The 72,089-nt window shown below is 39.2% G+C and overlaps 2 protein-coding genes across 5 annotated transcripts in view; both read left to right on the top strand.

Moving 5' to 3' along the window:
* The window catches only part of LOC104666990 (zinc finger protein 474), a 23,563-nt gene extending 8,054 nt beyond the window's left edge, over window positions 1-15,509 (top strand). For 2 of the 3 annotated variants that reach the window (XM_030927762.1, XM_030927763.1), the window contains exon 2: window positions 13,726-15,509. In XM_030927762.1, coding sequence (XP_030783622.1) covers window positions 13,938-15,026 — 1,089 coding nt within the window. In that variant the 5' untranslated portion in view covers window positions 13,726-13,937 and the 3' untranslated portion in view covers window positions 15,027-15,509. Of the gene's footprint in view, window positions 1-9,835; window positions 9,968-13,725 lie in introns of all 3 variants that reach the window. The other variant, XM_030927764.1, reaches the window with a different exon arrangement.
* Window positions 15,510-28,445: 12,936 nt separating this feature from the next.
* Window positions 28,446-50,141, top strand: LOC104666989 (zinc finger protein 474). 2 transcript variants are annotated; one of them, XM_010369155.1, is made up of 3 exons: window positions 28,446-28,526; window positions 47,558-47,738; window positions 49,974-50,141. In XM_010369155.1, exons 1-3 carry the CDS (start codon window positions 28,494-28,496, stop codon window positions 50,123-50,125), a joined length of 366 nt encoding a protein of 121 aa, XP_010367457.1. In that variant the 5' UTR covers window positions 28,446-28,493; the 3' UTR covers window positions 50,126-50,141. The 2 variants fall into 2 exon arrangements, with proteins under 2 accessions (XP_010367457.1, XP_010367458.1); XM_010369156.1 differs by lacking the exon at window positions 28,446-28,526 and adding an exon at window positions 32,620-32,737.
* Window positions 50,142-72,089: the final 21,948 nt, after the last annotated feature.

Raw genomic sequence — 72,089 nt, 5'->3', positions numbered from 1 at the left:
AAGTAGAGACCTGAAGTATAAAATAAGAAAGCCAAGCGAAGAACTGGAGGAAGATTCTAAGCAATAGCAAGAGCATGTGCAAAGCCTTTGTCCAGTCTCTCCCCGAATCTCCCCCAGAGTGACAGAGAGTTTGCCTTGTCTGAGGAACTGAGAGGTGAACATGGATGGAGCACGGTGCAAAAAGGGGAGAGCAAAAGGAGATAGGCAGAAACTGAGGTAGGTACAAAGTTACAGAGGGCATTCAAGGTCAAGAGGTTGGATTTTATTTTGAGAGCAGTGGGACAACCATGGAGCAGTTAAGCAACAGAGGTTTAAGTTGTGATTGTAGCTTAAGGAGTTAAATGTGACTGCTCTGAAAAAGATAGATGGGGATTGAGAGTGGAAGTGGCTCTTCACCTACATGGTTGAAACAGCCCACAGATGGGAGGCACACCCATTCACCTGCCTGGCATTAGATTTATGAGTGCAGGCAAAACAGTCGAAAAGAATAACCAACCACTTCAATGCTAGATGTGGAAATGCTTCTACATAAATTGATGTAATATCACAAGAGGTTATCCAATATCAGATGGGTAGAATGAAGACAGGAGTAAAAAAACATGGGAAAGGAGATATATTAAAATGCAAAGGCAGAAAATACTAAGATGAGAAGGGGAGCAGAAGGAAAATATAAGAAGATGATAGAATAAGATAAGATTTTTTTCTGCCAAATTATTAATGGGCAATCACATAGGAAACAAAAACATGCTAAATATTGTTTAGAGTGTCTGTCAGTGCCTTTTCCCTTTTCCCTCGTTGTCTAATTCCTTACCTTACATTTCACATGCAAACCCACAATAAGATGGGGAATCTACTTGAAGAGCTGAGGCAAAGCCAAACATCCTCATGATCTTCTCAGCCTGGCCTCACCATCAGTGTGACTTCTCCCAAGTTCAAAGATATGTTCAAAAGGTTATTTTAGTGAAATTATTGTGAAATGAACAGAGAACAAAATAAGAGTAGTGAGGACTGGAAATAGAAGAAAAACACAATTGGGCAAAGACTCGAATCTCGAGTTTCAGTTAGACTCTCAGCCAACAATTGTCCTTATTAGTACTGTATGACCTAGTTACAATCCAGCATATCATCACCATGTATCATAAGTGTCAGATGGACTGGTATTGTGGCATGGATTAATTACTAAATGAAGATTATAACATTGATTATCAATGCATCCCCTTGACCCGGCAGAAATATGGAGAGGAATGTATAAGGTCTGTGATGTTTGTGTGTATGTGTGTGTGTATGTGTATGTGTATTCATGTGTGTGAACAATTGGAAGCAGAGTCCTCAGTAAAGTGATAATAAATATAACTGATAAAATTCTATTTTCTTGACAATCGAGTATACATATCCATTGAAAGAATGGAAAAATATGTAATTATTTTGTGAAACACTTTTTCCATTTTGGTTCATTTAAAAATCGTTAATGGGTAATAAAAGTTAATAACATTCCTTGAATCCGTTCATGGCATTTCCACTCAGAAATACTAAATGATTGTGAAACATTAAAATCAGATAAATCTTGGATTGCTTTATCTATTCAGTTCCAAGTGAACTATCTTATATATGAAACATATGACATTTCATCAACAAAAATTAAAACCACATTTTCCCCTTCAGTTAACCTGTTTCTGATGTAAATCACCATGTCAAACAGAGTTTTATTATTTGAACTATTGGGGCACTTATGGGTGTTAAGCAGTTTCCAAATAAATTTTTCAACAGAGATTCCCAGAAGTAGCACAGGAATGTTATTTTAGCTAAAATTACTTAAATGAACACTATCCATTCATTGCCTATATGAAACAGGCTTCATTATCATTCCCTAAAAATGTAATGATCTTTCATGTAATCAAATTTATTTTATTGTCAATTTTGTACCTGGAATTTTACAGTCAACTAAAAAGGATCAAGATTTGTGACCTAAAAAATTGCCATTATTTCATGACATTTACAGGAAAAATCCTAAATGTATGAATTTTCGAATATTGATTTCATAATATCTTCAGCTAGTTCAGCCTATTCTATGCATTTTTTTCCATACAATTATGGTACTATAAGATTCTGGTATTTGAAAAACTAGAAAACAAGGAACATGATGAACAAGCAGACGAAAACCAGCTTATAACACTTAAATTGGGAAGAAAGAGTAGTGACTGAATAAAAGTGAAACATTAAGAAGTTGTTAATGCCTGTTGAAAGGAAATAAGGACATGACATCACATCTGCACGTTCCGGCCCTGGGATCCAGAGTAAACTCATTATTTCTCAAGGTAGAGAAGAAAAATCCTTTTAAGGCAGCTTGGAGTTATTTGCCATATTTGCATTTAATGGAGCGGTCTTTGAAGAGAGGACTTATAAGCACAATGGACAGGAAAGGTAAAGGAGAAGAGTGAAAAAAGAGGATGTTCCTGATGCCTATTATTGATGTCCCATGAACGTAGGCCAGTGGAATTCTCTGAAAAGTTTACCTAGAAGCTATGCTAACCTCAAACCATCACAGAAAACCCTCACAGGTGAAGCGCTCTTCTGGACCCTGGAATTGGAAACCCTAGGTGTTATGGTAGAATGTTTTGTCCCCTCCAAAATTCATGTTGAAATTTAATTCCAACCAAAATTCAGATGCTACCAATGTGATAAATTCTCATTAAAAACAGAAGTAGTGGATATTTATTAAACAGTTGATACAATTATATAGAGCTTAATACACACATATGAGTACAAATAAAATTGAGGATTCTGACACCTCGACTTTATTTGCACTTATGTGTATGTATTGTACTCATGTGTGTGTATACCACAGACAGCACCTCCAATGTTCTTGTGCTATTTGACACTATATTCCAAATTTTGTCCTCACTTTGCTCATATTTATGTAGAGCATACGGAATGGGTATGAGCTAGATAAACAGCAATGACCATGAGCTACTGATGCCAAGGGGACATTTAATGGGGTTATACACAAGTGTTATGGCACAGCAGGATGGGGGATCAATTTTAGGTTGGGATTCCATATAGGAAATGACACCACAAAATGGAAATGTGTTTTCAGCTTTTATTTTTTATTTTATTTTATTTTTTGAGACAGTCTGTTGCTCAGGCTGGAGTGCCATGGTGTGATCTCGGCTCACAGCAGCCTCCAACTCTCAGTTTCAAGCTATTCTCATGCTTCAGCCACTCAAGTAACTGGGATTACAGATGTGTACCACCACACCTGGCTATATATATATATATATATTTTTTTTTTTTTGAGATGGAGTCTCCCTCTGTTGCCAGGCTAGAGTGCAGTGGTGCGATTTTGACTCACAGCAACCTCTGCCTCCTGGGTTCAAGCGATTCTCCTGCCTCAGCCTCCCGAGTAGCTAGGATTACAGGAGCACGCCACCACACCTGGTTAATTTTTGTATTTTTAGTAGAGACGAGGTTTTGCCATGTTGGTCAGGATGTTCTTGATCTCTTGACCTCATGATCCATCCACCTCGACCTCCCAAAGTGCGGGGATTACAGGCGTGAGCCACTGCACCCAGCCCTGCCTAATTTTTTGTAGAGATGAGGTTTCACCATGTTGGCCAGGCTAGTCTTGAACTCCTGACCTCAAGTGATCCTCCCACTTCGGCCTCCCGAAGTGCTGGGATTACAGGCGTGAACCACTACACCCAGCTCACAGCAAGATCATCTTTCTTTTGGGGGCGGTAGAAGAGAATCTGTTTCCTTGGTCTTCCTGGCTTCAAGAGGTGCCTGCATTTTTTTGGCTCTAGACTCCTTCTTTGAACAGCTAATTGAGGCCTTTTCACACTTCAAATTTTTTCTGCTGCTGTCTCTCTCTCACTGACTGGGGAAGAAGTTCTCCACATTTGATGATTCATGTGATTAGACTGGGCCCCTCACTTCTAATGCTGCTTTCTCCAGAATATAACGAAGTTAAAATAGAAGCCACATTTTTCTTACTAGTGAGCTGGAATTGTTGGCATTGCCTTATCTCTCCAGCCAGATGGAAAAATCCAGAGAACGTTAGCAGTGGTGTCAACCGTGGAATGCTATATTCTTCACTCGCTTTCTAATGGCATCTTTTCCTTATTGGGCATTCTTGTTGGGTTGTCCTAAACTTAAAGCTCAGATAGATAGTGGAAATAATGAAACAAAGTGAAACAGAACACAGAAGGTAGGAAAAAAGACCCTGTTGAAAACACAAGAAAGATAGGAAACATCAACATCCACAAAGTTGATTTTAAATTAAACTCTTCCCATCCAATATCCTAATATTTCCAATCTTATGTGTGACTTAAAATATACATGTGACCTTTGTGTTTACTAAAGGCAAACAGAACAAGGCAGTCGAGAGTTATCGGTCATGGAGAGGAAGGAGGCTTTCAATAAATGTTGAACCACAAAAAAATTTAAACTAGAAGCCGAAGAGGTTTTTAAATGAGCCATCACCACATTGCATGGTTGTTTGGGTCTGGGGACACAAAGAATGAGCAAGTTTCCCCCAGACACCAGGAGACTCGTTCTGGTGGTTTTCTCCATCAGGGAATATTTTATATAAGCTTTCCTGGGAAATGAGAATTTGTGGGGCTGAGGATTCTGAACCATCAGTGAGCTGTAACTATGTGGCCCATGAAAGAGTGCCTTGTTGCCATGATTCAGCGATGTCAAATGGTATGACAATAGTATTTTGATGACTTATTCACATAGAAGGATGAGAGATGTGGGGAGAACAGCAACCAAAAGCCCATGTTCAGAAACAGCCTTCAGTTTGTGGGCACATACAAGCTACCAGGTCTCCAGAGTCACCACCAGGCACATCATGGCAAGCATATCGGAAAATAGAGGCACATTCATTCGTGCACACAGCAGAAGCCCCGCCTGCCTTATGGACTCTGCTATTTTTGACTTCCTTCCCAGGCATTTTCCTCAGAAACAGCTTTGGGTGCAGAGCACATTATTACAACGGGTGTTGATGTCTTGTAATGAATGGTATTGATAATCAGTGTAAGTGTTAGCCAGGCTCCAGGAGGCACTGACCTCCTGGAGGTGGACAGAAATAAGGCACAACTTTGAGACCTCTGTAAGGTAAGTGCGTGATGTGGTAGAAAGGTTCCTCCTGGTGAGCCCAACTCTCTTATGCCAATTTATCCTGGCCTAGCAGCTCCGTTCATGCACAACTATATTCTTCATTGTGTTTGTTTCCACCTGGACACACAGAAGTGACCACACTTCTGATACTAACACAGTGTGGCTCAGAAGTCTGTGCCAAAAGTGTCGCACTGAGTTCAACTAAATCAAGAGTATAAAGACAGTGGGAACTCTGTGCAAGCATATCACATAATGGGGGCTGGCAAACATATGCATCTATTTGCAATTCTTTTAAAACATAGATGCTAAAATACGGTTATCTGTGGGTTTTTCCATCCAATGTTTAAAAACCGTAATATATCCATTTTAAACACTTGATGGCTATAGATCTCATTCTAGGTTGAGAAGGGGCTACTGTGCTGTTCTTATACATTTTTAGTTCAAACTAATTTATAGTTACTTCTTGACAAAATGGACAGCTTGGCAGAAAGAAAAAGTATACCAAATCCTGTAAGCCCCATGAGGAAGCATAATTCTCTTATAAAGTATTTCCAGAGCAAATCTTTACAATCCAACTATGGTCTATATTGCTAATAGCTTATTTATGGTTCTTTTAATTGGCTGATTAGTTCTTTAAACTAATAATATAAAACATCTAACAGTCCTCATCTGGGGAGTCATTTAATGGTGAAGCAAAGTCCATTGGCTTAAATAGAAGAGTAGCTCTTATGATATCAACCGATCAATAGATCATTATGGGAATGCCTCTAAAAAGTTTAGATGGTCCACAAAACACAATTTTGTCTGTTTGTGTTTTCCTTTTTTCTTTTTTTTCTTCTATAATCCCACCTGTAGCTGTTCTAAACATTGACTGCTTTAGTTTTTCCTCTGAAGTTATGTATATATCATCTTTTATAACCCTTTGATAACTTATGAAAATTCCTTCTTAGGTCACTGATTCTGTCTTTTCTTCTTGGATTTTACCCTCCCTCCTAGACCGAAGCATTTCAGCCCTAATCTACTTTCAGTCGGAAGATTCCTTTCTAAATATTCTAAATATTTAAAAATAAATATGTTGTGTTTATAACAATTATATCCTATAAGACTTCAGTTGGATTCTCAGTTCCTTGAAGTGATTTTCAATATTTAATTAAGAAGAAAAATGTCCCCACAGGACACTTTCAAGCAAGAAGCATGAACTATAAATTAGTGAATCCGACTAGTGAGAAGCTTTGGAAGAGTAAAGGCTGGCTCTCTGAGCTACAGGCACAGCTCTTACTCACCATCAGCTTGTGCTGGATGTTGCCACACAGGAATGTGGGCTCTGTTCGGCCAGCTCTTCCACTCTTCAAGAGAAACCAAAAATCCTTATTTTATGTGACGTCTCCCAATTTTAAAATAATGGAAACTAAGTCAAGCAGTTTTGACTTTCTGCAGGCTAAAAAGAACATAGCTATGGACTAGATGTGCCTATGAGCCAATGCTTAAAAAATCTTGAAAAAACATATTGGTATAGAGCTATTCTGTTGGAATAAAATTATCCTAAATGTGAGAAAATATGGCATGTGAAATTCCTTTGAAGACTTTTTTCTTTTCTTTTTTCCACTTTTTTCTTTTTTGGGCTATCCTTTAAATTTCTATGTATTATAGGCCTCTAATGTGATTCTACTGACAGTTTGTAGAACCAGTGCTCCACCACTGCAAATGTCAATATTACAATTATATGATCATACCTGTGTGGCATTCATGACTCTTGGGTACTCTGTAATTTGGATACTCAATATAGAGTGAAAATTATAGGCTTGATCTAACAATAGTTTTCATAGAGTGATATTATAAGCCTTAACAACACAAAATGCCTTTTGCAGAGGGCTCTAGTTAGAAGCACAAAGAGTGCATTTCTCCTAATTTTTTCATAGCTTTTCTAACACCATAGAGTATTATGTTCATACTTGACAATTAGATTGAATGAAAGTGAAAGAACTTATTTCTTGGCTTAAAATTATTCATAGTGAAGGAGAGACAAAGTAAAGGAATTTTTTCATTAGTTATTTATAATCAGTCCAGAAATGCCAATATTTTCTCAAAGCCATGCCTCAGGCTAAGTGGCTTTTATGAAAATGCTTCCACTTTTTACCTTCAAATGCTGCTCCTATATTTCTTAAACCATACTGCCTCTAGGTCCCAGCTGCTCTCACATGGCCTTTCCCACTCACATCAGATTGGGTAAGGTCTGCAGATGCCACGGGACGAGATGCTGCCTAGAAGAGAGTGTGCAGAACCAGTGAGAATGAGCCAGACCAGCTACCCAGCTGCCTTCAACACTCCTGGTCATCTTTGGTCTATGAGTAGGATTGCTTTGCTGTGGCTCCCTCTGTGGCAGTGGTGGCCTTATGGCTGGGGGGTCAGCAGGTGAAGAGTGTCATATAAAATTTAGCAAAATACAAGCATGCTTAGAACAGCAGATTTCCCTTATGAAATTTGTACAGCTACTAGAAAATGGAAGAACAATACTTTCCAGCTCTTAAAGCATGGTGATAGTGTAAAAATAACAAACATGCATTTTCAGTGGTCTGAATGAGTTGAGGATTAAATGTTCAGATGAGCATCTTATTTTGTAAGATGCTATGAAAGAATTAATTTGCATTTCTATTTATTGCAATATTTAAGTAATACACAGATTGAATATCACAGATTATTATTACTTGTATTTTGAGGGTTGTTACATCGTTTGAATTATTAAAATTTAGAAACTTAGAAGATGGAGTTGAAAATCAGATCTCCAAGAAGGGGACACAGACTGGCTGGTGATTGCATCTGGTGGGGAAGGGTCAGTTCATCTGGTTTTACAAATTTGGTTGGATTCAGCTGCTGGTATTGAAAAGAACTGCTGCTTCAAGAGTAGAGAAGTGTTGCTGGAATAATGCTCACAGCGACCACACACACACAGGAAGCCTTTAAAAGGATTAAATGCCCTCTTGCTCCCCAATTCTTGCATTCTCCTTCCATTATTCCTGTTGGCAGAGCATAACACAGAGCCAGCTCGCAAAGCAGAAATGGGCTGTGCAGAGTCCCAGTACCCATATCATAAAGCTAAATAAAGAAGATTGGGAGTATAGAGACAATAAGTTAACAACTGGCACAATATTGCTCTCTGCTAGCTCTTTAAGAAGCTCGTGGAAAAAATAGGCTATTTTTTATAAAAAATAGTCATTAAATTTTTTCACTTAAAAGAATCTCTAAAAAAGGAAGTGTTGTGATCAATTTCATAAGAACCATTGATCCAGTATTTATAGTATCAATTTTAATTTTTGATTTTTAAGAAGTACATATTTAATAAGTCAATTTTGCACCCAAACCTCTACTCCCTCAAAAAAAATTCCTTCATCAAAAAATTCTGAAATTTGAAATAACATTATTAGAATTAATTGTGCTAATCACCACTATTAAAATACAGATATCTCTCAATTACTATTAGGTTTCTATGTGAATAACAGACTTTTAAAAATGGCTAAAATAAAAATAAAAATTTATTTTTCTTATGTAAATAAAGTCCAAGGAAGGCATTCCAGGGATTCTATGATGGTTCCAGCATTGTCAGGGACCCAAGTCCATCCAGGTCTCTGCTCTGTCATATCAGGGTTTACATAGATGAAACCTGTTCTCAACTGGCTGCTAAAGCACCAGTCATCACATCCATCTTCTAAGCATCAATAAAAAGGAAAGTAAGAGAAGCAGTTGTTCTCTTCTATCTTTTCAAGAATTGTTCTTACAAGTTCCACACAATATTTTCACTAACTACAAAGGAGCTTGTAGATGTGCCCAGCTGAAAATTGGGGTCTATTAATTGAGGGTGTTGAGTAGAATGGCTATTGGTAAGGAACTAACTGTCTCTGCCAGACATTGGAAGGGACATTACCTCATCAATTATAAGCCTTGGTGTGAATGAGTCCATCAGCTCCTTTTTGAAAGCAAGATTTCATAGGTAAGACAGACTGTGAGCATACAAGAATACTAGGCTGGAGAGTGGAGGCCACTGAATGGGGTGGGTGAAGAATATTGAAGATGAACCTCCTCTCTTTTAGAATCTTGCCAGAGCCACCATCAGCCCCAACTCCATCTTTCTTATTTATATTTTTGTTCATTTAAAGAATTTGAATTCAATACTAATAGAGAAGGGGTCATGTCATGTATCAACTATATTTCTTTTGTTTCAAAGGACTAGTTTTTTTTCATATTTTAAGTTCTAGGGTACATGTGCACAACGTGCAGGTTTGATACATAGGTATACATGTGCCATGTTGGTTTGCTGCACCCATTAACTTGTCATTTACATTAGGTATTTCTCCTAATGCTGTCCCTCCCCATGCCCCTCACCCCACAACAGGCCCCCATGTGTGATGTTCCCCGCACTGTGTTCAAGTGTTCTCATTGTTCAGTTCCCACTTATGAGTGAGAACATGCAGTGTTTGGTTTTCTGTCCTTGTGATAGTTTGCTCAGAATGATGGTTTCCAGCTTTATCCATGTCCCTGCAAAGGACATGAACTCATCCTCAAAGGACTAGCTTATTTTTTAAAAGATATGATCACACTTTTGATTGTGTTCTGTTCCCTCTCTTTTGGAGAGACACCTTCTAATGCCAAGATGGTTTTTGGATTTCCACGGTTATTACATTCATCTTTGTGTGTTTGTCTCCCCTTCCCATGAACCCTGAAGAGAATGGAAAAATGGCATCATGTTGATAAAAAGTGATGCCTTCCAAGACATTCTTTAAATGTCCTATGTGCAGATATGGTCAAAACGAATAATCCAGGCCAACTAAGTGAACATTCTCCAGAGATGCTTGAGGTAAAACTGTCTGGCTTTGCAAAGTGATTCTCTTTATAAACCAGCAACATTGCTTTACGATGTTTTGGGTGACAGGCCAATTTCTTAGGTGATTTAAGTATATGTATTTAGTATTTTCCAGTACTTTTGCTTTTAGAGCTAACTTATAAAGGGAGAGCAACCAACACTGCTGTGCCATGGCATGTTGCCTTTGCACAGTCACTGGCGGAAACATTATGCATTTCTCCATAAGACACCTCCGTTCCCAAAAGTTTCACTGGCTTCCAGCTACCTCATCTTTCATATTTTGATACCTTTAGTCACAATAAGGGAAAAATTTCAGGAGAACGTTGGAGGAGGAAAGGGATGGTAGAAAAAGAAAAGCTGAAGATTCAAATGGACGTTTTGTGATGTTTCATTGTGTTTGCTGCAGAGAAAATATTTGCAGTGCACAAATGTTCGTGTGCGGCAAGATCTATCCCTAATCAAGATGGTGACATGGCTTCAAACTGAGCACTACTTGGCCTCTTGGGGCAGCCTTCACTTTTACCCTGTGCCCATGATAAAGAAAGACAAAACACATCATCCATTGGTGGTCTGCCCCATTCCCCCAACTGCTCCTCTGCTGGTTATGTAGATTTTTCTGAAGATATTGGTGAAATTAAGAAAAGAATCTGTACTGCACATCACTCAGGAAAAACTACATCTAGAAAACAACTGTATATGGCAAAAGTGATTCTTTTTTGGGGGGCGGGGGGAGTTTCACTCTTGTCAACTAGGCTGGAGTGCAGTGGCGCGATCTTGGCTCTCTGCAAACTCTGCCTCCCGGGTTCAAGTGATTCTCCTGTCTCAGTCTCCTGAGCAGCTGGGATTACAGGCACCCGCCACCACACCAGGCTAATTTTTGTATTTCTAGTAGAGACGGGGTTTTACCATGTTGGCTGGGCTGGTCTTGAACTCCTGACCTCAGCTAATCTGCCCACCTCGGCCTCCCAAAATGCTGGGATTATAGGCGTGAGCCACTGCACCTGGCCTGGCAAAAGTGATTCTTAATGCAGAAACAGAAAACCAAATACCACACATTCTCACTTATAAGTGGGAGCTAAACATCAATTACATGTGGGCATAAAGATGAGAACAACAGACAGCAGTGAATGCAAGTGGGGGGAGGACTGAAAAACTACCTATTGGGTACTATGCTTACTACCTGGGAGATAGATTCATGTGTAGTCCAAACCTCAGCATTACGCAATATGCCCATACACAAAACCTGCACATGTACCCCCAAACCTATAAAAAAAGTTGAAAAAAAATGGCCCCGTCACTTAACATTGAAAACATTGTGTTCCATAGCCCCAGTCTCCCTCTTCTGCTTTGTCCCTCTCAGAGGCTTCTCCTCTGTGCCTTGTCTGCCCTCCATCTTCTTTGCCTCTTCTTTCTCCTAAAAAGAAGCATAACAGCTGGTGAGAGCTTAGTTACCTTTCCCTGAGGCATATGGATAGTACATTAAAACAGGGATGAAAACTAAAGGGAAGAAGCTCTGCTGGAGGAATTTAGGCAGAATGAATAATGGAAAGAGCCACGTACTGGAGCCAAAGAGGGCTGGAATTGATTCACAGTTCTGTCATTTAGACACTGACAGCCTTGGGCAAATTACTTGTCTTTTCTGAGTCATTTTCGTTACTTATAAAATTGAAATAATAATACCTGCTTCATAATCATTTGACAATTAACTAAAATTATGTTTACAAAAACATCAGTGCCATATCTGGCACATAATTGGTATTCAATAAATATTACCTCTCATACCTTATCAAAAGGGAGATAGAGGGGTTGTTATGGAAAGTCATGGAGATTCCTCAGTATTCTAATCTGCTGGGAACAGAATTGACTCGTGTGTGTGTGTGTGTGTGTGTGTGTGTGTGTGTGTGTGTATGAGAGGGAGAAAGAGAGACAGAGAGACAGAGACAGAGGAAGAGAGACAGAGACAGAGAAAACTTAGGGGAAGGAGGCTTATTTGATTGCATTGATTTTTCTAATGTCTTCTTAAGTCATATTAGTGTCTACAATTTCCTAGTATCAAGGAAAACGATAAACTAAAATTCCTCGGTGAACAGAGCCAATGAAGCAGAGTGGTTTGTGGAAATAACCCATGGGCTGGATTAAAAACCTAATGAAATAATTTTACCCTATTCCTATGTTCCATAGATCTACTTTCTCTTTTAGATGGTACTGATCAAGTGATAACTTTCTCTGTTTTATTTTCTATGCTGGCCACTCTGGGGCCAACACATACTTTTGTCACATCTGTTAACATTACTGTCTTAAAAGCTGTCAAAATAAAGAATAACTTCCTTCTCTGTGCCAGACTTGATTTGATACTCTTAAAGGCAAGGATTCAGACCTTTCTTGGCACCTAAGTGCAGGAGCTGGGCACAGAGATCACATCTCTTTTTGTTCTTTATCAAATCCAGTGCGCGGGGTTTCCATATTCCCAGGACTGCTGGCCTTGCACTGCCCAAACTGAAGTGTTTGCTGTGATGTGCAGGATCCAGCTTCACACCGGGGCTGCTCCTTCTGTGGTTAAGAATGGATGCTTTAGAGTTTATCCCCCTGATCTGGGTCATCCTTCAGGAAATGAAAAAGGTCCTGAGGCTTCTGAAAATAATCGTTTTGGGGAGCCAGATTATAAATCCATGGTAAAATTTACTCATGACTTTTCCTAATATAAAAATTTAGGATTCTTCCCATAAATGGATATCTAAGCTGCCACTTCTTCTGGTGGGGATTCTTGGAGAATCCAGTGCCTTTGTTTTATATTTTAAAAATATTTGGAAGTCATACATATATAAAACAAGAAAGTAGGTATGATACCTTTAAGAAAAAAGAGCCTCAAGCAGCATCTGTGTATCATCTTTCCATGAAAGATCTGCAGATAACTCACCAGGATGGGTGCCAGCCTAGGCTGTACTCTTTGCTGGAGAATTATAGCTCCACTTATTAATACTCTATTTCCATAATAAACAAAAGTGAATACATGATGTGTCACAAGAAGTTTATGTCCCTCTGAGGGCTATCCTGATAATCCTCTTAAGATTCATTCTTGAAGTACTTCTTCTGCAAGAGTTCTTAGCTTCAGGTCCATGGACACTCAAGAAGTCTGTGGCACAACTTTATGTCAATTAAAATGTATATCACAACTAGAAACAGTTGACAAATTATTTCAGTAAAATCGATTTCACCTGTGATAGCAACAATTTTAACTTTTTGCTTATAAACATATTACACAGAAATGTCAGAGGAATCCATGTCACTAACAAGTTAAGGATCTCTGACGTAGTGGAAGTTTCTGTGGGGGCTCAGGGGGTCTTTTTATATGACCTGCTGATTTCATTAATCTAATTTTCACAGTTTGCAGTTTTCTCTTCTATGGTCTTACCACCCTGGTCTCAGCCTCTGTAGGTTTGCATCATCTGTATCTATGATGTGCTGTCGTTGTCAGGTTAACTTTTTGGGCAGAACATTATTTTTAATACAGCGATAGTGCAATTGATGATGGAAGATTTCCTCAGGTTTATGTCAGTTTATTGACCAAATCCCATATGCTGGTTATTATGCTAGTCAAAAAGTATACAAGGTCAATATTTAAAACCAGCAAAAAAAAAAAAAAACAAAACAAAAACAAAAAATCCACGGCGCTTTATCAGTTTACAGCCCAAACATGTGTGTATGTGTGTGTATACATAATAACTTCTTATGTCTCCCACACCCCTCCACAGATCTTGGAGACATCTCAACTTTAATGAGGACCTTCCAACATTCCAGACTGATGTCCTGCAATGAAGCTCTGAGTCATGGTCTGTGGGGCTAAGGTACTGGCAACAGTGTGAACCCCGGGACAACTAACCTCACTAACCTTCACTCTAAGCAGAAGCCCAAAGTGAGTCTGGCCTGAAATCAGAGCAAGCACTACAGAAAGACATCTTTGTTAATGGAAAGAGGAAAGAAGAAAAGAATTTCCAATAAGTTACAACAAACTTTTCACCATTCTAAAGAACCCACTTTCCTTATCCACCAAGCTGGGTTTCTCTCTAGTGACTCCTATTCTAGCCTTTTGCCAGAAACAGAGAGTGTTAATCCTGGTGAAAAGATTAAGACAGACACTCAGAAAAAGAGACCTGGGACTGTGATACTATCAAAACCGTCAAGTAGAAGAGTTATATCGGAAAGCCAGCTTAGTCCCCCTGTAATCCCGGCCCGCAGGCCTGGATTCCGCGTATGCTATATCTGTGGTCGAGAATTTGGGTCCCAGTCAATTGCCATTCATGAACCTCAGTGCTTGCAGAAGTGGCATATTGAAAACAGCAAGTTGCCCAAGCACTTGAGGAGGCCAGAACCCTCCAAACCACAGTCTCTCAGCGGCAGTGGGTCCTCCAGTCTTCAGGCAAGTAATGAGGCTGCATTTCAGAGTGCCCAGGCTCAGCTGCTGCCCTGTGAATCCTGTGGCCGCACATTCTTGCCAGATAATCTTCTTGTTCATCAGAGAAGCTGCAAGCCAAAGGGTGAGGGTCCCAGAGCACCAAATAGTTCTCATCATCTTACTGGCCTCAAGAAAGCTCGTAGAGGAACCCCAGCCCAACCGAGGACTGTTATCTGCTACATTTGTGGTAGGGAATTTGGCACCCTGTCCCTTCCTATTCATGAGCCCAAATGCCTGGAAAAGTGGAAAATAGAAAATGACCGGCTCCCTGTGGAGCTCCACCAGCCACTCCCACGGAAGCCTCAGCCCCTTCCGACTGCACAGTCCAGCCAAGCGGGACCAAGTCAAGCTCAGCTTGTGTCCTGCCCAAATTGTAGCCTAACCTTTACCTCAGACCGCTTTCTGGTACACCAGAGAAGTTGTAAAACTCAACCTCAGGGGCCAAAAGATCAGAATTTGACCTTAGGGAGTAAAGGAGGCCTAAAAGAGTCCACTAATTCCAAGCAGCAAAGGAACAGGGCAGCACCCAGTGTAACTGATAGGGTAATTCATGCCACACAAGAGGCTTTAGGTGAACCTGGTGGCGCCCTCTGCCTGTAGGAGAACGAGAGAAAACTATCCCTAGAATCAGCCACCTCAGCCCCTAGTATTTTTTCTATCAACGCCTTACTCAGCCTCAATGCAGCCTGTTCAAGTTAATTTCCTGTGGAACTCCAGGGCCTGTACCTCTCTTGGCTGAATAGATATAAGAACATCCTTGCCTGATGGGTTCATATTCCTCTTCAGTTTTGCTGTCTAAAAGAAGAAGAGATGGACTTCTTTCTTCCCTGATCCCTGATACAAATAATCCCCAGGAGACTGTAATTTGAAAATGAGTCATTAATGCTGTGTCTACATTACAGAGATATAATTCCCATTCCAACAGCCAATATTTATTGCCGGTTTATTTTAGTCATCTACCTTAGGAATTCATTTTTGGCACTGCTGGGTTAAGCTGAGTTTATCTTACTAAAATAGAATCTGTGTCAAAAACCCCAAATGACTTTAGCAACAATTAAACACTGAAGAACTTGCAAAAATACACAGTCTGTAAATACAACATATTTTTTCTTTTGACACTTATATGGTTGTAGTAAGTAGTAAATTAACCCCAGTGTAGACAATGAAGCAACTAGGTTATTTTTTGGGAGGTGCTTGGTTCCTGCTGCTGCTCTGTGCCCTGTGTTCAGGCTGAAGACAAGGCCCTGACCCCTCACATGGGCCATTCTGAACAAGCATGACCCCAGGAATCCCAGCTTGAATGGCAAAGAGTTTTTAGGGTTTTATCTAAAGTTTCATCATGGGCAAGGATTGGAGAGAGATGCTTACGAGGGTGGCTACCTGCAAGATAGGGCCTGGTTCATGTTCTTTGTCCATTAAACCAGATTGTGGATGCTTTGTCTTTGTCTTGTGTCAGCCTTACAGAATATCAAATCATGAGAAACAGGAAGTGGTAAAGGTCTTTTCTCCAGCCTGCAGAGATAATGAATTCTTAAGAAAACTAAGATTAGGCCGGGTGCGGTGATTCATGCCTGTAATCCCAGCACTTTGGGAGGCCAACTCCTGAAGTCAGGAGTTCAAGATCAGCTTGACCAATATGTCTCTACTGAAAATACAAAAATTAGCTGGGCATGGTGGCATATGACTGTAGTTCCAGCTAGTTGGGAAGCTGCAACAGGAGAATTGCTCGAACCCACGGAGTTGGAGGTTGCAGTCAGCTGAGATTATACCACTGCACTCTAGCCTGGTTGACAGAGTGAGACTAAGAAGGAAAGAAAGAAAGAAAGAAAAAAAGAAAGAAAGAGAGAAAGAGAGAAAGAGAAAGAGAGAAAGGGAGAAAGGGAGAAAGAGAGAAAGAGAGAAAGGGAGAAAGAGAGAAAGAGAGAAAGAGAGAGAGAGAGAAAGAGAGAAAAAAAGAAAGGAAAAGAAAAGAAAGAAGGAAGGAAGGAAGGAAGGAAGAGAGAGGAAAGGAAGAGAACTAAGATTACACAAGCTATTGTAAAAGATTAAACCAAAGGAATTGGTTGGGCAAGGGGCATTCTTTATTTCTAACTTGATTTTTCTTTCTTTTATTTTATTACTTTGAGGACTGTCTAGTCCTTTGCTCCTAAATTCTATGTTAAAATAAAATGAGTATGGTCTTGCTGGTTTAGAAGATTCCAAGACAATGATTCGAAAGCTGAAGAGTCACTCACAGCTGCTGGGCAAGTTTTCCGATGAACATTGAAGAAAAAACAGCTCCTTTCTTTGCCTAATGAAAAACCAAACTCCTCAGTGCGGCATGGTCTTCAAGCTAGTTTCATAAACATGACCTGTTTTTCCCATCTTCTGTCTGTTGCTTTTCTTCTATAACGTGTGGGGTCTGGATTCAGAGAATACAAGAATCTGTGTCTCAGGGTCACAAATCAGAAACTCTGTTCACTTTCTGCCTTACAGCACTGTTTCTTGATTGTATGCATTTACTTCAAATGTTCTCATTACAGATCTAGAGATAGGGAAGCGTGTGGTCAGGATTCTTGTGCTTGTTGTTATAACACATACTTTGTGTTCAAGAGTGGAGCCAACAGGCTGAGCACAGCATGTTCTCACTCAGTCATGATGGCTGCAAGTGGCTGGCTTGGGCCCCCAGCTTCCCTAGGAGACACCTTCCTGACTCACCCGGTCATCTGGAGGGGAGAGTGTCAGGAGAGGCCAGCGATGGTCCTTCAGTGACTTGACTTATGCATTTAGACGAGAGTAGGGGTTGGTGGTCTAGAGGACATGGCTATATCAGAGCACACCCAACCCTGCTCTCAGGACTGAGAACACACATGTAAATGGGAAATTGGCCCCGACCACTGTCAGATGTGTGCTGGCCTGTTTGGGGACCACACAAGATTCAGTAGAGGGCATAGAAAGGTCATCCAACATAGGGTCCCTTTGGCTGCCACACTTAAAACCAGCTTGGGTTAGTTATGAAGGAGAAAACTCTTAGGCTTCCAGGGAGCATGAGAACTTTCAAAGCAGTGGGCTTTAGTCCTTCCTTAGAGAAGACATTTACCATTCCATAGTGCTTTCAGCAGAAAGCCTTTCCTTCACTGTGTAGTTTAGTTATGATTTGATCCTGCCTATGGATATTTTTCTTTCTATCATTTAAATTTTAGATAGTGCTATGAATTACTCATTTTCCATAAAGAACACTACTCTAATGATTATTAGATTTCAGAATTTCATCTGTCTGTGAAAGCTGACTTTTGGCAGCCTGTGACACTCATACATTCCTTCTTACAATTCAGATTTCCCTCCGGAATCCTTGGTCTCATTTCAGATTAGAATCAGCTATCTTGCCTTATGTTCTCACGGGGTTCAATCTTATAGTGAATTCAGGTGAGAGAAATAGTTTCAGAACTATGATCATAGTACTTGGAAAACAATTCACTCCAGTGACCCCACAGTCACTGTTTCTCTGGCAGAATGAATTACCTTTCCCTTGGAATGTTTCTCCAAAATAGATTGGCTCAGGTCCCTTATGGCACAGATGCTCCTTTGATCCTTCTGTCAAATCTAAACACAAACACCGATTAGACAAGTTCTGCTCCAAGATCTCAGAGGGCATTTTGCATTGCCTTCTAACCAATATGCTGGCTCGAATTGTCTCATTGTTTCACATCCAAAGTATAGGACTGAACTCACTCTTCCTGATCTCCCAGGAAAACTTGTGTAGGACCCTAAACAGTATTTAAGAGGAATAAAACCTTCAGTGTGGATTTTCATTTAAAAGATGGAACGGTCCTGGGACTGTGTATATGTATTTCATGGTGTAATGAGCAGCATTACACTTCCTTTCTTTCCTCTAAAAGAAAAGCCTGGATAGGTAATACCCAATTTAGCAAAAATTTAAAAGTGCTGTCAATTCCAGATAAAATTGTGATTCATAATATGGATCAAACTGTATGTTAACATTTTAAATTTTAATGTCATATCTATTTAATGAGATTCTTGATGTCTATTTTAGTAAATGATTTTCTCAGCTATACTGAGGAATATAATAATAGAAGTAATTATTCTTATTTTAATATGAATGAATAAATTTTAATAATTGCATTTAATAGTTGATAAAATTTTGTCTGTTTTTAGAAGCTGATTGTAATTTGTTCTTTAGCTTTAGGCCCTTTCAAGCTAATTGGAACAGAACAGAGTTAGTTAAATATAACTATAAACCAAAATGAAAAGTTTGCCTAATAAGTTTTTATTAGTTAAGGCTTGGGGTTATTTTCCTAGGATTTCACTTGTAACACATGAAACACTCTTCCTAAAAACATTATTCTATATTGCAAAATATGTATTGTTTTTCTTAAGGGGAACTATCTTTTCTATAATGATTGTCTCTCTGAACACTGTTTTAAGCTACTTTCGGCATCCTCAATGCTCAGGTTTGAGCTAAAGCCCCATCAGATACATCTCCAGCATCTGGTGCTGCCATCTGGTGTTTTCTTTTAAAGTAATGCCTTCTGAGCTATCAAATAATATTATTGACTTTTTCCTCCTTTGTGTTATCCCCAAATGTATTGGAGAAGGTGCCCTTATTAGATAAACTCCAGTTATTTAGTGCTAGAGTTACATATTTGATTTGAAGCTACAAATGTTCTTCTCTGGGTAAGTATCTTATTCTTTACAGGCAAAACTCGCAGTACGAAGAGCATAATCAGAAAAACCCAGGAGGGCAGGATAGATATTCTCATATTTTCAAATTCTGTATGTGTGCATGTGTATCTATTGGGTAAGAAGAATTTGGAATTTAGGGGAAGGCGTGGAAGACAGGGAACTAATTTTACTGAATAACTTTATGTCTTAGTCCATATGTGTTGCTCTAACAAAATACCAAAGACTGAGTAATTTACAAAGAACAGAAATTTATATTTCACGGTTCTGGAGGCTGGGAAGTCCAAAGTCAAGGTGCCAGCAGGATTTTTATGAACTTGTGAGGAATGCTCTACTTCCAAGATGGTAATTAGTTGCTAGATCCTCCAGAGGGGAGAAATGCTGTGGTGGAAGGGATGGAAATGCGAGAAGGGTGTTCCCTCTTCTAACCTTGAGCCCTTTTATATGGGTGTTAAACCCATTCATAAAGGTGGTATCCCCACAACTTAATCACCTCACAAAGGCCACACCTCTTAACATTGTTGCACTGGGAAATATGATCCACTGTGAATTTTGGAGGAGACACCACCATTGAAACTGCAGCACTTTATGATTAGCACTTTATATACATGATGTCATTTTAATTCTCATTATAATACTATAAGATAAACATTATTTTCTGACTTTCTAGGTTGGGAGACTGTGGTTAAGCAACTTGCTTAAAGTCATACACTGGGTTTGAAAGTGGCTGTCAGAGCCATTCTGTCTAATTCCACAGATTCATATATTTTCATGTCACTATGAAAGGGGCATAGAAGTGACATAAAAAATGGGTATTGCTACCCTGCCAACCTGTGAGTGTTAGGAAAAAGAGGACAGAATTCCATTCATTCACTAATACTTATCATTAGGCCTTGGACTAAGTACTAAATATAGAGTCATAAAAATATAGGCATAGTTCTTGACCTCATGGAGTTTTTAGTCCTATTGAGGAAATTGTATGGAATTTTTTTAAAATATACAATTTAAAATTGTGTTATGATGGTGTGGAATGGTGGAAGACAGACATTCAGGATCTTGGCTAGAGAAAATCTATGGGAGGAAGATATTTCAGCTAAGACATAACAGGTGTGAACGCACTAGCCAAGATGAAACACGTGGAGGAAGGGAATGGTTAGAGAAAAAGACATTCGGATAAAGGGCAGCATGTATGAAGGTTCTAAGGCAAGGAAGATCTTATAATGAAATGAAAGAGTGCACATGTGGCCAGGGCCTAATATGAGAGGGAACAGGCACATGGATGAGGCTGAAGAGGTAGCATAGTTTCCTCCAGCTGCTCTGTGGACACAGGGACATCAGTTGTTTGGTTACTGCAGGAACCCAGGTGACAGCTGGTGATGGCTTGGCCTATCATGTTGGTAGCAGAGATAAAGATAAAGTACAATGGGCAGATCTTGGTGATAGGTGGGATGTGGAGGGTAAGAAAGAGGGTCAAGGATGACTCCCAGATTTCTACCTTGAGCGACTGCACTAGTAGTGCCATTTTCTAAGATGAAGAATACTGTGGAAGGGTTGGATTTGGGGAAGTAAGATCTATAGTTTAGGCCAGGCACGGTGGCTCATGCCTGTAATCCCAGCACTTTGGGAGGCCGAGACGGGTGGATCACGAGGTCAGGAGATCGAGATCATCCTGGCTAACACGGTGAAACCCCATCTCTACTAAAAAATACCAAAAAAAAATTAGCCAGGCATGGTGGCAGGCACCTGTAGTCCCAGCTACTCGGGAGGCTGAGGCAGGAGAATGGCGTGAACCCGGGAGGTGGAGCTTGCAGCAAGCCAAGAAGCACCACTGCACTCCAGCCTGGGTGACAGAGCAAGACTCAAAAAAAAAAAAAAAAAAAAAAATCTATAGTTTAATTCTGTCCATATCAAATTCAAAATGCTTATGAGATTTTTTAGTTAAGCTGAATCTATGAGTCTGGAACACAGAAGGGAGGACTGGGCTGGGATATACATTTATGCATTATTAACATATATTTAAAGGGGGGCGTAGCAAGATGGCCAAATAGGAACAGCTCCAGTCTCCAACTCCCAGCGCGAGCAACACAGAAGACCGGTGATTTCTGCATTTTCAACTGAGGTACTGGGGTCATCTCAATGGGGAGTGCCGGACAATCGGTGCTGGTCAGCTGCTGCAGCCCGACCAGCGAGAGCTGAAGCAGGGCGAGGCATTGCCTCACCTGGGAAGCGCAAGGGGGAAGGGAATCCCTTTTCCTAGCCAGGCGAACTGAGACACACAATACCAGGAAAATCGGGTAATTCCCACCCCAATACTGCGCTTTAAGCAAACGGGCACACCAGGAGATTATACCCACACCTGGCCAGGAGGGTCCCACGGCCACGGGGCCTCCCTCATTGCTAGCACAGCAGTCTGCAATCTAACTGCAAGGCAGCAGCGAGGCTGGGGAAGGGGCACCCGCCATTGCTGAGGCTTAAGTAGGTAAACAAAGCCGCTGGGAAGCCCGAACTGGGTGGAGCTCACAGCAGCTCAAGGAAACCTGCCTGTCTCTGTAGACTCCACCTCTGGGGACAGGGCACAGCTAAAAAACAAAAGGGGAAGCAGCAGAGGCCTGTGCAGATGTGAACGACTCTGTCTGACAGCTTTGAAGAGAGCAGTGGATCTCCCAACACGGAGGTTGAGATCTGAGAACGGACAGACTGCCTGCTCAAGTGGGTCACTGACCCCTGAGTAGCCTAACTGGGAGACATCCCCCACTAGGGGCAGTCTGACACCCCACACCTCACAGGGTGGAGTACACCCCTGAGAGGAAGCTTCCAAAGTAAGAATCAGACAGGTACACTCGCTGTTCAGCAATAGTCTATCTTCTGCAACCTCTGCTGCTGATACCCAGGAGTGGACCTCAGGCAATCTCCAACAGACCTACAGCTGAGGGTCCTGACTATTAGAAGGAAAACTATCAAACAGGAAGAACACCTATACCAAAACCCCATCAGTACGTCACCACCGTCAAAGACCAGAGGCAGATAAAACCACGAAGATGGGGAAGAAGCAGGGCAGAAAAGCTAGAAATTCAAAAAATAAGAGCGCATCTCCTCCTGCAAAGGAGCGCAGCTCATCGCCAGCAACGGATCAAAGCTGGTCAGAGAATGACTTTGACGAGATGAGAGAAGAAGGCTTCAGTCCATCAACCTTCTCAGAGTTAAAGGAGGAATTACGTACCCAGCGCAAAGAAACTAAAAATCTTGAAAAAAGAGTGGAAGAATTGATAGCTAGAATAATTAACGCAGAGAAGGTCATAAATGAAATGACAGAGATGAAAACCATGACACGAGAAATACGTGACAAATCCACAAGCTTCAGTAACCGACTTGATCAACTGGAAGAAAGAGTATCAGCGATTGAGGATCAAATGAATGAAATGAAGCGAGAAGAGAAACCAAAAGAAAGAAGAAGAAAAAGAAATGAACAAAGCCTGCAAGAAGTATGGGATTATGTAAAAAGACCAAATCTACGTCTGATTGGGGTGCCTGAAAGTGAGGGGGAAAATGGAACCAAGTTGGAAAACAATCTTCAGGATATCATCCAGGAGAACTTCCCCAACCTAGTAGGGCAGGCCAACATTCAAATTCAGGATATACAGAGAACACCACAAAGATACTCCTCGAGAAGAGCAACTCCAAGACACATAATTGCCAGATTCACCAAAGTTGAAATGAAGGAAAAAATCTGAAGGGCAGCCAGAGAGAAAGGTCGGGTTACCCACAAAGGGAAGCCCATCAGACTAACAGCAGACCTCTTGGCAGAAACTCTACAAGCGAGAAGAGAGTGGGGGCCAATATTCAACATTCTCAAAGAAAAGAATTTTCACCCCAGAATTTCATATCCAGCCAAACTAAGTTTCATCAGTGAAGGAGAAATAAAATCCTTTACAGATAAGCAAATGCTTAGAGATTTTGTCACCACCAGGCCTGCCTTACAAGAGACCCTGAAGGAAGCCCTAAACATGGAAAGGAACAACTGGTACCAGCCATTGCAAAAACATGCCAAAATGTAAAGACCATCGAGGCTAGGAAGAAACTGCATCAACTAATGAGCAAAAAAACCAGTTAATATCATAACGGCAAGAACAAGTTCACACATAACAATATTAACCTTAAATGTAAATGGACTAAATGCTCCAATTAAAAGACACAGACTGGCAAACTGGATAAAGAGTCAAGACCCATCAGTCTGCTGTATTCAGGAGACCCATCTCACATGCAGAGACATACATAGGCTCAAAATAAAGGGATGGAGGAAGATCTACCAAGCAAATGGACAACAAAAAAAAGCAGGGGTTGCAATCCTAGTCTCTGATAAAACAGACTTTAAACCATCAAAGATCAAAAGAGACAAAGAAGGCCATTACATAATGGTAAAGGGATCAATTCAACAGGAAGAGCTAACTATCCTAAATATATATGCACACAATACAGGAGCACCCAAATTCATAAAGCAAGTCCTTAGAGACTTACAAAGAGACTTAGACTCCCATACAATAATAATGGGAGACTTCAACACTCCACTGTCAACATTAGACAGATCAACGAGACAGAAAGTTAACAAGGATATCCAGGAATTGAACTCATCTCTGCACCAAGAGGACCTAATAGACATCTATAGAACTCTCCACCCCAAATCAACAGAATATACATTCTTCTCAGCACCACATCACACTTATTCCAAAATTGACCACATAATTGGAAGTAAAGCACTCCTCAGCAAATGTACAAGAACAAAAATTATAACAAACTGTCTCTCAGACCACAGTGCAATCAAACTAGAACTCAGGACTAAGAAACTCAATCAAAACCACTCAACTACATGGAAACTGAACAACCTGCTCCTGAATGACTACTGGGTACATAACGAAATGAAGGCAGAAATAAAGATGTTCTTTGAAACCAATGAGAACAAAGATACAACATACCAGAATCTCTGGGACACATTTAAAGCAGTGTGTAGAGGGAAATTTATAGCACTAAATGCCCACAAGAGAAAGCTGGAAAGATCTAAAATTGACACTCTAACATCACAATTAAAAGAACTGGAGAAGCAAGAGCAAACACATTCAAAAGCTAGCAGAAGGCAAGAAATAACTAAGATCAGAGCAGAACCGAAGGAGATAGAGACACAAAAAACCCTCCAAAAAATCAATGAATCCAGGAGCTGGTTTTTTGAAAAGATCAACAAAATTGACAGACCACTAGCAAGACTAATTAAGAAGAAAAGAGAGAGGAATCAAATAGATGCAATAAAAAATGATAATGGGGATATAACCACGGACCCCACAGAAATACAGACTACCATCAGAGAATACTATAAACACCTCTACGCAAATCAACTAGAAAATCTAGAAGAAATGGATAATTTCCTGGACACTTACACTCTTCCAAGACTAAACCAGGAAGAAGTTGAATCCCTGAATAGACCAATAGCAGGCTCTGAAATTGAGGCAATAATTAATAGCCTACCAACCAAAAAAAGTCCAGGACCAGACGGATTCACAGCTGAATTCTACCAGAGGTACAAAGAGGAGCTGGTACCATTCCTTCTGAAACTATTCCAATCAATTGAAAAAGAGGGAATCCTCCCTAACTCATTTTATGAGGCCAACATCATCCTGATACCAAAGCCTGGCAGAGATACAACAAAAAAAGAAAATTTTAGACCAATATCCCTGATGAATATCGATGCAAAAATCCTCAATAAAATACTGGCAAACCGGATTCAGCAGCACATCAAAAAGCTTATCCACCATGATCAAGTGGGCTTCATCCCTGGGATGCAAGGCTGGTTCAACATTCGCAAATCAATAAACGTAATCCAGCATATAAACAGAACCAAAGACAAGAACCACATGATTATCTCAATAGATGCAGAAAAGGCTTTGACAAAATTCAACAGCCCTTCATGCTAAAAATGCTCAATAAATTCGGTATTGATGGAACGTACCTCAAAATAATAAGAGCTATTTATGACAAACCCACGGCCAATATCATACTGAATGGGCAAAAACTGGAAAAATTCCCTTTGAAAACTGGCACAAGACAGGGATGTCCTCTCTCACCACTCCTATTCAACATAGTCTTGGAAGTTCTGGCTAGCGCAATCAGGCAAGAGAAAGAAATCAAGGGTATCCAGTTAGGAAACAAGAAGTCAAATTGTCCCTGTTTGCAGATGACATGATTGTATATTTAGAAAACCCCATTGTCTCAGCCCAAAATCTCCTTAAGCTGATAAGAAACTTCAGCAAAGTCTCAGGATACAAAATCAATGTGCAAAAATCACAAGCATTCTTATACACCAGTAACAGACAAACAGAGAGCCAAATCATGAATGAATTTCCATTCACAATTGCTTCAAAGAGAATAAAATACCTAGGAATACAACTTACAAGGCATGTAAAGGACCTCTTCAAGGAGAACTACAAACCACTGCTCAGTGAAATAAAAGAGGACACTAACAAATGGAAGAACATACCATGCTCATGGATAGGAAGAATCAATATCGTGAAAATGGCCATACTGCCCAAGGTTATTTATAGATTCAATGTCATCCCCATCAAGCTACCAATGAGTTTCTTCACAGAACTGGAAAAAACTGCTTTAAAGTTCATATGGAACCAAAAAAGAGCCCACATTGCCAAGACAATCCTAAGTCAGAAGAACAAAGCTGGAGGCATCACGCTACCTGACTTCAAACTATACTACAAGGCTACAGTAACCAAAACAGCATGGTACTGGTACCAAAACAGAGATATAGACCAATGGAACAGAACAGAGTCCTCAGAAATAATACCACACATCTACAGCCATCTGATCTTTGACAAACCTGAGAGAAACAAGAAATGGGGAAAGGACTCCCTATTTATTAAATGGTGCTGGGAAAATTGGCTAGCCATAAGTAGAAAGCTGAAACTGGATCCTTCCCTTACTCCTTAAACGAAAATTAATTCAAGATGGATTAGGGACTTAAATGTTAGACCTAATACCATAAAAACCCTAGAAGAAAATCTAGGTAGTACCATTCAGGACATAGGCATGGGCAAGGACTTCATGTCTAAAACACCAAAAGCAATGGCAGCAAAAGCCAAAATTGACAAATGGGATCTAATTAAACTAAAGAGCTTCTGCTCAGCAAAAGAAACTACCATCAGAGTGAACAGGCAACCTACAGAATGGGAGAAAATTTTTGCAATCTACTCATCTGACAAAGGGCTAATATCCAGAATCTACAAAGAACTCAAACAAATATACAAGAAAAAAGCAAACAACCCTATCAAAAAGTGGGCAAAGGATATGAACAGACATTTCTCAAAAGAAGACATTCATACAGCCAACAGACACATGAAAAAATGCTCATCATCACTGGCCATCAGAGAAATGCAAATCAAAACCACAATGAGATACCATCTCACACCAGTTAGAATGGCAATCATTAAAAAGTCAGGAAACAACAGGTGCTGGAGAGGATGTGGAGAAATAGGAACACTTTTACACTGTTGGTGGGATTGTAAACTAGTTCAACCATTATGGAAAACAGTATGGCGATTCCTCAAGGATCTAGAACTAGAAGTACCATATGACCCAGCCATCCCACTACTGGGTATATACCCAAAGGATTATAAATCATGCTGCTATAAAGACACATGCACACGTATGTTTATTGCGGCACTATTCACAATAGCAAAGACTTGGAATCAACCCAAATGTCCATCAGTGACAGACTGGATTAAGAAAATGTGGCACATATACACCATGGAATATGATGCAGCCATAAAAAAGGATGAGTTTGCGTCCTTTGTAGGGACATGGATGCAGCTGGAAACCATCATTCTTAGCAAACTATCACAAGAAGAGAAAACCAAACACCGCATGTTCTCACTCATAGGTGGGAACTGAACAATGAGATCACTTGGACTCGGGAAGGGGAACATCACACATTGGGGCCTATCATGGGGAGGGGGTAGGGGGGAGGGATTGCATTGGGAGTTATACCTGATATAAATGATGAATTGATGGGTGCTGACGAGTTGATGGGTGCAGCACACCAACATGGCACAAGTATACATATGTAACAAACCTGCACGTTATGCACATGTACCCTAGAACTTAAAGTATAAAAAAAAAAAAAACAAAAAAAAAAAACAAAACATATATTTAAAGCAATCAGAATGAATAGTCGTATAGAAAAACAGGCCCAGGGCTGAATCCTGTGATACAATATTTAGGGACTAGAGGGGAAGAAGCTGGAGAACGAAGGCCTGGAGATGCAAGAGAAAGGCCTAGAGTAGGATGCCATGAAAACTGAGATCTGACAAATGTTGTAAATAAGGGTGTTGAAAACAGTGTTCTATGCCAAGACGTTGAGTAGAATGAGGACCAAAAAATATTTGATTTGGCAGTGTGGATGCAGCTGCTAACTTTGGAAAGAACATAGTGGAGTGGTGAGAGCTGCAGAGTGTATGGAGAATAAAGATAGGTTGTGTTTTGAGAAGTATGGCTTTGAAGACTAGAAGAGAAACAGTAGGTAGGCTAGGAATAGAGATATTGGGATGAGAGGTATTTTTGAAAGATGACCCAGCCATCCCACTAGATTATGTTTTAATACTTAGGATATTATGTTTTAATATAGATTAAACAGATTCTAGCTTATGTTTTAATACTTAGGATAATGATCCAGTGGAGAAAAGGAGGTTGAAGAAGCAAGAGAGGTGATCAGAGATGGTGCAAAACCTGGAGAAAAAATAGGCACCAGGAGATGGGATCACCAACGTGTGTGGAAGGAAGGACTTCAATAGGAGAGGGCACTTCTTTGTTTCAGGAGAATGATGAATACAGATGAAGGCAAGACTGTAGGTTATTAGTAGGGAGATAAAGTAACTACTATCTGTTAGCTTGTATCTCATATTTTCTTGATGAAATATCAGGCAATCTTACCAAGCCTATCAGATAAGAAAGAGAGAGGTAAAAAGAGAGGGAAAAAAGTTAATGTTAAGAACCTTCTTAGTCCTTTGTCTCTCCATGCCTTCTGTTAAACTGAGCTCCTGAAATCAAGACTAAGTCTTTTAGAATTATTTCTGTCTATGATCTCCACTTCTTTGGAGGTGGTAGATGAAATATTCAGTGGGATCCTACTTGTAGATCCAACCATTTTAATAATCTTCAGTGGTCCTAGTTCACCTCCTCAGCTGTGCTGATGTCATGAAAACCAGCCTCGACCTCACAAACTACCCCTTGATGATGCTGACAGCTGGACTACTAATACCCAACTCGCTGTGCCGTTTCTTCATCTTTCCTTGGTGCCAACCATGCCTGCATATCAGGGCAGCATTCCATGATCCCATGGCTCTCAGGTCAACAAACCACAACACTAAGGTAACAGGACCAGTTCTCTTCTACGTTGTTGGCTCCAGAAGCCAACCCAAGGGAATTTGTGTATATGTATTACATGTGTGGAATATGTGTGTGTTGAAGGTGGGGAGAGTTACGCATTTTAGAGCAACAGCCTCATCAGTGAAATTGATGTATAGCTTTCTAATGCAAAAATTTAAAGGATAATACTCACCTGTACAAATCACAGTCTAATCTAATCATTTAAAAACTCATCCTTAACTTATAATTATATATCACATATTGCTGGGTAGAGAGACTGTGATAGATACAACTACATCTCCCAGAGCCCAAAGGCCAAAGCAAAAATAGGTGCTCTTTCTTTGCACTGGCATTTCTTTATGTGGCTTTCTGCTTCTCTAGAAAGAAAAGTACTCACTGTAACTTCTGTGAGAGGAGAGGATCACATATTATAAATTCAAATATTATTTAGGCCTAAAATGAACAAAAGCCATAACATAGTTATACTCTCAAAAAGTTAATCTAGCTTAATTTCGTATGTCTTCAAAGCCTTTTTTCCCCATCGCTTGCTTCCGGCCCAAACACATGTACATCCACATTTCCTAGTGATCATGGACACTGAATCTTTATATAGTGAGTAAATGGATATAGCTCCAGTACTTAAAAATCCAAATTCCAAGGTCAACAACTACAATCTCTCCCAAAATTCTGAAAACTCCAACAAAGGTAGTGCAATGCAATCTGTAAGGAGTCCTTACTGAAACAGAGGTGATTGTCCCATAAACAGAATCTCACTGCTCAATGTGAGGCATAAGTTCAGCCTTATGGATAGGTGGGGAATTGAGAGAACTTAAGACTGCATCTTCTTCTCTCCCATTATGTTGTGCAGTGCTCATCTTCCTTACATCTCTTGTCTCTTTCTAACATTTACTTTATGAGGTTGTCTTATACATAGAAAGAAATGACCTACAAATTGAAGAAAGGGCTAGTAAATCCAGGAACTCAATAAGTTTCCAGTATTCTCAGCCCAAGCACCTGCTCTGATGCCATGATCCCATCTTTAAAATCTCCCATACTGCTGTCATATCCCCAGTTACATTTAATCAGAGAAGGTGGGAACATAAAGGTATCACTGGTCCCATCTTAAAGCTTCAAGTAATTGGAGGCAGAGAGTAGAAGCAAAGGATAAGGAGAGATCGGGGTCAACTCTGATAGGAAAATTTTTTAAAAATATCTTAAAGTTAGAATTCTTTCTGGCCTATCCAAGGCGATGGTCTTCTTTTTATAGGAAAACTCCTTTTCTTGGCCTCCACCCCCGAGCAGTATGCTCTCTAACACATAAGCTGTAGACAAATCAGGCACTAGAAATAACCCAACGTCCAAGTTCAGATCAGAGAGCATTTTTTTTCATCTTTTTAATTATATGCACTGGACAAATTGAGTGTCTGCCATAGCCCATGGGTTTTTCTTGTCTTTCCTCCATTTTCCCTTGTTTCTCCATTTTACTCTGTGACCTGGAAGCCAACTGGCCTAAGAGTCAGGCCTGTATCCAAACTGAAGAGCACAAGAACCAAACACCAAGAACATTCTCCAACCATTTTCTTCAAGGAGAGTTATTTCAGACAAGAATTTGGCAAGACGTTTAATCAATACCTCAAATACTTCACCTTCCAACTATGTTCTTCTAAGATCAGAAAAACAAAAACAGAAACGGTTCTTATCTCAAATGTGAAAATTAAAAAAAAAAAAAAAAACCTTCAGCTAGGAAATTGTGTTTCTTTCAGAAACCTAGACTAAATTAGAACCTAATTTGGAATTCATTCTTTGACCTATATTTTTCAGCTTTGTAGCTCAAGATTGACAATTAAATAACTAAAATGTCAAGCACGAATTTGAAATATCAATAGTTCTTTTTAAAAAAATACATAAAGATAATTTAATAAAAACAACATTTCCAAATGAATGTCAAATCTTTCTTATGTTCAAAGGAGCAAAACAAAACTCCAAATCACAAGTAACAGCCTCTTTTAGTTGGCCAATAGACAGGCCGGATTGGGAAATTCTTTTACGCGGCATCCAGTGATTTCCAAAAACAATTTAATTTCAAACAACGATCCTTCCAGATGTGACATTTGGGGAGAATTGTTTAAAAACACTAGAAGTAAATGTGAAATGCCAGTGGTTTCTAAACAACCAAACTCTCCAATTGTTAAGGTTTGGGATTGAACTATGCAGTTACTCCTATATATTAAAATACTATTTATACTTTGTATGTAAGACATGACTAAGAGAGTAGAAACTTAATTGTATACATTCAGACTCAGTCAGGTTGGTTGAAATTATGTTTTAAATGGCTGAAGGCAAAATTCTGATTTGGAGAACTGAGTCTCTGGTGGCCTCGCCTCATATTCTAATCTGCTTTGTATTTTAGCACCTTCTGCACTCTCCCTACCTCTGCCACCCCCACCCCTTGGTATTGTTGGAAGGGGGTCAAGATAATTTTATAAACTTAACAGAAAACCATCTTTCATAGGACTGTTTGCATTCTGAAAACCTATCTGGGAGAAAGTAATGTTTGACCCAAAGGAATAAACTTTCGAGATAGTTGGGAGAGCAAAGGCGGGAGTTTTGCTGGTTTTTCCTCAGTCCTGTCCAATGGCTGACTCTGTACATGTAAGGCAGGGCATGATACCCCACTGACCACTGATGACTGTATCTCCCATGTTTTTAGAAGCAACTGGAATCAGACAGACCTAGATTCAGATCACAGATGCACAATTAAATTAAATATCTTTGAACAAGTTACTTAACCTCCCCAAGTCTCAGTTTCCACCATGAGAGGTTGAAATGAGAGGATGCCTACAAAGGACCTGGGATGGTGCTTGACAAAACTTTATCTGTGGGCTTCTCCCTGCCCGCTTTACAGAAGACCCAACTCTCTGCAATAGAAACCAACTTTTCCACTTAGTAATCACTGTGTGCCTCAGTTTCCTGGTTTATAAAGTAGGGGCATTGAGCTCTGCCCAGAGGGTTATTATGAGAATAAATGAAATAAAGCATGTAAAGTGTTTAGTACAGGGCCTGTTACTTAGTAAATGCTGATAATTAGCTGCCATTATGCCACTTGTTCAGACATGTTTAATATGGCAATATACACAAGGATTTATAAAAGAGGTTTTAGCTTTTTTCATCAAGTATGGAGGGAGGAGAAGGCTCACTCTTACTTCCTCCATCCAGACTTCCTGCATTCTATGATATGCCCTGTGCACTTACCACAGAAATCTCAATTATTTGGCTTAATGGAAGGAATCCGGAGTGTGGAAAATCTAAAACAGAAGCTAAGGTCCAAATTTTTAGTTTAATTTTATCATGGAGAAAGAGAAACACTCGTTGATGGAATGACACACATTCAAATAGCTACACAATCACATAATTCCCTCAGACCTTGGCAAAATGTGCCCTGTTTATGACAGCCTGGGATCCAGCTGGGAGCAGAGAAAGCAAAAATCCCCCAGAGAGTAAATGACTCAAGGATTACCCATGCTTACTGTGTGCACAGCGTCTTGGAAATCAGTCTCATGCCTTAAAGTACAGTTTCTTTTGCCTAAGGATAGGCTTCAAGCCTCCTGTCAAGTTCTGTTGTAATCATCGTCATGCTTAAATTCAAAAAGAACAAGGAATCTTCAATGTGATAATCTCCGTGTCACTATGCTTTTTTTTTTTTTTTTTTTTTTTTTTTTTTTCTCTAAAGTACCTTTCCTACTATCCTACTACCTGGCAAGTTGTGTTTTAATTCCTCAGTCAATGATTCAGCTTTTGAGTGAAAACACTGACTCTATAGGAGATCTCAGCTAAAATGCAAAAATTCCATTGATAGGTGACAAACCCTTTTTAGTCATTGGCACATTCATTTCTTAGAAATGAGATATAAGGAAAATACCTTTTATTGGCGATATGACTGAGGAGAGGAATTGGAAAAATAGGCAGCTCAGAGTCACAAGCTCAAATGCTTTCAGGGGCAGAACAGGCTGCATAGAGGGCAACGGGGAGTGGTAGAGCTTGTGGTATACTAGAGAGTAAGCCTCACCTAAAGATATTCACATTTAAAACTTTTAATAACATTGTGCTGGCCAATTAAAACATGCTGTTGATTAAAATGACTGTTGGTCCATCTGCTTGCAACCTGAAATTCAGAGCATAAAGCCAAGAGGAGGCAGTACCATTGGGTAGTCCAGGTGAGATGCTGTAAAGAGCCAGGCCTGGGCCAGGAGAAGACAGCTGCGGATGCTGAAGGAGCAACATGTTTGTGCCATAGCTGTGTGCAGGGACAGGGGCATACACACTTCATACCTGAGCATAGGGTAACTCACCCCAGCAGCCAACTACCATTTGGATCACCTGTGGGAGTCTCTGGAACAATGAAGCTATTCTTCTGGATCAGAAGTCTTGGAGCCAAACCTTCTGATAATTTTTAAGGACCAAAAGTCAAGGATGCTAGAGAGGCTGCACATCTGGAGACTAGTTTTCAAAATTAATCAGTCTGACTTCAAACATGTTAGTGGGCAGAGAAGTCAGGATGCTTCCTCCACTCAGCAGGTCCCCTTCTCACCCTGCCCTTGTATCTTGAGTAATTTCAAATGAATGGGCTCAGCACATGCCAAATAGGGATCTGTCAACCTGATACTGTCTCAGAGATAGAGCTTTGGACAAAGCTAAAAAATATTTTCTAAATAAAGGGGTTGGATTGAGAGGAAAGGGACAAAAAGAAAAGAAAGTAAATAAAGTAGTGAGTTCAAGATGGTCATTCCCACTGTTAGGGCTAGTTCTCAGTTCTGCACCCAGCACAGTCCCTGGCACATTGTCAGTAATCAGAAAATACTTCTGAGCAACAATATCTGGGCTTCAATTAAATCACCTAGTGAGGGACAGCCCTTTCCTCCACATGCGTTTCCATTTAGTGCGGGTCTCAGCTTTGTTTCCAGCAGATGTCTCTGGTTTATTTCTGCTCACAATGGAAATGCAGTATCAAAATCTAGAATCCTATTGTTTTATTGGCTTTTGAAATTGAAAAGCATCTGATTCATCCCAGACATTTATGGACTAGCATACTGTACCAGTTACCAGTCACACTCCATCTGAGAGACAAAGTACACATTGACATATACGGCCAGTTCTAGGCCCAGTTGTGAGATAGGGTAAGGATTGTCATGTCTATCTCCCCCGTGGTCACCATTTTTTAATTCTACATGTTGTGACTTGTCTTATTACAGATTAGTGATTACAACTGTACGGTTGGAAAGTTTCTGAAGGGAGGAGTGCCTTTTTTCTGATTTGCTCCAAGTCGCGGTTCAGGCTTACAGGGGCTATTTCCCTTGCAGGATATTCTCTTACCTCTGAGTTCCCTGAGTTCTCTTTGATTCTTAGGTTAATGAATAACCTCAAATGAACACAGGGAATATGACTGTTTTGATGTAGGGATGATGCAACCTACAAAATGTAGGTTTGATGTAGGGATGATGCAATCTACAAAAAAAAAAAAAAAGACCATTAAACTTTCTGCATTTAAAAAAATATTTCCAAGTAATGTACAAAGCATGTTACTTGGGAGAAGGACACAGGCATTTCATTTGCATACATATTTAGTAGTAACATAGTTTACATTTTGATGTGGCTCTTTGGCAAAGGCCCACTAAAATGACCTCATCAAAAAAGCAGAGTGTTTTTGTAATGGTTACAAATAAATCCAGCAAATTACTGCCTTCCAATGTGTGAATGCAGGAGGCTTCCTCTATTCCCTGGTAGCAGATGGGTAATTGTACCTGTGCCCTTCTAGAGCCAAAGTTCTCAGCTGTCTCTTTCCGAGCTGAATGACCCTAAAGAAAATAATTGTAGGCTGGAGAGTAGACAAGGGCAAGCACAAGGAAAATGTAAAGGAATAAACAGTGTGACACAAGAGGAGCCTTTCAGTATCCCTCAAATCAACTGTAGATGAGGACTAACTGAATTTGTGTGTGTTTTGTGCATATACACACACACACACACACACTTATATACCAATGAACCTTGAAGTTCCTCATATGTTGGAAGATAAGAAACTTGTCAGCTATATCTCCATTTTATTATTATTATACTTTAAGTTCCAGGGTACATGTGCACAACATGCAGGTTTGCTACATATGTATACATGTGCCATGTTGGTGTGCTGCACCCGTTAACTCGTCATTTACATTAGGTATATCTCCTAATGCTGTCCCTCCCCACTCCTCCCACCCCACGACAGACCGGTGTGTGATGTTCCCCACCCTGTGTCCAAGTGTTCTCATTGTTCAATTCCCACCTATGAGTGAGAATGTGCAGTGTTTGGTTTTCTGTCCTTGCAATAGTTTGCTCAGAATGATGGTTTCCAGCTTCATCTAAGTCCCTACAAAGGACATGAACTCGTCCTTTTTTATGGCTGCATAGTATTCCATGGTGTATATGTGCCACATTTTCTTAATCCAGTCTATCATTGATGGACATTTGGGTTGGTTCCAAGTCTTTGCTATTGTGAATAGTGCCGCAATAAACATATGTGTGCATGTGTGTTTATAGTAGCATGATTTATAATCTTTTGGGCATACACCCAGTAATCAGATGGCTGGGTCAAATGGTATTTCTAGCTCTAGATCCTTTAGGAATCACCACACTGTCAGTTTAATTAGATTCCATTTCTCAATTTTGGCTTTTGTTGCCATTGCTTTTGGTGTTTTAGACATGAAGTCCTTGCCCATGCCTATGTCCTGAATGGTATTGCCTAGGTTTTCTTCCAGGGTTTTTATGGTTTTAGGTCTGACATTTAAGTCTTTAATCCATCTTGAATTAATTTTTGTATAAGGTGTAAGGAAGGGATCCAGTTTCAGCTTTCTACATATGGCTAGCCAAGAAACTGGTCGGTTATGTTTCAAACAGACAAGATGCCATGCACGTGGGTGCAAAGGGACAGTCCTGCTTTTATGTTATTCATCTCTGGCTGCAGGGCTCAGGTCCTGAAACTCTAGGGTTGAGCTTTTCTTGATGAAATCTTATGTAAATGGGGTTGCTTCTTAATGGACTTTGTCCTACAAAAAAATGTAATGTCCTGAAAAAAAGTCTTGATAAAATATTTTCTAATTTGGTCTTTTTATTTGTTTTCTTTTGTGGTTACATGCTTTGTTTTTTGAACTAGGAAAACTTCTTGGGAGACAAATTAAAGAGTTCAGAATAGAGATCATTTGAAATATTCCCTAGGTCCTGGCAAAAAATAACTAAAATACATTACTTGATTCTGGAATTTCTTTTACAATGTGTAATGCTGACTTTGAACTGACTGCATTTCATGGGCATGGCAATGCAAAAATACTCCACTAAACTGTATCTGCACTAGTGTTTTTAACCAGCCTTATTGAGAAATAATTTGCAAACAATAAACTGTATCCATTAAACATGAGCAATTCAATGAATTTTGATGGTTTTAGAAACCTATTATACCACCACCATAACCAAGACATAGAACATTTTCATTACCTTCCAAAATGTCTTATATTTCTTTATCACCTTCCACTTCTAGCTTCCAGGCAACCACTAATCTACAGATTAGGCTGGGTTTTATATAAATACAATCATGCCATGTGTACTCTTGTGTTCGGTTTCTTTCAGCATAATGATTCCGAGTTTCATCCACTGGTGCGAGTAGCAGTAGTTCTTTTTTATTGCTCAGTAATAGAGCATTGAAAGACTGTATTCAACTTTCTTGCTCTATTTATGGATGTTTCAAGTTGCATTCGTGTTTTGTTTTGTTTTATGTTTTTTGTTTTTTGAGACGGAATCTCACTCTGTTTCCCAGACTGGAGCCTCAGCCTCCCTAATAGCTGGGATTACAGGCACCCACCATCATGCCCAGCTAATTTTTGTATTTTTGTAGAGATTAAGTTTCATCACCTTGGCCAGGCTGGTCTTGAACTCCTAACCTCAGGTGATCTGCCCTCCTCTGCCTCCCAAAGTGCTGGGATGACAGGCGTGAGCCATCACACCTGGCCAAATTCATGTTTTTTTATTGTGACTTCAGAGCTTTAGTGCAGGCAGAACCAATTTGCATTTCTCCAATATGGGAAAACCAAGATGGTTTAGTGTATAAAAATGATAAATTGTCCCATCTGGCCCATTTCTTAATCTGATTGTGTCTCAAAGATGTGAAGTCCTCATCCGTGCATTCAGGGCTCAACACAATCCCCAAAATTGCCCTCTCTTTATCCAAAACAGCATAACACCTTAACGTGACTGATGCAGCTCTTATTATAGAAAGCCCTTCCTTTCAGTGTTATTTGTCAAATCTCTACCCCACTATTCTGACAGTAGGACGAAGTCTGGGATCTGGACTAAGGTGGAAAGGCAGAGGGCCACGGGAGACTTTTAGAAAAGGTCGCGACCTTCAACTATTTTCTCAAGATCTAACCACTCGTGTTTCCACCCTATGCGGAACAGATTGATCTTCACTTGTATACTTCCTCTAAGCAGCCTTCTTGTTTCCATTATGGGCATTAGGGCTTTCAAGTTCACATACTGCAGTACTATTAAACAGTTGTTGAAAAGGTCATGTTGTTTAGCAGCTTGCCTAGAGGAGTTCTCCTCTCTCCAGTACAGTTCTACCATTCAATAAACTCACTTCAGATATTATCCACTTCATTGGCTTCTGATCAAAACACTTCCTTTTCTTCCTGCTTCAGACTTCTGTGGCACTATGTCCCCATATCATGATACTTACACCTTTTGGCTTGTAAATTAATAGTTTATATGTTTGCCTCCATAACTAAGGAGAGTTAAGGACTGGGATTCCCCACAACCTCCAGCTTGGTGCTGGAGGAAGTAGATGAATGAAGGCATGGAGACAGCAAAGTTGAGGACTGTGGCCTCTAGCTTAGGGAATAGTGTCCCGTTTGGTGTGGCTCAAAGATGTGTTTCGTGGGGCTAAGATTGGCCATGGCTGAAGTCAGCATGAAGTGTTGGACTTTACTCTGTAGCCACAGAGAACCACAAAATTACTGAGATCATGTTAGATAGGCCAAGTTTGCACAAAACAGTCAAGTGGGGTGGGGGCGGAGATAGTTGAGAAGATGAAAATTATATGGCGATATGTCAATCCAGCTAGAATGGGCAATACAGGATCCAAAGGATGGCCTGGTTCATCCATCCACCAAATTATCCTTTTGACTGCCACTTTTCAAAATAAGATGACTAGTACCACACAGCCCCACTTAGTTGCTTATGAGTTCATTTTTTGACTAATGCGTTCAGGAACAGGAAACAGCCTAGACAAAATTAAAACATCTATAAGAGTTGCATTTAGGATTATCTTATGGTGGAAATGGACTCATGCTAAATCTTGTTCTCAGATTATTTTTCCAGACATTTGTTACTGCTCTTTAAAGTAATGGAGCAGAATTCTAGGATTGCAATTATGTTTCGTCATGCAAGTATTTAACTGATATGTACTCAACTATAAACAATTAGCAAAATAAAACAGTATTGGAATAATGCAACTTAAAGTACTGTAAGTATTTTTATTTTGTATTTAAAAGGAAAATGTTTTCTATTGACAACACTTCTGACACCAAATGTGTGGATTTTCTCCCCCACGGCAACAACCAGTTCTCCAGTTCTCCAGACAACTAAGTGTTGTCCCAGAGTTAGCGCAGACCTCACAAGTTGAGGGCTCAGTCTCACAAGACTGCTCCGCAGCTTCAGAAGCCAATCACAACTACTGGGAAGTCAGGTTACTCACACTTCTGTCAACTTGGTTAAAAACTGAATTTCCCATGATCCTCCCTTCATGCTTAATAATTAGCTCTAACAGCTCACAAAACTCAGGGAAACATTTTATCATGTTATCTATGTTACCAGTTTACTATAAATAATTACAGATGAACAGTCAGATGAATAGGTACATAGGACAAGGTATGGGGTTGGGGGTGGTGTGCAGCTTCTGCGACCTTTGGGGGCACCACCCTCCCAGCACCTCAATGGATTTGCCAACCTTGAAGCTCTTTGAAACCCTTCATTTGGAGTTTCTATGGAGCTTCTATTACATAAAAATAATTGATTGAATCATTGAAGCATTAGTGATTATCTCAATCCCCAGCCCCTCTTCCCTCCTCAGAGGTCAGCGAGTAGGGCAGAAATTTCCAGCCCTCTCATCAGGCCTTGGTCATTCTGGCAACCAGCCCTGTCTTTAAGCTGTCTGCGGGTCCCAGCCACCAGTCATTCATTCGCATACGAAAAGACACTCACCACTCCCAGGGATTCCAAAGTCTTAGAAGCTCTTGTTTCAGAAATGGGAAAAGGACCAAATACAATTTTAAAAGCTCCTATCAGCCCTATCACTCAAGAAGTTACAAGGGTTTTGAGAGTTCTGTGTCAGGAAGTAGGTGCAGAGATCAAATATGCATTTCTTATTATGCCATAGCCTTGTAATTTTATGCTATGCAAAACTGTCTTCATTCCTCATACTAACTCTAATTCCAACTACTAGTTTGTTATAATACTAAACTATATTATATACATAATCTTGGAATATCTTTTAGGAGTTATTTCAGGAATTTTCAGAAAGTAATTTAGTCTGCATTATTTTACCTTTCAGGCTGATTTTATTACCTTAATTAAAAGTTAAAAGATTAACTTTTCACTCCAGAGCTGATACTCTTTTTTATTACTTTTTATTATAAAAATGATACAAATTCATTATAAAAATTCAAGCCATTAGGAAAGTATAAAAGTTACCCCAGACTCCCCTAATTTGACCTTAGTGGATATCATTCCAGGCATCTGTGTACACAGACATACATAAGTAGACATGTATATGTTTTCATATAAGTGAAATTATTAGCAGAGATAAATTTAATTTACTTGCATTTGACAAAAAGACACCAAAGTGAAACTAATAATTTTGCTGAACTTTAGGATAATATTTCTTTACTAAAAGTTTAGTTTTTAAAAGGACCCACTAAAGTTTAAAAAAAAAGTAATTATTAAAGGATTTGCAAAACATTAACTTCAAATTTTAATTTTACATTGCTTCAATTGACTGTTTCACATGAAAACGGAGGAATTTAATGTCATTAGCTTCTTTGTACTGCTCCTTTCCCTACTAATTTTGATAATTTTATATCCTCTTCTCTACAATTTTTTTTTTTTTTTTTTTTTGAGACAGTGTCTCACACTGATGCTCACACTGGAGTGCAGTGGCACAATCACAGCTCGCTGCAGCCTCAACTTCCCGGGCTCAGCTGGTCCTCCCACTTCAGGCTACTAGTAGCTGGGAACTACAGGCACGTGCTACCATGCCCAGCTATTTTTTGTATTTTTTGTAGAGATGGGGTCTCACTGTATTGCTCAGACTCAGGCTGGTCTCAAACTTTTGGGCTCAAGCAATCTACCCTCCTTGACCTTCCAAAGTGCTGGGATTACAGATAAGAGCCACTGGGCACAGCCTCTACAATTTCTATAGTTATTTTGCCTCCCGCGATTCAAGTGGATTAATCGCCACTCTTTTAGTCACAATCTCTATAGTTTTTAGCTTTTTTGTTGTTTCATCCTTGATTTCTTATATTAACTAATTTTTTTCAAAGAGAATCAGAGGTAGAGTGGCTATGTCATGTATTTATTATACAGGGACATTTTAGGGAGTAAAAGAAGAGCTATTAATATTAGCCAAGACAACAGGTATATAATAAGACTATTCTAGGCAAAACAGTGCTTAGAATCACCCTAAAGCCAGATATGGTGTGTTTTATAAGTTCTTTAATGCTTCAACTCAGAACTTTCTGAGCCATTTAAACAGTGCCAAATGACCCCTTTAGCAATGAATTATCTATTGGAAGAAAAAGTTTGGCTCTGGCTAAAAGCCCAGTAGCTCATTTCCTGGGGCTAATAGATGGGTTTTAGGGAATCTACCAATCAATTGAAATCATATCCACCATTCTGTATACATGTGCATTTTTCCGGGGAGATCACTGTGACACTAATCAGATTTTCAAAGACTATTGCTCCATAAACATTTCTTACCAATTTCTATTTCATAAGGTGATGCTTGGATCACATTCTCTGAACTCCCTTGTAAATAACATCACAGAACTATACTTTCACACTATAAGTTATCACTTCGTATCTTCTGTATAATTAGTATAAGAAGTGAACAAATGTGGGCTGGGAGCGGTGGCTCACGCCTGTAATTCCAGCACTTCGGGAGGCCGAGGCAGACGGATCACGAGGTCAGGAGATAGAGACCATCCTGGCTAACACGGTGAAACCCCATCTCTACTAAAAATACAAAAAATTAGCTGGGCATGGTAGCGGACGCCTGTAGACCCAGCTACTCAGGAGGCCAAGGCAGGAGAATGGCGTGAACCCGGGAGGCAGAGCTTGCAGTGAGCAGAGATCGCGCCACTGCACTCCAGCCTGGGTGACAGAGCGAGACTCCGTCTCAGAAAAAAGAAAAGAAAAGAAAAGAGAAAAAAAAAGAAAAGAAAAGAAAAGAAAAGAAAAGAAAAGAAATAAACAAATGTGGAGTGTTTCTGATATTTTGTAAAACTGCTAGTAATGACTTCCATTTTAGTTTTCATTATATCTTTTATTAAAATTCATAAATTCATGCAATAAATTTAGCACTAGGAATATTTATTTCCTTCTGACCAGTTGTCATAGTTCTTTCTGTGAACTCTGTTAGTTATTGAACTGTGTATTTCACAGTGGTTTCCTTCTAGCCTGTACTATCAGAGAGGTCATCTAGAGAAATTTGAACCTATCTGAAATATAGGTATTCTAGTCTTGGTTTTCTGAAACAACTATGTCCATTCCTCTTTTATCCAAACCTCTCTTAAGGTTCTGCAACAAATCAGTCTCTTTTCTCGGTCCTTAATCTTTCTCCCCTGCTTCAATAGTGATACTATGACAATTTCAAACAGTAACAATGAATGGATGGATGCCAGGTGATATATACAATAATTAGGATAAAAATAGTTAAATATCCACTTCCCTCTGTATTACACAAACCTGGCCTAAAACATTGAACATGAAGTGTTCCTGACAGAGAAAAGACATTAACAGAAAGAAAAAGATGCTGTGTGGAAAATAATATGATAATTCCAATAGTGGCCAGCAAAATAATTGAAAGCATATGAAAAGTTAGTGGATTCAAGTTAAAAGCTTTCCCGAAAGTGTTCAAGTGCCTGCCTATATCTAGCCTAAATCAACTTTCCCAGGAAACTGAGAGGACCAAAACAAAATTGTAATGAGCCCTGATAGACTTTTATGCACACTTACATAGATTTAGTGATTAACCTTTTGTAAAAAATGTCTTTCACCTTGGTGTTCGAAAAGTAATGCCACACCAGCAAAATATTATCTGAAATGTTACAGGAAAACTGTTGACCTAATTCTTTGCTCTTCAGCAACCTCAGACTTATCGACTTCCTCTTTGCCTTCCTTTGATAACACTTTCCTGAAGTTGGCTGGTCCTGGCAAGGGCCTCCATAGACAGGGCCCCCTGCTCTCACATAACCTCCTCAGCCACCCTTCCACTGCCCTCCTTACTCTGTTATGCCATGCCACTGAAAGCTACAGACTGCGCATTTGCTAAGAGGGAGCCTTCTGCTGATTCTGCCAGAGCTACAGTCCCTTCTTTCTGTTCCTTCTTTCCATCCCCCACATATCCACTTCTATCTGAAAAAGGCCAAATAGGAAAACCCTGGACTGGAGAAAGAGGCCAAACAGGAAAACCTTGGCAGCTGGGGCAGTGGCAATAACCACAACTTGGAGATTGCTCAGCTTTCCCTGGAAGTTTCAGACTGACAATTGTAAAATCAGTGAAAAATAAAATAGGTCTTCTTATCGCTGTTCAGACCCATGTGGATGTATTTTTCTCTTCTGCTGTGGCTGGGTTGTTTGCGCTTCACTAGAGCATGGCTTAGGAGTAAGATGCTTAAAACATAAGAATATGGAGTATATTGCAGGTTCAACTGAAGTTCAACAACAAATACAGAGCATGGGACAAGCTTTAGAAAATATACTATAGACCATCTTCGTCTTTTCATGGTATTAATTTTCTCCCACATCCCTTTCAGTTGTTTGGTAGGTGTCTTCTGATCTCTGTGTCTGCCTGTTTTCTTCTAACTTTCCTTCCAAAGGAAATCTTCTGACAGGGTGACACAAATGTCTTCGTTTATGACCCATGCCGTTTATTTTGCTTATATGCTTGGTTAAATACTGGATTTGGCTCATACTTTCCATGTGGAATTTTATTAAATTCACTATTTTCAAAGTAAAAAGAATAACTTCTCATTTTAAACTAAAAATCTGCATTTAATTAACCTTTCCAGTAAATAAACATGTAAGAAAAATAGTAAGAAACATTTAAATGTCTTGAAAATTTTTGCTTATGATTTGTACTTTCTGTTAGGTCTTTCTTGAATTTCTCAAATATTTTTAATGTCACTTTTCAATTGTTAGAACCCACTATATGGCTAAGAAAAGAAGGATAAACAACTATTTAGTTATTTTGATAAATGTAGACAGTTTATTGGCATAAGCTAGTATAGAATAATAGAATAAAATATTCCACTTCAAATAATACCCTTTTTATAAAACTTCAATCATCCAGGGAGTCACTTTATTTTCCCTTTTTGCTTGGTCTATGTAACTGTGGATTTATTCACCTAACATCTCTTTTTATGTCTGGTAAGCAGAAATCATAAACGTGCTACCTTTTGGTTTTGATATTGCTCTGTGCAAGGTGAAAGTCCCAATAGTTATAGTTAAAAGTAGGCTGATCATAAGACATATACATTTGCCTAGTTTTATTTCCCCAAAGGAGACCACACAATCAGATTAATTTGTTTCTGTTTTCATGTCACCTGGTGCTACTAAAGAGCATATTGAAAAAAAGTCATTTAATTCCAACAATTTCTTGCAGCTTCAGGTAACTAGGTCTTTTCCATTATTCAGTGAATATTCTTCCCTAATTGAATCATTACTACATTCCCCAGAGTGCATAATCCCAGCATCTTTCACTATTCTATTTCCCAGAATTCAAATCTCTTCATTCTCTGAAGATCACTTTGCCTCATACTTAGAAGACTAAGTCCACTTATGTGAGCTCCACCAATTCCTGACTTCTCTGCAAACACGTTTTCCCTTTCTCTAGCTTTCCTTTTTTCGCTTTTCTCAGAGGCTAACACCTCCAATTATGCCCTTAATCTCATCTTCTTCTGCCTCCTCTGTGATTTTTAATTATCCCATTTTATTGGGGACCTATAATCTTTTCATCTCTACCTAAGGCATCCCTATTCTATAAACAACTACCAAACAAACATTTCTTCTACTTTGCTTATCTCTCAAGTTTCTTTTCTGCAAGTTTTTTGAAAGTGTGTTGTTCTCTTCCTCGACATAATTTTTAACTCCTAACAATTTAGCCTTTACCATTACCACTCCTTTGGAACTAATCTCTCAAAGTCCCTGCTATGGAATCCACTGATAACTCCATCTAATAGCCTTTTCTCAGCCCCTCTTTACTCTTTGTAGCATCTGACAGCGTTGATGACAACATATTTCTGGAAACCAGAAATGTTTCCAGAATTCTGAATGGAATCTTTTGTCTCCATGCCCTGCTTCTTTAACTGCAAATTTGAACATTTCTCTGTGTTTTCTAGCTATAATTTCCCTTGTCCAATATCCCTACTTAATATTCTCCCAATAATTTTTCTCCATATATTCTTTACATACTCCTATTTATAGAATTTTCATGGTTTTAAACTTTTTTTTTTTCTGTGTGAATAGCTCTGAAATAAATGAATACTGAATTTGCAGGCCTGTATTTCCTGTTTTGGCTGGATTTATTTATTTAAATTCTACAATTATGTCAAACTCAACAGATCCAGAACAAAATCAATGCTTTTCTCCTTCCCTAAATTACCTTTTTGGATTTATAAATTTTATTTGTACTCTGTGCAATGCTTTTCTATAGCTCTATCCTCAGATTTAGACAGGCCCTATGTTACTAAAATGGTAGAGGGTTCTGTCAATGCCCAATCCTCTCCCCAGTGTCAGATTGTTACCTCCTATCACTGGGTGTAAGACTTGGTGGGTAGGAGAGTATACACAGACGGTCCCTGCATGCCTGCCCCTTAGAGGGGCTTACACTCAGCTACTCTGCCCTTTTCTTGTGGCAGACAATTATGTCTCATATAAAGTTTGGAGCTTGGAGGCTTTTTCTTGGTACTATTGATCTATCTTCAAACTTAGGTAGGCCTTTTAATTCATCTATTTATCTTGCAACTTTGAGTCTCCAGGGGACTCAAAAATTATGATTCTGTAAGCTATTCAATTTGTTCTCATTGTTTAGGTGGAAGCAATGATTCTTGTGCTTTTCTATATCTTAGACAGAAACTGAATTTCCCTATTGCATCTTATCCTTAACTCTCCCATAGATGTGGTTCTCCTAAGAACAAGAAAACTAAGAATTTAAGTTCAAGTAGTTTATTTGGGAGGTGATCTCAGGATACCACAGTAAAGGAATAGGAAGAGAGACAGTGAAGAGAACAAAGCCCAGCTAGTGTGTTAACAAGTGACTGTGGTCCAATCACTCTGGGGACTTCTGGAAGACTATATGGAATCAACCTTGGTGAGGAAGCTGGATATATATTCGCTGAGTCTCATCTGCAATTGATGAGCTGCTCTGCTGTAGGCAGAGCCTCCTCCCGATCAAAAAACGCAAAGAATCACAAGTGCTTGCAGTAGAAAGTTGTTGACATGATCCCAACGTGGGCAGGCATAATAGTGTTAACAATGTCTGTTATAAACTTTCTACTGACATTTATTACTTTTCCTCTCAGATATATGGGTGTACTAGAGCCTGGTGTTATTGAGAAGAGGAGTTATGCCTGATTTATCTTTGTATTGTCCCGGCATAGTAACTTGTATATAATAGTCAGAAGGCAATCGATCAATATTTATTAAATGAGAAAATATAATTTATATAGTATCAATATGAAGAATTCTGGTTAGCTCTTTTTTATTTCCTCCGAAGCCCATGTCCTCACCCCAATCCCAAGTACTCAAATAATATAGTTTAATCTTTTAATTGCCAAAAAGATAACATCACCCGACTAGTGGAGATTTTTTTAATCACATTGATTTTCCAGTTAACTTAAATGTGATATAATTTTAAAATATGATTTCCAAATCTAAGCTTTATCTAACTGATTTTTTTTCTTTTTTTTTTTTTTTTTTAATTATACTTTAAGTTCTAGGATACATGTGCAGAATGTGCAGGTTTGTTACATAGGTATACACGTACCATGGTGGTTTGCTGCACCTGTCAACCCGTTAACTACATTAGGTATTTCTAGTCCACCATCCCCAACAGGTCCCAGCATGTGATGCTCCCCTCCCTATATCCATGTGTTCTCATTGTTCAACTTATGAGTAATAACAGGGGGTGTTTGGTTTTCTGTTCCTGTGTTAGTTTGCTGACAATGATGGTTTCCAGCTTCATCCATGTCCCTGCAAAGGACATGAACTCATCCTTTTTTAAGGTTGCATAGTATTCCATGGTGTATATGGGCCACATTTTCTTAAATCAGTCTATCATTGATTGACATCTGGGTTGGTTCCAAGTCTTTGCTATTGTGCATATTGCTGCAATAACCATACATGTGCATGTGTCTTTATCATAGAATGATTTATAATCCTTTGGGTATATACCCAGTAATGGGGTTGCTGAGTAAGTGGTATTTCTGGTTCTAGATCCTTGAAGAATCGCCACACTGTCTTCCACAATGGTTGAACTAATTTACACTCCCACCAACAGTGTAAAAGTGTTCCTTTTCTCCACATCCTCTCCAGCACCTGTTGTTTCCTGACTTTTTAATGACAGTATCTCATTGTGGTTTAGATTTGCATTTATCTAATGACCAGTGATGATGAGCTTTTTTTCATGTTTTTGGGCTGCATAAATGTCTTCTTTTGAGAAATGTCTATTCATATCCTTTGCCCACTTTTTGATGGGGTTGTTTGTTTTTTTCTTGTAAATTTGCTTGTGTTTTTCTTGTAAATTTGTTTAGGTTCCTTGTAGATTCTGGATATCAGCCCTTTGTCAGATAGCTAGATTACAAAAATTTCCTCCCATTCTGTAGGTTGCCTGTTCACTCATTATAGTTTCCTTTGCTGGACAGAAGCTCTTTAGTTTAATTATATCCCATTTGTCAATTTTGGCTTTTGTTGCCATTGCTTTTGGTGTTTTAGTCATGAAGTCTTTGCCCTTGCCTGTGTCCTGAATGGTATTGCCTAGGTTTTCTTCTAGGTTTTTTATGATTTTAGGTCTGATGTTTAAGTCTTTAATCCATCTTGAATTAATTATTGTATAAGGTGTAAGGAAGGGGTCCAGTTTCAGTTTTCTGCATATTGGCTAGCCAGTTTTCCCAATACCATTTCTTGAATAGGGAATCCTTTCCCCATTGCTTGTTTTTGTCAGGTTTGTCAAAGATCAGATGGTTGTAGATGTGTGGTATTATTTCTGAGGCCTCTGTTCTGTTCCATTGGTCTATACAGCTGTTCTGGTAGCAGTACCATGCTGTTTTGGTTACTGTAATCTTGAAGACAGGTGGCATGCTGCTTCAAGTTTTGTTCTTCTTTTTGCTTAGGATTGTCTTAGTTAATGAGCTCTTTTTTGGTTCAGTATAAAATATAAAGTAGTTTTTTCTAATTCTGTGAGGAAAGTCAATGGTAGCTTGATGGGGATAGCATTGAATCTATAAATGCTAGTAGTATGTGTAGTATGGCCGTTTTCACGATATTGATTCTTCCTATCCATGAGCATGGAATGTTTTTCCATTTGTTTGTGTCCTCTCTTATTTCCCTGAGCAGTGGTTTGTAGTTCTCCTTGAAGAAGTCCTTCACATCCCTTGTAAGTTGTATTCCTAGGTATTTTATTCTCTTTGTAGCAATTGTGAATGGGAGTTCACTCATGATTTATTTTATGTTACTTACAGCCAACAATGATACGGCGTCCACCAACAGTTGTTTGCTACATTTGTGGTCGTGAATATGGAACAAAATCTATTAGCATTCATGAGCCACAATGTCTGAAAAAATGGCATAATGAAAACAACTTGTTGCCTAAAGAGTTAAGGAGACCAGTACCTAAAAAACCAGAAGTCAGGACCATTACTGGTAAGTTCCTAGAAAAAATATTTGAGTGCATAAGGGGAGACTTTTCTCTCTAAACTAATAAGAGCAGAAGTATTCTCTTTTTTTACTTGTTCAAACGACCAAAATCAGCAACATTTCCTGCTTTGGTTAAAGACAAATAAAAAAAAACAGTTCTGGAATGCCTATCCAAAGTATCATCTTCCGATGCTGAGACATAAAGACATTATGTCCTGGCAACACTGTGCATGAGAGAGACCTATAGGAATTTGCTCTATTTCCCAAAAGTTTCTTTCATATATCATCAAACCCTTTGAATGTAAAATAAATAATAAAATATTTTAAAAATAAAAATAAATAAAACTTAAAAAATATGAAACTTAAAAAAAACCTTTGGGAACATCCAAAGTCATGTTTCCAAATATGACTGTGTCTTGGTGTTCATAGAGCAGGGGTAAGAAACTTGAATTTTCACCAGGTCCACTAGTCAGGTTATGACATTGAGTAAACTGGTCCGTGTGTACAACAGAAGGAGAGTTTTATAACAACCCACAAAGTAGAGCCTAGATTGTATGATAAATTCTAGATCCTGCTAGATCCTAGCTATTCACAGTCCTTGCCAAAAAGAGGACTTTACATACAGGTGGGAAAAGAGCTGAAGATGAAAACAACCAGCTACTGAAATTAGAGAATTTTCCACAAACAGGTTGTTTATTTCACTGAAACTCTCTTTCCAGCATTTCTCACTTGGTGTCAAAATCTGTTTCCTTCCCTTCTGATCTTTATCACTTTCTCTGCTTGACCATAACTACCAGAAGGCTAGAAGTAAGAGGAATGATTAGTCTGAAAGCCCTGGTGGTTCACCATTCTGTTACTGCCTACAGATGGAAAAGATAGGTCCTATAATTGCATTGTCTTCCTCTCAGTCCCATGTTATTTATCTCTGAAGATACCCTTCCTCTCTAGGTAAAAATAATTCACATTACCATTTTTATCTCATGTACTCATTATAGTCATGGGGTTCAACTAACCCCTCTTCCTCATCTGAAGTCAAAGCCCTATGCAAAAACACTTAGAAATGTGATGAATCATCTTCAAGTGAGAGTCAATGACTACTCTGGAATTTTTGAATTCATTTTAAAACTCATATGAGTAACGAGAAAGTCAGCATCATTCTTTTCTCATTTTTCAAAGCACTCAAAATACACATTCATATCCCACATAGACAGTGACGTATGCTTTATCCAAAGAAGAAATACTAGATTTTGCTGGGATTTAAATTCCCATGGAGCAGAAAAGTAAGAATTAGGAGCAGACATGTTAAAAAATTTAAGGTTCACTGTGGTTGTGTGAACCATTAGATAGAAATAGTATGTGAATTGCCTAAGCTTTAATGAAGTAATCTATGCTTTGCCAAAGATAAAAACTAAGTAATATGTTTCTGAGTGCCTTGTTACATTTTGGGGGCCTATTTTCAGTGGTTCTAAGATATAGTCAGTTTAATGTACTAAAGTCATTCTATTTTAACTAAGGTTTATTAAAGCTAAATCCCACATTGTTTCTCTAAAATAAAGCCATATGCTTTTTTTTCCCTATGCTCTGCCAATGAAGATTATACATTTCTCATCTGTCTTTGTTATTTTCTTAAGGACACATCTTTTTGTCAGATTATTCTGTTTGCATTCTCCACTTTGATTACTTAAAGAATATCTGAGTTTATGACCATGAAGAGATGATAAGTGTTTAAGATACAATTCATCTTAAATTCACTCTCAACTGTCAGTCTTGGCTTCTAAAAACATTCCACTGAAGAATTACAGAAAAGGAAAATACAAATACATGCTGATTCCCCTTTGTAAGCTTATATTTAGAGTCAACTGAAAGAAGGCCAAAAGTTATATTTGCAAAATAATGATGTATATGCAAAGATGTTAATAATTAGTGAAGAACGCATATCATAACATGTAAAACAATGTCTTTCCTTTTTAAAATCCAAAGAGTGAAAACCTCTGTCTGATTCCCAGCTAACTTTACTCAACTCTTGAAAGAGCGAGCAGCCCTTTCTTTTTTGGAGGCAAAAGTAATATGATTTGTTTAAAATACTCAGTGAACAGATATTTCCTGAAAATATTTTCCATAGAAATTAGAATATGGTTCTCCCGAATAAAAACTGATCCATTTTACCTTTTTCTTTCCTTTTTGATTTTGGTATTTTTTTTCCCCTTTTTTTCCTTTTGCTTTTTCCCTTTAACTTTCCAGCCAAAGGCTTCTATGATCTTGATGCTTTAAATGAAGCTGCTTGGACAAGTGCCCAGAGCCAGTTGGTTCCCTGTAATGTTTGTGGGCGTACCTTCCTGCCAGACAGACTGATTGTTCACCAACGATCTTGTAAACCCAAAGCCGCCAAGTAAAGCCCTTTTCTCTCTACTAAAGTGTTACAGGAATTAATCCCTTTGAAAGAGATTGGGATAGGGTGGGAAGGAGAAAAAGGAGGTGACGAAGGGAAACAAGGAAAACTGCAATTGACCAAGGGCTGGTCTAGCAGGGGAGGCCCAGCTCAGCGCTTTGGTGTTGTGAGCGTTGCTCACTATTATGTAGTTGGGCAAATGCTCTGGTTTTAACAAGCAGCTGCATGTGCATAGGCACGCTGGGGACCATTTCACACTTCTGTCAGGCAGATTTACAAGCAGGCTGCTTCTCATCAGAGCTGAGATTTTGTCTAAAAGAAATTTCAGAGCCAACCGTCCCCATTTTTCTTCCATTTTCTTTCCTGAACAAGATTTTGAACTTCACAATTAGGGCTCTTATTCAGTGCACAAGGGCTCCAGAGGCAACTTCAGGCAACTCCTTAATCCCAGGAAGAACTGGATTCCTTCCTCTCCCTGAGCTTTCTGAAATAACCTGTCATTCCACATGTCCTTTTATCTAGGGACATTTTTTGAGTTATTGATTGGGGCAGTTCTTTTCTCTGTAAGATTGTTCAACAGCAGAGACATTCAAAACATCACTGAGAACTCAAAGTACTGGAACCATATCTAACTCATTCTCACTTTCAAATGGCAAGAAATGCTACAAGATATTTCAGAGCCACTGCCAGCCTCATGTGTCAGGAGACTGCTGCAATACAATTCATCAAAATAGGTGGAGGCTAGCTCCTTCCTTCTTTAGGAGAAGTCCAGCATGAATTCTTTATGCCGTCATAGGGGTTTATAGGTGTTTTATTGTTGTGGTCTAAATGCCTGCCAGAAAGTTCTGTGCCTCCCCACCCAAGGCTCATGCACGGTAAGTGGGTTGTGAAACTGCTTAGTATTTTGAGTACTTGAATGTGTATTAATCGAGGTGGGGCTCTCCTGGGAGGACGCCAGGGTCAGGGAGGGACTCTGCCCAGGAAATTCTGCTCCCCCAGGCTGTGCTGCTTTGCCTGGACTCCCAGTGGTTTTGCTTGAGATCTTTGTTCATTTTATGGCGGAATTCCAGGGCCATTCTGGATCCAGTGGGTTCCTGCAAGCCTCACATTCATGACTTTACACAGCATAGTCAGATCCAAATTGCACAGGCAAATTTATTCTACCTAATACTTTGATCATACTTCTACTTTTTACACAGGGTTGGGTTAGGATAATTGTGCAAATCTTTCTCCTTTTTCTGCCTGCTTCAAAGGAAGCAAGAGATGAACTTTTTAAAAGTCTTTAGATACCCTCAAATAAAAATATTGTGAAAAATCATGGCATTTAATGACTCATAGTTGATGATTTAGTTGTTTTACCTTATTAACCAAAATGACAAAAACATCAAATAGATGTTGAGTTTACTGTGGGTCAGGCACTCTGCTAAGTGCTTCATATATGTTACATTATATACACCTCATGTCAAGCCTACAGAAGGATATCATTATCTTTATTTTACAGGTCAGAAAACTGATATTTGGTCTAAATAGCTAACTCGAGGTCACACTGAGCTTGAGTTAAGGAATAGTGAAGGAAGCAAACTCAGGGGTGCTGGACTTCCAATTCCACACTCATCCATTGCTGTATGTATGCTGGATTTCATCACTAATAAGATTATCCATACTAACACAAATGAGCTGACAAATCTGAAACATTTTGTACATTATTTAAGTAACAAAGGCAAATGGGAATCTTAGCATACATGCAGTTCTGCTGCTGGTTTGGGTTTAACTTAGACTGAGGTGAAAACAAGCTTGAAGTGGACAGTGTTAGGTTTTTCAAAAGACACTTCTACATTTTGCTGATGTTCAGAAATCAAGTAGCAGGGAATATAAAAAATTCTGGCCTCACCCATGAAATGAGTTGCCACTCAGGTCATAATAAGTGACTTTTGAGCATGACAACAATAAAAATTAAAAGCCCAACATCCTTATGTGTATGAAGCATTAAGTCTGTGAGTTCTTGAAGTGGTTGAAAAGAACAAGCTCTTGTAGAAATCATCATATCCACAAGGAACTGTGAGCCAGCTTGAGACACATCAAGGTGCTGAGTGTGGAGATTCCACGATGGCTCCACCTCAGCTGGCCTACAAATGTTCCATGGAATTAAATCTGGAGCAAGCTCAGTTATAATGACATCAACCCAAGAGTTCTGGTCTGTGATCAAGGCAAGTCATTAAAGTCTCTCTATTAATGGGAAAGCACTCACCTTCTCTGCCAATGTCCCTCCCACAGTGTGTTCACATCTGCACAGCTCTTTGTAACTCTCAAAATTAAATAATTCCTTTAACAATGCTTGGCACCTCCATGAACTATGAATTCAAACCTTGAAATAGTTCCCATAGATACTGTTTTAGATTATAAAGAGCAGATACTAGATGAAGGTACTAGGAAGTCTACACTAACCCAGGCCATTATTGGTGGGTGTGGGATGTAATGCTGTTACAGGCATCAACAACAATGCAATTTCCTCGCCATTCTGTTACTTGGCACTGAGCAAAGTTTAACTGAATTCCCCTCTAGTCAAAGTTATAGGAAGAATTCCAGGATCTCTTGATGCTCATTTGCATTCAATTAACATCAAACTTTTAGTGTCCGTCCTACCAGAAGGGGGCTGAACAAGAATGTTCTAGTCAGGGGCATGGAGAGGGGAAATCTCTTACTCTGAGTGAGCATGTCAATCTCTCAGATCCATTACGGGGGTTCTTTAGATAGCTTCATTTTAGTATTTCCTTTTTCAAAACTTTTATTCTAGGTTCAGGGACACATGTGCAAATTTGTTATATAAGTAAGCTGTGTGTCACGGGGGTTTAGCGCACAGATTATTTCATCGCCCGGGTAATAAGCACAGTATCTGATAGATAGTGTTTTAAATCTTCTCCCTCCTGCCTCCCTTCACCCTCTACCCTAAAGTAGGTCCTGGTGTCTGTTGTTTCCCTTTTTGTGTCCATGTGTTTTTGTTGTTTAGCTCCCAGTTAAAAGTGAGAGCATGTAGTATTTGGTTTTCAGTTCCTTCATTAGTTTACTTAAGATAATGGCATCCAGCTCCATCTACGTTGCTGCAAAAGACATGATCTCATTCTTTTATATGGCTGTGTAGTATTCCATGGTGCATATGTACCACATTTTCTTTATCCATGCTACTGTTGATGGGCATTTATGTTGATTTCAGGTTTTTGCTATTGTGAATAGTGCTGTAATGAACATACATGTGTATGTGTCTTTATGGTAAAATGATTTATATTCCTTTGGGTATATGCCCAATAATGGAATTGCTGGGTAGAATGGAAATTCTGTTTTAAGTTCTTCGAGGAATCACCACACTGCTTTCCACAATGGCTGAATTAGTTGACATTCCCACCAATAGTGTATAAGCATTTCCTTTTCTTGGCAACCTCGCCAGCATCTGTTATTTTCTGACTTTTTAATAATAGCCATTCTGACTGGTGTGAGATGGTATCTCATTGTGATCTTGATTTGCATTTCTCTAATGATAAATGATGCTGAGCATTTTTTCATATACTTGTTGGTCATATGTATGCCTTGCTTTGAAAAGTATCTGTTCATGTCCTTTGCTAACTTTTTAATGGAGTTGTTTTTTGCTCATAGTTTTGTTTAAGTTCCTTATGGATTCTGGATATTAGACCTTTGTTGGATGCATAGTTTGCAAACATTTTCTCCCATTCTCTAGATTCTGTTTATTCAATTGATAGTTTCTTTTGCTGTGCAGAAACTCTTTAGTTTAATTAGGTGCCATTTGTCAATTTTTGTTTTGCTGTAATTGCTTTTGGCATCTTGTCATGAAATCTTTCCCAGGTCTTATGTCCAGAATGGTATTTCCTAGGTTATCTTTCAGGGTTTTTATAGTATTATGTTTTATATTTAAGTCTTTAATCCATCTTGAGTTGATTTTTGTATATGATGTAAAGAAGAGGTCCGGTTTCAATCTTTTTCATATGGTTAGCCAGTTATCCTAGTACCACTTATTGAATAGGGAATCCTTTCCCCATTGCTTATTTTTATAGACTTTATTGAAGATCAGATGATTGTAAGTGTGGAGACTTATTTGTCAGCTCTCTCTCTGTTTCATTCATCCATTTGTCTGTTTTAATACCATACAGTATTGGTTACTGTATCCTTGTAGTGTAGTTTGAAGTCAGGTAGCACAATGCCCTCAGCTTTGTTCTTTTTGCTTAAGAATGCCTTGGCTATTTGGACTCTTTGTTGGCTCCATATATCATAGTATTTTCTAACAAGTATTTTTTTTTTCTTTTTTTTAAGACAGTTTCACTCTTGTTGCCCAGGCTGGAGTGCAATGGCACAATCTTGGCTCACTGCAACCTTCATCTCCCGGGTTCAAGCGATTCTCTTGCCTTAGTCTCCCAAGTAGCTGGGATTACAGGCATGCACCACCACACCTGGCTAATTTTGTATTTTTAGTAGAGATAGGGTTTCACTATGTTGGTCAGGCTGGTCTCAAACTCCTGACCTCACATAATCTACCCACCTTGGCCTCCCAAAGTGCTGGGATTACAGGCGTGAGCTATGAGCCACCACTCCCGGCTCTAACAAGTATTTCTAAGTGAGGTCTCAAGGATGGCTCCCTGATGCACTGCTCTAACAGCTTGGGGAACATGAGTCTGAGAGTCTTTATGAAAAAGGAAGCTCCTATTGATAATCAGTACCATTTGTAAGCTATATATATATATGGCAAATAAATATCCAGTCCTCTCCTTTGCAAACCTTATAACAGCACTTGATCTTTCTGTATTCATTTACTTCTGGCATGAGTAGCACTTCTTCTTTATACTCCTTTCTGAGACCAACTCATATGGCTTAAATCCCATATCAGGTCAGAGCGGGAAGTCCTGCCCTTTCCTTCCCCACTCCTGAGAGGTCCTTTCCCTCCTCTGGCAATGGTCCCACTTCCCTTATCATTTATGACTTTCATATTGACTCACTGTCTGGACCACTCAAACTGCTGTGCCTGTTTCTGCTAGCCCTGCCTGCTCTCTGTGAGCACTGTGGTGAGATATGAAAAACAAAGCTTTTCTGCACTTGGAGGAAACCACGCAAATGAGAACCAGTGAAGTTTCCAGTAGAGGCCAAATTGGATGCTGTGGAGAGAATATATACCAGGAAAAACACTGCTGGGTTATCACAGGATGGTAGACCTTTTTGCTAAGTTCTTTCAAAATTTTGTTATAAAACAGATACACTCATTGAGAAAAGTATAATGAAGTCTCATGTTCTCTACATCCAGGTAAACTTAGTTGTTGACATCCACTGAGGTTGAATTTGAATAGTTTAAATTCCAACTACTACTATTTTTAATTAAAAGGAAGATGAAGATGGCAGGGAGGGGTTGCTGGGATCCCAAGATTCCGGGGTATCTCTGACAATGCCTTTCAGTCCTACTTACAGGAACATGAAATTAAGCCAGCATGGTCATAAGTTTACTGTGAGTGAGATAAGAATGTGAAATCTGCCCTAGGCATCCTGGGGCTGGGTCCCATCGTTGTTGACACTGATCACCCTAGAGGCCAATGGTTTTCAGATGTCTTTTAGTTAGCTGAGAATGTGTTAGGCAAAATAATGGGCCCCAAAGATGTTGACATCCTAGTCTCTAAAACTTGTGAACACAGGAGCTTAAATGGCAAAAGGAACTTTGCAGATATGATTAAGTTATGGACCCTGAGATGCGGAAACCTTATATGAGTTCTAAAAAGTCGAAGAAGGCAAAAGGTGGGTGAGAGAGATGGCAGCATAAGAAGGGTTTAACACTGTTGCGGGTTCTGAGCTGCAGGGAGCTACGTAGGAGGAGTAAGAGAAGCCCCTCAGAGCTAAAGGCCACCGTCAGTTGAGAGCCAGCAAGGAAACAGGAGCCTCAGTTCCACAAGCACAAGTGGCAAACTAAATTATTTTAAGAACAGGAATGAGCAAGGAAACAGATGGTCCCTCAGAGCCTCAGAAAGAAATGTAGCCATGCCACATTGTTTTGCAACAGGTGAGCCTAGGACTGAAGTTCTAACCCTACAGAACTGTGTGAATATCTGTGTTGTTTGAGCCACTGAGTTTGTAGTAATTTTTTATGGCAACCACAGACAATGAGTGCAAGATGCATCTATGTGGTGTAAAGTAGGACCAGTAAAATCGCCTCTTGATCAGAGGCATAGAGCTCTCAAGCCCATAAAGGTTACTGGCTACCTCCACAGCTTGTTTTAGTGAGAGAGCAACTAGACAACATTCTGGAGGGGCAGATACCCTTATTAAAAACTGGCTCCAAGATTTGCCACCATTGAATACACAACTATTTTGCAGTGTATATAAATTTTGTTTGCAGATTACTGATGTTATGCTAAGGAAAAATACTGTCTTTAATATTCTTAATCACAAAGCTGATTCTGTCATATGTACATACTTGTTTTTAAAGTAATAATAAATGGACAAATGCAGGTGAATTATTTGATGATTGACTATTGGCACCAATAGCTCCACGGCCTTACCCTGCCCACCGGTCTGTACTAGAAGTCATATTCCTTTCCATTAGCTACAGAAAGAAGATAATAACTGCATAATCAGGAATGGTAGGCAGTTATAGGAACCTCTCAATAAGGCACTGACTGAAAAATAATTAAAACATCTGAGCTCTGGAAATGCACATATGTTTTGAGCAAATTCCTAAATTCTCTTAAGATTTTCACTGGGGCTTTCCTAAGGGGATATTTACAGCTCTAAAAAGTAGCCTGGACCATCAAAATAACTGCTTATAGGGTAGACAAAAGGTATTCAAAAGCACCTGATTTGAGGACCAGAGTTCATCTATATTATCAAACTTACCTTCAATGCCCTCATCTCCTGTCTTTGAACCTTCTGCATCAATTTCCCCATCAAGGTTTCTTCTGCAGTTTCCATTGCCACCTTCTGCCTACCTCTGTGCAGTGGAGTAAAAACAGCTCCATTGTTTCTGTTGGAGCAAAAACTCAAGCGCTCCATGATAAAGATATTCCTTCATCTCCCTTAATCTTCCCTTTAACATTTTATTGCCTGTATCCCTTTGTCAACTTTTCACTAGGTATTTCATTGCAAAGACATCTGAGAAACTCATCTCTGCTAATAGATTCATGCAAGATCATGGTTGAATGTGCTATCTCTTTCAGGTGATAGTTATTTTAAAAGAAGATTCCTGGAAGTATTACGTCTTTATCCAAAGTAATGAAATCCATGTGGTGGAATTTTAGACAGTGGTATTGACATGGAGGCTGAGAGGGCATAGGGAGTGAGCCTCTCCTTAATCACTGGTGTGCCTTATCCCACCACACAGACCTGTGCTAACTTTCCATCTCAGTAGGGGCTTCTCTGACTACAGGGTATCCATTTATAGCTTCTATTGAGACAAGCTAGTTGCTGCAACAAATACGATCAAAAGAGTATAATGGCTTAAATAAGGTAAAAAATTATTTCTTGCACTAAAAAGAGCATTGGGCAAGTGAGCAGTTTAGTAAGCTATCCCTTTCTCACAAAATCAGTCAGGGTCCTAGGCTAATGAAGTTTTTATTTTCAACATTCCATATGAGTCACTCAAAACTTGCCCTAGTTGTGGGGGAGTGGGGGAGGTGGAGGGCTTTTCTTTCAGCCTTTCCAGAAGAAAAGATCAAGGAGTTAACCATTTGGCAGTTTTGTACAGGCCCAATCTGGAAGAAATGCTCCTCATATCACTAACATCCCTTGGCTGAATCTCAGCCACATGGTAGTGCCTAAGTGCAAGAAAGGATGAGAACTGTGTTCTTTCTGCAGCCGTAGGAAGGAGTGGTGCACAAGAATTTGGGGGACTAATTAATGGTGTCTCCAAGCAGCTCAAACATGAATCTATTTCTGGCTTCTTGTTTAGGGACCACTTTCCCTCTTACAGAAAACCAATAATATTTGGGCATTGTTCCTGCCATCAAGAACAACTTGTCTTGCCAGACAAGTTTGGCAAATAAAGACAAAAAGTGTGAAACTTTAAAAAATTGCAGCCATTTTCATATATTAGGCATAGGAGCATCATTTCTTTTTTGGAAGAGATAATCAATGTATTTGTTTGAGGAAACACTTTTAGGGGTGTTTTGTTATGCAAAGTTTAATCTTGGGTTTAGTCTCATAAATGAGAAGTCTCATTGGGGCCAAGATGAGAGAGACAATTTTGCGAAAGAATGTGAATAATGAATGGCCACCTTTGGAGTGGAAAGAGCTCCAACTCTGGGTAATTATTATGAAGTAAATTAGTTTTTCGTCCTCTGTCTGGAGTCTGACAGAAAGAAATTGGAGCTCTGAACTCAGCACAAGATCAAGAGGAATGTCCACCTATATGAGAAGGGACTGAAACCATAAGCCATAGCAACATATCAGCAATACAGACTGAGATGAGACAGCAGGTGGGACTCTACATTGGGATAAGACCAGTAGACTTAAGAGCAGTGGTCATTATTACCAAGTTTTAAGTGTTCCTTTTCTGCATTCTAATTCTGAATATTATCTTACTCCCTCAGTACAGTTTTATTATTCACTCTGGCCTATTATTAGCTATGCTGATGAAACTTTATGAAACATGCAAAAAAGCAGTTTGAAGCAACAGATGGCAAGCAACAGCCAAGGTAGGTGCATCCTCTACAGAAATCCTCAGAGTCACCTGAGGAGAGAACTAGGATTCCTGACATCTTCCAACAAGGGTTTGGATCTTGGTGGGTTTGTTGTTGTTGTTGTTGTTGTTCTTGGCTAGCAAAGGTGTATCTGACCATGGAAGGCCAAAGAACACGGATATATGGTTAAATATGTGCAAACAAAATATCCCAACACTTTGGGAGGTCAAGGTAGGAGTATCACTTGATCCCAGGAGTTCAAGACCTGTCTGTGCAACAAAGTAATACCCTGTCTCTACAAAAAATTTTTTAAAAAATTAGTTAAGTGTGGTGGTCACCACTTGTCAAGAGGATGAGGTGGGAGAATCTCTCGAGCCCAGGAGTTGGAGGTTATACTGATCCATGATCATGCCACTGTACTCCAGCCTGAACAGCAGAGCAAGACCCTGTCTTTAAAAAAAAAAAAAAAAAAAAAAAAATCCATGAACAACCCAAGACTTAGTGTAATTGTACCAAATGGAGTTGTAAGGGCTCTACTTCCTGCAGCCAAAGCAGATAGGAGGACTGAAATTGTTAGGAAAACCTCACTGCAGAGGGAATTTGGATCTGACCCTGAAAGTATGAGAAGGTAGAGGCAGCAGGGGTGCTAGAAGACACCCCAAGGAAAAAACCCATAGAAACTGTGGGATACTCCATGAATTGCAGGGTTGGATACGTTTTGTTTCCACTCTAATTGGCCTGTTTTTCTTTGGAACTCTCTGGGTTTGTCCACAGGATTTCCTGATAATTTGATAATGTATGTTACTGTGCCTTAATCTGTTGTATTTTCTAGACCACAATTTCCTAACCAATGTGCCCATTATTGATGTGCTAACACATTAATCCCTTTGGCTCTCCAGGCTGTCCTCCAGGACCTGTGGTGTTCACCTCTGGCTATAAGCAGCCTCATTGGTGAACACTAGCATGTATCTTCGCATGTACATTAGATGCTGTAAAGTGAAACATGGTGGGACTCTCTGCAGCCTACATGCTGGTAAGTGACTTTGACCATGGGGAGGAAAAGTATAGTAGTATTCTAGACTGTATGGAATGTGGAATCCAAATGCACGTGGGATCAACTTTTAAAAAGTTGTCAATATTAATGTTTTACTCGCTCTAGTTAAAGGTGTTATTTCTCTTCCTCTCTTTTTTTACTTGCTTCATTTTCCTCTTATATCACCAGTGCAGTATTTTCCAGAGAGCTGAGGAACCCAGATGCAGAAGGTGCTGAAGCAATTCCATAAACCTTTTAGCAATGAAGGATAGAAAGAAAACCCATACATAGCTGGGTTACAAGGGGAGGCTCTTGGGGTATCTAAGAGTGGCCATGCTGTGTGTGCAGGTTATCTGGAAGCCCAACGAACAATGGGCAGCAGATCAGAGGAACAGCTGAAGCAGGGATGAAGGGCAGGAACAAGGTCTGTATACAGGAAAGGATAGGGCTGTGGACAACAAAAAGATCAGAGCAGTTATGGCTTCATTTCTTTCAAGCCCCTAACTTTCCACAGGTACTAGGGCAAGTCAGACAAGTTGTTTGACTTGTCTGTTTTCATTCTGGAGGTCATTGGACAAGGTGACCGCTACAGGAATAGTGTGGGTGGGCCTAAAGATGACGAAGTTTATAAATCTACCTTTCCCATTTTTGCTCCTATATTTTTTTTTCTAATTTCATTGTCTCACAATCGCATTGTCTCTATCCTCATTCATTCCATTCCTCTTCTCAGAAGCAGGCTCATTTCATACAACTCTAATAATAAGCACTCTCTAGCCAGAAGAGGGCAGTATTTGGAAGTGTTGAAATAGAAATCCTCATGGTGCAGGCACAGGCATTAACAGGCTGATGGGTTCTCTTTTTTTCATACGACTTCAGCGAACTGTAAAAGGAGCATGTATTTCTTCTGAAGTTATATCAAATGATTCCTTCATCTCCCCACTCCCAACTTTTTAAAGAAATAATCATAAATATTTAAGATATAAATATCAAGTTGACTTAATAACAGGCCACATTTTGGCTAGTTTCATGAGAAACTTACACAGCATATAGAATGCAAATACTCACATACTGTGAACAGAAAGTATATGGTGTATTCAGGCAAAACAGATACTTTGCTTAGAGTATGCCTGCTCCTACTAGGCAGTTGGGCAAGTAGAATTTGTGTTCTATCAAGTTTAAAAAAAGGTACAAGTTAAGACAAGAAAGTGTTAACTGTCTCAATACATATTTACGGAGGTCCTATGAGGTGTCACGTACTAACTGGACAATGGAGCGATGTGTTGATGACTTCAACAAGGAGAGATAGTGGGTCTAGATGGTGGCATGGACTTGAAAGAAATGATCTTTGAAGAAGGAAGGAAAAGTTCCGAAAAGGGAACGCAGTGAGGACTAAAGAGGGTACCTACTCCATCCCTCGGTCCTGTGGTGTGGAATATGGGAACTCAACAGTGTCCTCAAAAGAAAGCTGAGTTTTATTTAGATTATGATAATTTTTTCAAACATTTAGAGAAGAAATTGAGGACACGGGAGATTTGGTTGATGACAGGCCATAAGGCAATAAAGAAAGGGGTTGGGAGTAGAGAGCATGGCTGGTTTTCAGAGTGTATAACCTATGTAGTCACACAGAGCCCTGTGCTCAGAAGGGCCCCATGCTGGTTTTAATGTTTTGCTGATACCATCATGAAATTCTTAATAATTTTTTAATGAGGAGACCGTCGTTTTTATTTTGCACTAGGCTCTGCAAATTACACAGCTGGAGGTAAGGGAGAAGTTTGAGCAATGTACGACGAGAGAATTTACAGATCTGTCTGTGGATATGAGGCTTCATAATGCTCCGGGAAGCCAGAATTTCTGGTGGCACTTAAATTAAATGGGGATATAATTCCCAATGAGATTAGTACCGGGGGTCTTTTAAGGAATGCTTATTCAGTTCTAACTGAAGCTTCCTTCTAGGACCAGGTGGAGATGTTGAGAGGAGGGCTGCTGGGAGGGAGGCAGTGTTCAGAGAGCACTTACTATTCTGTGGGTCAGTAACAGGGAGGCTTAAATGAGAGCATTTGGGGCCTCACTTAGCTTCAGGGGCATTTGGTGCTTAGTCATTTCCTTTCTAGACTTAAGTGTAAAGTGTGGTGCAGGATTAAGGGAGCTTTGGGAGCCTCCAATCTCACTGTAGGTAACCTTGAATGTGGAAGAGAAGTTGTCTTAACCGAAGTCCTAGAGTCAATCACACATTTCAATGTAGTAAAATGTTAGACTTTGGTTTTCTGCTTTCTGATTATAATGTATAGCTTAAAGAGCCTTTTCAAGCCTTCCAAAACTATAGTCTCCTAAGTTTCTTCTAACAATTTTTAGTTTTTATATTTAGATCTTAGCTACCTGAAATTTTATTATTATTATTAGGTGCATATTAGGGATCTAACTTTTTCTCCAATGAAATTTTCTAGTATAATTTATTAATTTATCCTATATATAAATAGGTTCATTTTTGGATGTTCCATTCTGTTCTTTTGATCTATTTTCCCAAGTCCGCAACATTATTACACTGCTTACATGATTATATCTTTAGACTACATTTTTATATTGTGTAGAAAAGTCCAATTTCTTTTTCAAAGTTTTTTTTTTTTTTTGGCTCTTCTTACTCCTTTTTTCTTCTAGATGAATTTTAGAATCAAGCTCATCAAATAACATTGCAAAATTCTTCTAGTATATTGATTTGTATTGAATCATATTAATATATTCTTTTTAGTAATAATCAGCATCTTTTCAATATGGACTCTTTCTACTCAGGAACACAATATGTAACCTATGTTTTAAATAATAAATCTTCAATCTTGAAGTCTGCTCATCCACTCATGCTAATTTGTTTTACCAATAACTCAATCTTTTTGCACATTTTTGTGGGACCCTTGGCATCTCCCTTTTAAAAGTCATGTGTGTTTTTCAGATAACTCTGAGCAACCATGAATATATAGAGAGTAAAGAATTTGAGAACAGTAAAACCTTTATATCATGAAATTTTCTAAGTGCTAAGGGCTTCTGTTCATTCCTGAAATCTATGCTATCAAATTGTTTATTCTCTTAAGTGCTCTAGAAAAGATTTGAAACATTTTGCCTTAGACCCTGAAGGTGTCCATATCAATATCTTCCCTATAATCAAGTGGTTAAAATATAAAGCCATATAAAATTATATGCTAGGCATCATTGCAAATCAATATACAGTTGGAAAATCACTTCACATAGCTCACTTTTTAAAGGCAACCAAAACCTTCAGCCATACTCAGCTTGTAAAATAAGGATATTCAGAAAGAAGAAAATAATTTTTATTCAGCCAGTTTACTTATTCCACTGTTCAAGGCTAATCAAGGCATATGATTAATAACAGTCTCTTAAAATTGCATCCTGAGAAATGTTTTCACTTAAGTTTAATGAAAAACGGCCGGGCGCGGTGGCTCAAGCCTGTAATCCCAGCACTTTGGGAGGCCGAGACGGGTGGATCACGAGGTCAGGAGATGTAGACCATCCTGGCTAACACGGTGAAATCCCGTCTCTACTAAAAACTACAAAAAACTAGCTGGGCGAGGTGGCGGCGCCTGTAGTCCCAGCTACTCGGGAGGCTGAGGCAGGAGAATGGCGTGAACCCGGGAGGCGGAGCTTGCAGTGAGCTGAGATCCGGCCACCGCACTCCAGCCCGGGCGACAGAGCGAGACTCCGTCTCAAAAAGAAAAAAAAATGCTCATCATCACTCGCCATCAGAGAAATGCAAATCAAAACCACAATGAGATACCATCTCACACCAGTTAGAATGGCAATCATTAAGAAGTCAGGAAACAACAGGTGTTGGAGAGGATGTGGAGAAATAGGAACACTTTTACACTGTTGGTGGGATTGTAAACTAGTTCAACCATTATGGAAAACAGTATGGCAATTCCTCAAGGATCTAGAACTAGATGTACCATATGACCCAGCCATCCCACTACTGGGTATATACCCAAAGGATTACAAATTATTCTACTACAAAGACACATGTACACGTATGTTTATTGCAGCACTATTCACAATAGCAAAGACTTGGAATCAACCCAAATGTCCATCTGTGACAGACTGGATTGAGAAAATGTGGCACATATACACCATGGAATACTATGCAGCCATAAAAAAGGATGAGTTTGCGTCCTTTGTAGGGACATGGATGCAGCTGGAAACCATCATTCTTAGCAAACTATCACAAGAACAGAAAACCAAACACCGCATGTTCTCACTCATAGGTGGGAACTGAACAATGAGATCACTTGGACTCGGGAAGGGGAACATCACGCACTGGGGCCTATCATGGGGAGGGGGGAGGGGGGAGGAGGGAGGGCTTGCATTGGGGAGTTATACAAGATATAAATGATGAATTGATGGGTGCTGACGAGTTGATGGGTGCAGCACACCAACATGGCATAAGTATACATATGTAACAAACCTGCACGTTATGCACATGTACCCTAGAACTTAAAGTATAATAAAAAAAAAAAAAAAAAAAAAAAAGAAAAAAAAAAAAGTTTAATGAAAAACACTTGGAAGCAACTGAGTGCTATGGAGGAGTGGTTAGTTATTATCCTTGTTTATAAATTAACATAAGTTTAAAGAGTAGTTGATGCTGAAAGCTAAAATGTTAATTTCTTTTTCATAAACATTTTTCCATCCAAACTGAAACCGAAAGATTGACACGTGTCAGAGGGCAGTTAGCTTGCAAAAGAAGCTCGAGGCCAGAGATTTGAAACCAGAGATGGTAGACTGGATAGGCTGATAAAAACAAGGAGCCCAGTAGGTGGCAATAGAGGCTCTTCTCTTCCCTCTGTCCAGGCATTTTAAATCATCTCTCTTCTTTTTTTTTTTTTTGAGACGGAGTCTCGCTCTGTCACCCAGACTGGAGTGCAGTGGCCAGATCTCAGCTCACTGCAAGCTCCGCCTCCCGGGTTCACGCCATTCTCCTGCCTCAGCCTCCCGAGTAGCTGGGACTACAGGCGCCGCCACCTCGCCCGGCTAGTTTTTTGTATTTTTAGTAGAGACGGGGTTTCACCGTGTTAGCCAGGATGGTCTCGATCTCCTGACCTCGTGATCCGCCCGTCTCGGCCTCCCAAAGTGCTGGGATTACAGGCTTGAGCCACCGCGCCCGGCCTAATCATCTCTCTTCTTAACCCATCATTAAGGCAAACCTAATTTCAATTATCTATGGTCACCTTGTTTTCACGGAAATAAGGATGAGAGGATTCAGGGTGGAGTAGGAGGAATGAAAGCTTGTACAGAAAATCTGAGCCCTTGAGAAGGGCTTTGCTTTCCCACATCACTGAAGATGCCTATTTAGAAAGAACACATATGATTTAGTAGGCTCTGAACATGCTAATTGTAAGGATCTTTTTTTTTAGGTGGGGAGTGACAATACAATTTTAATCACCAATAGCTTTCAGCTTAATAGTAAGGCTTTTGGCTGACTTTCATCCAGCTTATTAGTTCAAAGGGAGCTCACTGAAATCCTTGAACTATTAATGACTGTTATAAAGATTGAAAAATTTAAAATACCAAGTGTTTTCATGCAGAGCAGGGAGAAAACTGAGATGTTACTCATAAGAAGAACTTCTCCTCTATCAATTTAGGAGAATTTGGAAGAGGAAAACTTCTATACTAGGTTGGATTAGTATTTCCAGATCATACCAACCGAAAGAAGAGATTATTCTATACAATGTTTCTCAAAGTTCTGTCCAGAAAGGAGACAGGAATTTCTACTGGTTTTTTTTTTATTTCATTTTTAAAGTATAGTTAATGGAAACAATAGTCTTTAGAGCTTAGAGCTTGAGTTTAAAATTCCACTTCCATCAATTACTACCTGTGGGATCTTGAGTAAATGACTTGTCTTTTTTGTATCTCAGTTTTTTTTTCTTTAATCTGTAAAATGAGATTGATATATTTACCTCATGGGGTTGTGAGTAATACATGTAAAGCACTTAGAACAGTATTGTCATAAAAAACTACTCAACAAATATTGCCTATTATGGCACAGACAATTAGTGCTCACTGCTTATTTATTTGTTCGTTTACATTTCCCAGCTTCCCTTAAAGTTAGTTTCAGACCATGTGCCTAATTATAGCCAATGAACTGGAGCAGAGGGATGGAGGCAGTTAAGAGCCAGTGTGCCTTTGAGCTCTCTCTTTCCCTGATGAGGAAAACTTGGGGGCCACGTATTTCAAATGGTATACCTCCAAGATGCAGAAGAGTCACCCAGCCCACACCAGGGCATGATGAGGGTGACAAACATACATTGTGTTCAGTCGCTGAGATTTCAGAGCCAATTTATTGCCATAGCATAGCTTCATTATGTAAGGAAGATGTTGACAGTTGACTATTAGAGTTTCTTTATGAATATGGTATTGCTATTTCTAGACAGTGACTAATCAAATGTCAAGATAAAATAAGTAGCAGACTGTCTTCTAGTTTTTAATAAACTGGTTGTAATCTCCTTTGAGAGTAGAGTCTTCATCTATCTTATTTACTGTTGAAATGTCAGTACCTAGAATTTTACTTGGCACAAAGTAAGTGCTTACATATTTTTGTAAAGATACTGCACATTTTCAAGATGCATAGCCCTCTGTATACATTGTGGAGAACATAGGAGATTAAAACCATGGTCTTTGCTTGCAAGGAGAATATAAACCAAAATAAAGAAACAAATACACCTGTCTCTTATCTTGTCCACACCTATCCCCTGGTACACAAACCAGTGACATTGCTGCTTCAACTAAGAAATTCTATATTTCAATTCTAATGTAGGCAACATACAGAAGGCATTCAGATAACAGAGCGCTCAGAGGGCTGCAAACCACTGGGACAGGAAGAAGAGATAATATCTCAAGGGTTAGAGAAAGAGACCCAGGTTAGTGTTAGATAGAAAGGTTCGTGAAACAGCTGTCATAAAGACTCAGGGTCCTGAGTTCTGGATGTAAGACTATAAATGTCAGTGAGATAGGTCAGACTGGAAGAAAAACATATGTTGGAGAAGAGAAAGAAAAATAAGTGGATAGTGGATGTCATAGTATCCACCCTTCAAGACTAAAGTCCTCATTCTCCCAACTGCTGGGACTGGTGACTACTGAAGTCTCTCAGCTGTGACCACTCCAGAAATTGCCCACAGCTGAAGAAAGCCACCTGGCCCAAGGTCTCATCTCCATTCCAGAGACAGCCATATCCGATGACTGACTGATACTAAGTTATAAAAGCTGGGCCCTCTTGCTTCAATAGAGGAATGGTTCTGCAAGACCATCCCAGCTTCAGGGCACTCTACAGAATAAACCAGAAATTTCTGTTTTGATGGCATCACAGCCTAACATATCTCACTGCCCAATCTGCTTCTATCACTTCTCCATAGCTATGGATTCCCAAAGTAGGCTCAACACTTACTGCATGCAAATTTCCACCTCAAAGTCTGCTCTGCAACAGATAGTAGGGAAGAAACAAATTAATCGAGGGTCACAAAAGCCAGGAAGATCTTTGACTTGTCAGGGCAGGAATAAAAGAGAGTCACGAATGACTTCTCAAAAGAGAATGAGAGTCTGGGAAGGATTGGGGCTGGGTAATGGAATCAAGGCTAGGTAGAGGCAAAGATACTATATTTGGAAAGGCAGATATTGCTCTCAAGAATTCTGCCAGTGCTGCTGTCTATGCAGCACTTCAGTGCAATGCCACTGTCTAGACCCCAGAACGTTTGCCTGGAATGTGTCTGCTATTTCGAAGTCCACTTAGATGCTAACCTCAAGTCTGATGAATAAAAGAAAGTGAAATTCCTTTTTCGGCTCAACTTAAAGTAGAATTATTTGACTACAGATGAGTTCAGGAGTAGCCAGAGGTAAGGGTGATTTCTAGGTTTCTGGAGGAAAATCTCAGCATTTTGTAATCCTTTACAATACAAAACTGGGATTGTGAAGGAATGGACAACTGAAGGGAAGACTTCATCCTCATTTGAAGAGATGAGCACAGCTGCCCCAAACTATAGAAAATACTGATCAGTGAAAATTGTTGACTATTGACATGGTAACTTTTCTAGGCAGAACTTACATAACATTTAAGATATTTTCTCTAGAATAATAGTAAGACATTTTCTTTCTTCCCAACTTTCTTTTGATTTCTTAACTATTGTCTTAAAGATGGTTTTCGTGACACTGGAAGTACCAGGATATAATGTCTGACATGCCAGTTACTATTATGATAATATTCATTTGACAAAAACTATAGGAAAATCTAATAAATATTGTCAATGGAGTCTTAGGAAATGATTGTTTTGGCTGGAGCTGTCCTGGAAGTGTTGATTGAACACTTAAATAAAAACTTTGGAAAAAAAAGATGACTCTTCCAACATGTTTGTATAGTAGTGCCACTAGTTCAAGTGAGCTTGGCATGCTATACTGGTGCCCCCAGACTGACGGAGCAGATGCTGTAAAGTGTAAATGTGGGAATTTGTTCAGAGGAAAGAAGAAAGGTGGAACATCCTAAGGCAGAATGTGTACAATGAATGGTTTTGGCACAAATGAACCCAGTAAGATTGGAATGATCTGCATTCTAAGCTCAGCTAAAAACATTTCTTAAGCCTTTACCCTGTGCCAAATACTGCAAGGGGTGTATTGGCACATTTATTAAGAATTAGAACTGGTAAGGCTTTGTGAATTCAGGCATATAAGGAAAAAATGTAAAAGAGAAAAGGGTAAAAATATTAAAATTTGTAATTGAGAAAATTAGGAGAACCAAGTGGCCATAATGAGAAAAGCCTGCTCATTAAAAGTCCTTTGTATCTCTAATTAAGGTGATCCTGTGACTTCTGAGAGCAGAGCTACATTGTGGCATTATGAAGGGGTTAGAAGAATCTGTTCTAGAGTCAGCCTTTCTGAGTTTACATCCCATATCTATCACTACAACTATGGGACTTTGGCTAGTTTCCTTAATTTCCCCACCTCTCAGTTTCCACATCCGTATAACGAGGTTAATACATTACCTCATGAGATTGTTACTAGAAATTCATAAAAATAATTCATGTAGACTGCTCCACAAAATGCCTGGCACTCTATAAAAGTCCCTGAATATATTTGCATGTGGTATATGATGGTGGAAATGGTGCTGGGAGGGATATCACCAGAGAAATGAAAAGGGGCACCTCTTCTTGGGCTGTAACCCTTGCAAAAGCCCTCCTTAAGTTCCCTAGAGGATAAGAATGGAAAAAAACCACCCAGCACAAGCAGACCGAGGAGCAAAGCTGGGATACATTCTCTTTGGAGTCATTCATCTTGCTGCAGACACCTACGCGGACATGCAATTTCTTTTCTCTTAAGTTTACAGCTTATAGAGTGTCTTAGTATCTGATAGACTGCAGGTACCTTCTGGTGAGACTTAAGCAATTTTCTCAGTTTTTGCTTAATAAGAATAATTCACTCTAAATGCCAGGTCTACATAGTTTCTGATGGATGGAACAGTTTATAAATCCTCAAGATCTTTTTATTATTCTCTGCAAAACAAACCTTTACACTTATTACCTGTGCCCTGAGGGCCTGTTTTATGGAAAGGGTCCTCACTCTAAAGAACAAAGGCAGGCAATGCTTAAAAAAATAAAAATAACAAGCATAATTATCCTGGACAACTAAGGCTCTCTTCTACTCCAAACCTTGAAACTATTGTTCATTTTAGCACAAATGCATTAGCAAGAACAGGAGTAAGCCAGATTCATAGGACTTCTGTGTCAGCACTGCTGGGTCCCTACATGACAGGTGACAAATGGCTTTCCTTTGCTTTCCTTCACCCCTGCAACCCCTGACATATCTGAACTCTTGCTCTTGCGTTTTCTCGGCTTTTGAGGATAACAAAGAAGCTGCATATTAAGCAGAGATTAAGTAGCCTTTGAAAGGGTTATTTTGGCTTTCATAAGCTTCAGATAAGAAGGAATGAAAGAGAAGTGATTTAGCTTGCCCCAAATGATAATATATTCTGACAAGAGAGAAGAATAGCATCTTTGGGGTCTTTCTCAACCCTGTTTTCTGCATCAATCTTTAACTCCTACCAAATGCATTAGAACCAGGTGATAGAAGGGGTATTCACCAGCTCCCTTTCTTTCTTAGCTGGACATGTGCTTTCTAACTCTTCGCTCACCTTATTCCACTCTCCTGACTCAGCATGTGTGGGAGCCAAGTCGATACTAGAGGATATCTCTGTATGCATCTTTGGTATCAGTTAATTTAATAAAGGCCCTTGGCAGGGAGAACACCTTCCGGAGATGGGGTGTTGGGGGACAATTCTCCATGTGTCTCACTTGTCTGAACATCTTGCAAAAGATGTACTGATTGTCTTTTTTTCTGGCCACAGTTTTTTAAATGTTTATATAATGTTTCCCTCTAAAGCAAAGGGCAGGCATGCTTACTGCCATTACAGAAGATTCCGTTTCCCTGAGCTCGAGATTCCCATCCTGTAATATAATCCACGGTGAGTGTGGGTGTATTATGGCTCTTCTCACATTGACCTGCAGGAAGTGGGGCTCAAGGACCAGCACAGAAATGTTGTTACTGCTGTTGTTATGTGTAATAAACTATTCTTCACCTCTGTGCAGGAGTCGTGTCTTCTGCCAGCATTCTGAATGTGTTGACCACTGCAATGCTATACATGCTCAGCCTGTCCCTCAGCTTTCTCAAATTCTAAAAAACTTATTCGCCATGTGTGTACAAAAATAGCTGCACTCCATCAGCATTCTCCTTGAATCATTATTTCTGAAACTTTCTTAAAAGATGTCAAAAAAGCAACCCTCAGACAACTTTCTAAATGTTATCACACCTTTTATCCATAGACTAAGGATTAAGGCCCTGTAAATGACCAGGACCATTTTTGTTTAGCAATAACATAAAAGGTGTGTCTGCTCCCATTGTACAGATTGGGCCAGTCATTCTGACACATTCACTTATGCCAATCAATTTATGCATTAACTTTAAAAATATTTTTCACAGAGATGAATAAAATAAACATAGCTTTTGTCTTTATGGAAATTATAAACTACTAGGGCAGAAAATATTAGAAATAATTACATAAAATTACTTAATACATCACAAATACTATGAAGGAAGTAAATATTATGAAATATATGAAGCATGGTACAAAATGATGTAATGGGGGATTTTTTTATTATCAAATATCAAAAGTAGCACAAGTTAGCAAATAACACAAAATTTTTGAACAACTGAGAAATTGAGATCCTCATTTGCTTTTTTCTTTTCTTTCTTTTTTTTTTGGCTTGGATCTAGCAGGTAAAGCTTTTTTTTCTTTTCTTTCTTTTTTTTTTTTTTGGCTTGTATCTAGCAGGTAAACAAGAAATAAGAACTAAAATACATGTTCTTCACAATTTTACCCAAATAAAAGAACATTTCCCCTGGGTAAATTGGATTTTTGAAAGGTTTCATGAAGATCTCTAGAGAAAGAAAAAATTGCTTCAGTGACAATCTTTGAGAAGTTTATTGGCTATTATGTAGGAATTAGAAGCTGAAGGGAATCTGAGAAAAAAAAGAGGCAGGCTTTACTTACAAGAAAGACTTAATACCTGGAATAATTTTCTCACTTTTCCAAGCAATGTTTTAGACTGCATTTAGGTGACGACACCCTGCAATGACAAATGCCTAATCTGTTAATTTATAAAATAAGCCAGTTGAAATAAGGGAGGGGGAAAAACACATATAAAGCAATGGTTAGTTAGAAGCTAAATAAAACTTTCAACAGGCAACTCTCACTTCATTCAATTCATAGGTTTGATTTGAGCAAAAAATTTACAAAACAGGATCAACTGGTATTCGAGAGCTTTAGGGAATATTCTATTTATCATATCTTTAGGGAATATTCTGTTTATCATACCTTTCTCTCCCTGTATACATGTAAAGTGATTTGTATTTATTGCCTTAGTTTTCCAAATAATTCAAACATGAGTGTTTGAGTCACAAAGACTGTTTTTAAGTGAGAATGAAGAAAGGATGGGAGAGGAATGGATTTGACGAAAGGATGTTTAAAAAAAAAAAAGGTATTATTATGTTCATCTAGATTAAAGGAAACTAATCCAATTGAAATTCTTCTTTTGAGGTGGTGCCAGAAAGGAATTTGTTTTTCTTTGTAGTAATGCTAAGACTTGAAATAACTTACCTAGTAATTAGTTACTTCATGGGAAAGAAAAGTCTCATTTGTGTTTGCATTACTGAAAATGAAGGTAAAGAAGCCAAGATGTGGT

The sequence above is a fragment of the Rhinopithecus roxellana genome, chromosome 3 (assembly GCF_007565055.1).
Source record: "Rhinopithecus roxellana isolate Shanxi Qingling chromosome 3, ASM756505v1, whole genome shotgun sequence".
Lineage (NCBI taxonomy): Eukaryota > Metazoa > Chordata > Mammalia > Primates > Cercopithecidae > Rhinopithecus > Rhinopithecus roxellana.
Note: the sequence above shows the minus strand (reverse complement) of the source record. Positions and strands in the feature narration are given on the sequence as shown.

What these genes read in the sequence shown, in the direction of transcription:
- LOC104666989 (XM_010369155.1), top strand. Translation starts at nt 28,494, where the DNA reads ATGGCTCTCAGGTCAACAAACCACAACACTAAG. An exon ending in CAACAAACCACAACACTAAG is followed by an intron (nt 28,527 to 47,557) that starts GTAACAGGACCA and finishes TGTTACTTACAG; the next exon opens with CCAACAATGATACGGCGTCC. An exon ending in AGAAGTCAGGACCATTACTG is followed by an intron (nt 47,739 to 49,973) that starts GTAAGTTCCTAG and finishes TTAACTTTCCAG; the next exon opens with CCAAAGGCTTCTATGATCTT.